This window comes from Aplidium turbinatum, chromosome 9 (assembly GCF_918807975.1).
Source record: "Aplidium turbinatum chromosome 9, kaAplTurb1.1, whole genome shotgun sequence".
In the NCBI taxonomy this organism is placed as follows: domain Eukaryota; kingdom Metazoa; phylum Chordata; class Ascidiacea; order Aplousobranchia; family Polyclinidae; genus Aplidium; species Aplidium turbinatum.
Window position 1 is genome coordinate 8,056,556 of NC_137480.1, and position 72,089 is coordinate 8,128,644.

At 38.3% G+C, this 72,089-nt stretch overlaps 2 protein-coding genes and 1 non-coding gene across 3 annotated transcripts; 2 read left to right on the forward strand and 1 right to left on the reverse strand.

The window, feature by feature from the left end:
* Window positions 1–4,620: 4,620 nt before the first annotated feature.
* Window positions 4,621–4,694, forward strand: Trnai-aau (transfer RNA isoleucine (anticodon AAU)). The gene has a single exon. It is a non-coding gene; the product is annotated as a tRNA-Ile (tRNA).
* A 21,934-nt stretch (window positions 4,695–26,628) lies between these two features.
* On the forward strand, window positions 26,629–44,349 carry LOC145776972 (methylmalonyl-CoA mutase, mitochondrial-like). Its single transcript, XM_082588228.1, has 16 exons — window positions 26,629–26,896; window positions 27,551–27,662; window positions 27,835–27,978; window positions 28,719–28,873; window positions 29,253–29,346; window positions 36,901–37,015; window positions 37,487–37,670; window positions 38,271–38,446; window positions 38,650–38,742; window positions 39,025–39,136; window positions 39,640–39,737; window positions 40,128–40,210; window positions 40,507–40,641; window positions 41,591–41,783; window positions 42,170–42,320; window positions 44,006–44,349. Exons 1-16 carry the CDS (start codon window positions 26,641–26,643, stop codon window positions 44,149–44,151), a joined length of 2,247 nt encoding a protein of 748 aa, XP_082444354.1. The 5' UTR covers window positions 26,629–26,640; the 3' UTR covers window positions 44,152–44,349.
* A 4,678-nt stretch (window positions 44,350–49,027) lies between these two features.
* On the reverse strand, window positions 49,028–58,987 carry LOC145777132 (uncharacterized). The gene is made up of 3 exons (XM_082588429.1): window positions 58,749–58,987; window positions 57,263–58,031; window positions 49,028–54,617 (listed from the first exon to the last, which is right to left on the reverse strand). Exons 1-3 carry the CDS (start codon window positions 58,941–58,943, stop codon window positions 53,455–53,457), a joined length of 2,127 nt encoding a protein of 708 aa, XP_082444555.1. The 5' UTR covers window positions 58,944–58,987; the 3' UTR covers window positions 49,028–53,454.
* Window positions 58,988–72,089: the final 13,102 nt, after the last annotated feature.

A 72,089-nucleotide genomic window follows, 5' to 3' on the forward strand; every position in this document is an offset into this window, starting at 1 on the left:
ATCATTTAATAAAGCATCATCATGTGTTTTCAAGCATATTTTCATCAAAACCGGTTTAGACCTGTTCAAAAGTTACCATGAAATGCATCAGACTGCTTGATTTTTGTTTAGATCTTGTAAAACACTTAAAGTTACACAAGAGGCGGAGATATTAACAAAAATTTACCAAACAATATCACAATGAAAAAAAAAAAAAAAAATCGTACTTTTACGTGATGTAAATAAATAAACATTTTTGCCACAAAATCAATTTGAAACGATATTGTAATCGATTTAAAATAAACCGCTAATTTCATATAAATCGTGTTCAGACTTGTTTTAAAAAAATGGGTTATGTCGATTCTAAACGAATGGATGGCGTTATATGGTTGGAAATAATTAATACTTTTGGTATTTCTGTATACAAACAAGTAAAATGTTATTCGTTATATGTGTTTAACTTTGATTCAGTTTCAAAATTGACATTTTGTAGGCACAAAATTATCGCAAATCACGAAGGTTACATCATTCTAACTTGAGTTTCTTTATTTTTATCCACCGTTTTTATTATAAGTAAACTCGTGATAAGTAGATTGTAGCTAGAAAACACGTAAAAACCTAATAAGTTGTTGCAAAAGTGTTGCTAAAACCTGATTGTTTGTCAGAAAATAGTAAAATAGATCAAAGGTAAAGCGATTTTTCATCTATTTATGTCGGAATCTGAGCAAACAAAAGGGACTTATTGGCAAATTTTTAGATGTCTATGTTTTTTATGTGAAAAAGTGAATCTTGTTGTGATTAAGAAAAACCACAACCGTGTGTACAAGCAACTGACGTGAGGTTAAGAAACAAAACAAACAGAATTAAGTGCTAAACATTAACCCAAAAATCGAAATACTAGATGTGGGATTTCGATCCCACGCGGACTTTAGTTCATTGGTTCTTAAGATCAACACCTTAACTTAGTGTTCAGTACGCATGACCAAACTAAAAATTGTTATATTACGTCTGTTTTAAACAACATAAAACAGTTTATTGCAATTTCATTTAAAAAATGTTTTGACTGTGATAAAACAAAGACGTTTAAAGTCATAATTCAACTGTGAAAACTCGTGATCATGAAATTATGTGCTATAGCAGGTGCCTAAGCTTTTCAAACAGGAGATGCTAGCAGTTTATTAAAGGGTGTCATCCAATTAAGGGAAGCGATTAAGTTGTAAGATCCACTTCGTTAGACGAATTTGATAGGAATTAAGGAACTATGGGTTCGTTTTTATACAAATCAATCAGTGTAACAGATAAATTTTGAAGTTTGGATGTAATACAAGACAATGTATTAGGACTGGTATAAAATAATCTTTTGTTTCCGAGATCTGCTTGTGTGCTTTCACCCAGCAATGAATTGAAGTGAAAAAATTTAGTTGTGGATTGATACTCATAGAAAGTTGTTGGCTTAAATGTACCTACCTCACTGAAATTAGGTTATAAGTAGATGTGGAAAAATCATTACATAAAGTTAGAGGCATATAGAACGTATAAAACAATGGGTTACTAGAAAAACATCTTTCAATGTGATAAAATAGTTTGGTATATTTGTTAGAGGTTACATATTAGGTAAGATATAATTACAAAACAGTTTAAGCACTGAGCGTTATAAAACTGAAGAACCCTAACGAAACAGCAACCTGTCATGAAAGTTCATAAAACAACATTGATTAGTTACTTATGCAAGTCAACAAGGAAACTAAAGTGAATCTTAAGTTATAACTAAAGTGAATCTTGTGTTATAAACTTATAAACTACCAACCCTTGAATGGTAAATTTACGTCAATACTACAAAATTTTTACCCGTCAAAGCATTTCATCAAAACAATGCAACTCCGTGACTTCTTCTGTTTCTTAAACAATCTTGTGGAGTGGTTCTGGAGTTTGTAAAATGCAACGCATATGAAGCCTACCAAAGACGTTTTTAATAAAACAGCATTAAGACTGATTTATGCAATACAACTTACCACCATTCAAAAATAATGTGTTGTTATTTCAAAACAGTTAGTTATAGGTAATTATTATCTTTACAGATGAATTGTACTTATGGAATAGGAAGAATATACATAAGTAATCTCTAAATCGCTAAGAATGAATGTGAAATTAAATTGTAGTTGTAGCAGGTAGAAAATATAAATCACTAAAGTAATATGCTTCATAAAACTAGGCTACTAGTATAAAATTTTATCATCTACAAAGTAAACCATGCGTGTGTTTAACAAAAATAACAGGGGTTGAAAATGTGAAAAAAAAATACTTGTGACCATAGTATAAACAAGACACTAATCCGTTTTAAAAATGTAAGCGTGGGATCGATCACGGATCCAACAGCTCAACAACAAAACCTTCAGAACCGAATGGAGGTGAAACCCTAAGTAAACAGTGTTGTCATTTAAAAGTCTCATGAGACACATCCAAAGTGTTTTGTGATTTTTAGATTAAGATTATAAAAACAATTTAAGAGTTTGCAAATCATAAGTGTGCTTTAAGTTGTTGGAAATACGCTTTAAGTTGCTGGGAGTAAGCTTATGGTTGCTGGAAATACTTTATCTTAAAAAAAAAGAGTAAATAAGCGGATGTATTATTCTTGAGAGAAATAAAAAAAATTACTTCAACAAACTGTACACTAAAACTTTTTAAAACATTAACACGATAACAATTTTAAGAAATTAAAAATGTTAGTTCTGTAACTTACAAAACTGAAAAAAAAAATAATTTTAATAAATCATAAACTTTTCATTGCAAAAACCAACAACTAAAAAATACTTTTAACAAACTACAAACTTTTAAGTTCCATAATTTAAAACTGAAAACAAAATTATTTCAACAAACTGTAAACTAAAACTTTTTTAAAACATTAGCACGAAAAAAAAATAAGAAATTAAAAATGTTAGTTCTGCAACTTACAAAACTAAAAAAAAAATAATTTTAATAAATCATAAAGTTTTATTCTAATAAGATACACACGAAAAATTAATTTAAATAAAAAAATAGTTAAGTTTTATTTTACAAACTAGAAAGTAGTTTTTACAAATCGTAAACTAAAAGTTTTATTCTAATAACATAAACATGAAAAATTATTTTAAATAAAAAAAAATAGTTAAGTTTTGTTTTACAAACTAAAAAGTAGTTTTGACAAATCGTAAACTAAAAGTTTTATTCTAATAACATAAACACGAAAATTAATCACAAACTCAACTTTTATTAAACTGAAAAATAGTTTTAACAAATCACAAACTTTTAATTGCACAAACCAACAACCAAAAATATTTTTAACAAGCTACAAACTTTCAGTTTGTATGATTGATAAATTAAAAAAAAAACATTAACTAACGAGATGCAAACTTTATGTTCCATAATTTACAACTGAAAATTAGTTTTAACAAACGTTTAAGTTCCATAATTTACAACTTAAAAAAATAGTTTTAACAAACTACAAACTTATAAGTTCCATAACTTACAAACTGAACATAAAAAAATAGTTTTAACAAATTATAATCTGAAAGTTTAACACATGAAAACATACACATGCAAAATTATGTTAAGTGACAAACTTAAGTTTTCTTTTACAAACTTAAAAAATATTTTCAACAAATTGCAATTTTATTTTTACAAGCTTAAAAAACTATAACAAAATATCACAAGTTTCTGTTGTATAATTTGTAACGTTAAAATCTGTGTTTGGAGATTTGTTTGTATGTTTTTATCAGCAGGTGTCATTACGTGTTGCAAAATTTGTAACGTTAAAATCTGTGTTTGGATATTTGTTTGTGTGTTTTTATCAGCAGGTGTCATTACGTGTTGCAAAATTTGTGCTCTCATTCTGCTGGAGTTTGTATTTTTTTATGCTTGTCTTGAGGTAACAATTTGTGATGTAGATTGCGCTAGGTTTGTTGATTTTTTTCCAGTCCTCAGATTGTAGAAGTATACGTTGCAACAATTTGTTCTATAGCTGTTCATTTGGGTGTTCTCGTTGTTAAAAAGAAATGTTGATTGTTTAGCTGGTATTAGCATCATCTAAAATAAAAGTGTAAAATTTATTCCTGCATGATAAGCCTAAAGTTATGTTGTTTTGACCAAGCTATTACTCCAGGCTAGTTACATTTATCAAACCTTACCATAAAGTTTTAGCTGAAGCCGCTGTTACAGCGAAACGAAGACCTGGTGAAATAAAGGTTTACTGAAACCAACATTAACTGAAAAGATGATAAAATGCAATATTTATTAGTGTTCAAGATGATTAAATGCAGTATTTATTAGTGTTCAAGATAATTAAATGCAGTATTTATTAAGTTTTTTCGGTCAAGTCATGGGTTTTGCCTTACAATGAACTAAAACAATTCCACTGATTAAAAGATTCATCAAAGTACAACGAAATGTTCAATCAACCTAAACATTCCAAACAACAGTGAAACCTCATATACCAATAAAATCACCAAAAGAGCCCACCAATCAATGACAAGTTATGAAACTCGAAAGATCCACTCCCCATAAGAATGCAACACAGTATTCGGAAAGACCTGGAATCGAACCAATAGACCTATTGTCCGTCAGCACATAGGTTTTATTAAACAACAAGATTTCCAGTAAAAAACTGGTCGGTTAGCTCAGTTGGTTAGAGCGTCGTGCTAATAACGCGAATGTCGCGGGTTCGATCCCCGTACTGACCATGTATTTTATTTTATTTTGATTTAAAAAGTCTTTGTATATTTCTTTCAGTAGAAGAAGTAGCTAAATGAAAAAAAAAATCTAGTTTCATTGGCGTTTGAACGAACTTCAGAATTTCCTCGAATTAGGCTATATTTTGTATCCAATTTAAGATGAGCTGTTCGCTATTGCAATCAGTGTCGGTCTGGCGGAGCAGCCTCCTTGTTTAACCATTTGTGATGACAGTGTCCATGTTTCTGCATTGTAGAGTAGCGTAGTCCATATATAACATTTCGCATTTCGCTTTGGAGTGTTGATGTTAATTTTTCGTGTTAAAATCAAATATAAGGATTATTAATAGGCCCTACATTTCCCGCAACTTAACAATAGATTATTTCCTGCAAAGATGAAAAATAATTAAAATCAGGTCATTTACAAACGCTCATACGTAATTTGAATGTAATCCGTTAAACCAAAACTGTTTTTCGTTCTAACCTTCTTTCTGCACTGATTCAACTTCTAATCAAAATCAACTTTTTAATACAAACCACTCAACTAAAACCGCTATTCTTTCAAAATCGCTATTCTTTCTAACCTTCTTGACGTTTTTATACCAATTCAACATCTAATTAAAATCAACTTTGGGGCTATGTTTCAGCTTTAATTATTCCATATCCAACTCAATATTAAACTCTGCTAACATATTTCAGTACAAATTATCACATCTAAACTTTACTAACATACTCTGACAATCTAACAACACAAGAAAAACTAGATAATGTTAACTGACTAAGAGTGCATTGTACCAGCTGCTTGCTAGGCTAGTTTATAAAAGTCTACTTCAGGAAGCAGGCTGAGTTCGTGCATCCACAACAAAACTGCTTATGATAGATAAATCTCTGTTAAGTGGACTTTAGACCTACTGGGTTATGAGAGTTTTACGCCTAACCACCACCAGCTGTGAAGAACAAAACGGTTTCATTAATATCACTCTTAACAGATTCGAAAAATAAGAAAGGTACACATTTCAAAAACAATTATTATTTATCAAATTTAAAAAAATACTTTCATAGAGTGATGTCACGCGCCGAAATCAGATGGTGATACCCTACCTGTGGTGATACCCGGGGATACCACTTCCGTCAATACCACTTCCGGTGATACCCTACCTATACCCTACCTGTGGTGATACCACATCCGGTGATACACGGGGCAATGGAACCACATGATTAACTACTAAGGCTGAGTTATAGTGATTGAATCACACAGTAGACCGACACATGTCCCATTGTAGACCTGGCACTACAAAGACAGGCGTGGCCGCGTGGATGGGTGCACCTCGACCGTCTTCGCACAGACGTCGGACTTTTCCGCTTAACCATGCACCAATGGGGAATAGCCTCTTCATACTCCTGTAGACGTGGTGCTGAGAAACAGACCGCAGACCACATCATCAACAATTGGAGCCTACCATCTTCAAGCCACCTAACGGAGTGAAAGGTCTATGCGTCTTAGATGACGAAACTAAAGACTGGCTGCTCTCTAGTAGCCTTCCAGTGTAGTCCCGGAACATCGTGAGTCTGGGGTGGTAAAAGAGGTTCGGCCCAAGAGGTTCGCACGACGAAGAAGAAGGCGAAGAAATATACGATAAGCCCAGGCATATGAAAAATAGTCCAACTGGCCTCAAGCATAAATTGGCTATAGCCTACCTTATAATTGTTTGAGTTTCGTTTTTAGCAGGATTATCGTTGTTTATTTCACAAGACCTGTGGATCACCGGAAGCTTCACTTTGTCAATCTCGGTGACCGGGCCGCGAAATTTTTTTCCCACGAGCTTTCTGTCTCATTGATTCTAGTCACACTAAAAGTAAGATTTTCTGAAAGTGTTTTGAAAGATTGGTTGATTCATATTGCGAAATAACTACTTGCCAGTGACGATCCGTAAGGGAAAGCAAGGAAAGCAGTGCTTACTTGAGCGAAAACTATGCAAAATAGTATAATGACTGAATTCTAGGCTTAACTTCTTATTATTTTTATCACGTCTATTTTAACTTGAAAAATACTGTGTTCGTGACTAGAATTACTCGTAACGCTTGTGAGTAGTCTAAGTCCTCACCAAACCGCATGTCTTGCCTATAAATGCCAATTAACGCAAACGCTCCTGTCAGAAACAATCACTGAGGCTCCAGGGAAATCAACTTCCCAAGTTGCTTTCCCCACGTCCAAAAACGCTTTCGTTTTATCCAATCCTCACTCGTTTTGCAAAACGTCACCGGCTGCTTAGCCAATCAGATGTGTTATGGTTAGAGTTGCTTTCCCAGTGACGTCAATGCGTACAATGGCTAGACTATCTCGTCAAACGCACAGAATGGTCTCTCGTCACGGTACACAGCACAGCATCATAAAGGCGAAAAGATTGTTGCTGTTTTTTGATGTCTCCTCGCCATGTAGCTTACTTTAGCCTACTAGCTTTCATAGTCATGCCTTTGCCATTTTTACAGCGTTGATATAACGTTACTTCGCCAATGAACGTTCAGGTGCGGATGCAATATTTAGTTCGTTAAGCTTCTATACGCAGGAGGCAAATTTATCCAGCTTTTTGTACAAATTGCTTGCGGTTGTAATGTTTTCAAACTTTTCCTAAGCTAAGTGTTAGTTTTTGGAGTGTAGGCCTAACTGAATATCTAAGAATGAACATTCATGACAAATTAAATATTTAGACAACTATTATTCCATGTCTAACACTGGATTTTGGTCCTGCAACGTTAAAATTAAGATTGTTCATGACTTCTAAACATTAAATAAATGTATGATCACGACATAGGCGAAGCACAATTTTAAAGATTTTTATTTTTGATTTGTTTTGAAAATGCTCTCAGAGCGCACCAAATTGGAAGTGTTTTTCAAAAATCTCTGGGGTAGGCCCCCCAGACCCCACGCTGGAAGTGTTGCCTTCGGCAACACGCCTTCGGGCTTCGCCTGACGGTTATACGCCCTTCGTGCCTACTACCTTGCTGCAGCATATTTCCAAGTTGCTTTCCCAACGGTTTAAGCCACCGAACGTCACTACTATATGCCAATGAAATTCTGCAATGATAATAAAATATAAGCTTTCCCTAACCCTACTTTTTTTGAATGGTTTTTGTGCAACGCAAAAATTAATTAAAAAAAACAAAAAACAAAAAACTTTGACAGGCGTCGAACCCTTGTAAAATTTTGCGACTGGGCCTACGTCAGGGATAGTTCAAAGCCTCTACAAGTATGCAAAACTGGCCGGATTAAGCTCTGCAAGAAGTTTTCCCAGTCCGAGAATAAAGATTCAAGCGCGCGCTCATGTTAGGCTACCTCTACGCGCTACTTTTGCTTTTGAAATGAAACCAGAATTCTTTATTAAAATTCTTTGTCAAAGTCAAAATACAACAGTATTTTCGAATTTAAAGTAAAAAAAAGAATAGTTTTAAGAGACTTTTGAAGGGAACACAAAAAAATAAAATCTCACTTTATGGAAGCATAGATGACTTATAAATAGACCACCGTCATTCTGGCAGAATAATTTTGCGCGATCCGCCTAAAAAAATGATCCGTAAAAAATTGCGCGGTAAACAATGCGATGAAAGCAGCAACATTCGGAAGCTGATAAAATCACTTCTCCTTACCACATCAAAGCAAATGTTATATTTTTTCCATAGCCAAATGAACAGTGAACACAGAAATTTAAATAAAAAACTCGACTTGTCAAAGATAAAGCAACTGCAATTGCGAAAAGTTAGACAAAAAATCGTATCTATTAAGACTGCGATATGGGATATGGCAAGAAAAGTAAGCATCACAAAAACGACTATAAAAATACTTTCCCGAAATATTTTTCGGAATTTTATTTTTGAATCGTGTTCAGACTTAAATTTCCTTTTCAGGGATGGCAAGCTCGTGGTGGGGCAGACGAAAGAAACGCAAGCAGAATGGTTTAAAAATGGGGTAAATGTCTTACAAATTTAAAAATAAATAGAGATTTTAACGTTTATAGACGCCTTCAATTAGGCGTCTATAAAAATATTTTCCCGAAATATTTTTCGGAATTTTATTTTTGAATCGTGTTCAGAATTAAATTTCCTTACCAGGGGTGGCAAGCTCGTGGTGGGGCAGACGAAGGAAACGCGAGCAGAATGGTTTAAAAATGGGGGAAATGTCTTACAAATTTAAAAATAAATAGAGTTTTTAACGTATATACACGCCTTCAATTAAGCGTCTATAAAAATATTTTCCCGAAATATTTTTCGGAATTTTATTTTTGAATCGTGTTCAGAATTAAATTTGCTTTCCAGGGATGGCAAACTCGTGGTGGGGCAGACGAAGGAAACGCAAGCAGAATGGTTTAAAAATGGGGGAAATGCCTTACGTACTTAAAAATAAATAGAGAATTTAACGTTTATAAACGCCTTCAATTAGGCGCCTATAAAAATATTTTCCCGAAATATTTTTCGGAATTTTATTTTTGAATCGTGTAAAGAATTAAATTTCCTTTCTAGGGATGGCAAGCTCGTGGTGGGGCAGACGAAGGAAACGCAAGCAGAATGGTTTAAAAATGGGGGAAGTGTCTTACGTATTTAAAAATAAATAGAGATTTTACGTTTATATACGCCTTCAATTAGGCGCCTATAAAAATATTTTCCCGAAATATTTTTCGGAATTTTATTTTTGAATCGTGTTCAGAATTAAATTTCCTTTCCAGGGATGGCAAGCTCGTGGTGGGGCAGACGAAGGAAACGCGAGCAGAATGGTTTAAAAATGGGGAAATGTCTTACGTATTTAAAAATAAATAGAGAATTTAACGTTTATAGACGCCTTCAATTAGGCGCCTATAAAAATATTTTCCCGAAATATTTTTCGGAATTTTATTTTTGAATCGTGTTTAGAATTAAATTTCCTTTCCAGGAATGGCAAGCTCGTGGTGGGGCAGACGAAGGAAACGCGAGCAGAATGGTTTAAAAATGGGGTAAATGTCTTACAAATTTAAAAATAAATAGAGATTTTAACGTTTTGACAAGCCTTCAATTAAGCGTTTATAAAAGATAGTTGAAAAATTGGAAATTACAGAAAATAATGGAAATGACCTGTACAAAAATAAGTTCCTTGTGTTACATTTGTTGATTAAGTTCTGTACTGTTGTAAGGTTTTGCCACCGCACCTTTGAGGCAACCTTATGCGGTCGTTAGGTTTTTTGTTAACGCAGGACCTGTCGCCAGTAGCCATATTACACCTGCCTATACAGCACATCTTGAGTAGTGCAAAAAAATTGTGCAGAATAGTTAATGCTTCATCAATATTAAACTTTTCAGAATTTGACAAAATGAAGTGTAAATTGAAGAGATCCTAATTTGAAACCATAAATTTCTCTAGAAAGCGATTATCGGCTATACATTTCGAATGGGTATTTTTTTAAGTTTTAATAGATTACTGCATCTACAATGATTTGATTTAGAAATCACTAGGTTTGTTTGTCGTATCCAGGCTTACACCTGGTGGTTGAAGATTTGGATTATTGGACACGAAGGCAATGAAGCCAATCTTTGTGTCCACTTTCAGGCATGCCTTTAAGTGTCCTGCTAAAGACACAGCCGCATGCTCTTGAACGGTATCGAACCCAGTGCCCTTTCGATTGCCTTTCCAAGTTCTCACCACTCGGCTATGCAGCCGACCTCACCACTCGGCTATGTAGTAGGTATCAGTTAATGAAGAATAATTTGTATTCTCTGAGCACAACATAAACTTCTAAACATTTTTTCAGCAAATCGAGTAGGATGCTGCAGATTCTTTTGCTATATTCAGTCTTTAGCTTTTACGTAGAAAAACAAGTATCCGCGATCCTGTATTACCTTTGTCATTTCGCAGAACGAAATACATCGAACTTTTTTGTCATTAAATTCCCAAACTACATTGGCTCCTTCTAGACAATAACAAATGTAATGGCCGTTTTCCTTCCCTTCACCAAAATGTGCAATGGCACTTACGAATTTGTAATTACATTCAACGCCATTTGCATCCTCAAGAGTAAAAGTTTCATCTGCTGTGACACATCTTTTGGATTTGATTACACCAGTATTTCTACCTAAAGACAGAACCAAAACTTTGGGGAAACTAAATATTTGTTCACTCGTAGTGCAGTTCACACTTGTACATTTACAACATGGTGACATTTCGTTGTCAACAAGCAAGTTCTTTAGATATAAGGATAAAAGATTATTTTCTGAAATCCAGTGGTACATTGGTAGAAATAATACTTTTTTGTTATTTCTATGAAGCTCACTTTTTGAACCGCATTCAATACACTGGTGATACGTGACGTATTCCAGTGCCAATGTTATATCAGACCGCTCTAATAACAATGGCAATGACGATTCGCTAAAAAATTCGGCAGGGTCATGTTGCAAATCCAGTGGAAATTTACTTCTTATATCATTCAACGTGTTTTTAAGTAGTTTTTCTTCTACGTTTCTGTTAACAATAAGATTATGCATTATAAGAAATAAGTTTCTGTCTAGTTTTGCAATACCTTTGTCGTTTTCCAGCCACGATATTGGCACATCACATGTTATAATTACAAATTTAAGCGCTTGCAATGCAACGTTCAACCAACAGGAGTTACCTACATTTACTAAGCCAGGAGGAAGATTGCTATTAGGAGTTCCAGATAGAATCATTAAATCGGGATGAGCTTTGATAGCGTTTGTAACGATGTAATATATCATCCAATGTCGATAGGTTGTGAAAAAATCAACATCCAAATTTCTTTGGTTAAGCTTTTCATTGCTGTTGTTGCAAAGAATATCCGCTGTCATGCAAACGGCCACTCCACAAGTATTGTTGTCTGGTTGCATCAAGATGTGTTTAGTGTCTACGGCACAATCGTCCTTACATAGCCCGTAATCAACCAAGACATTTAATAAACAATCTACGCCGTCACGAAAGAACTTTGAAACATCACTGGACATTAGGGTGGGTCGATTTTAATATAAAATTATCGGATTGTCGCATAAATGGGTATTTAGGTGAGGCTTGCCATACTAAATAAAGTGTTAAAATTTCAATGTGATGGTGTCCACCTAACCACTTACCCCAGGTGGTATGGAAAAATACAATTTTCTACTTCACGGTAAATTATATTCAATAGGTAGGCTACAGTGAAAACGAAACACAATTGAAATGTAATGAGTTAAAGCCACGCCTAGATCAGGGCTGGGTTTAGCTGATGAGGGGCCTGGAGCACTTTTAGATCGAGGGGGGCCCCCGCGCAAAAAAAATTTTTGCGCCGACGGCGCGAAAAACAACCTCTACGTCTACAGCAGCATTAATCCAGCACTGCACAGCATTTTGTAGAAACTTCAAAGGTTGAAAAAAAAAAAAATAATAATAACATAAAATCACATTTCTTCCACGTATGGAAGCCCTTCAAAAGTCGGGGGCCCGGGGCACCCGCCCCCCTAAATCCGGGCTTGACCTGGATGTTAAACTAAACAGCACAGTCTTTCTTTGATTCAAGTATAGGCCGCTGCTTCCTTGCATCTAAGATAGAATGAATGATAGAGTTCCTTTTCTCCTTTCCGACAGTTTTGAAGCTGACCTCAGCGACTAAGCGACTACACGAATTCTTCTTTCAACGGCTTGAGTCTGTGGTGTGTATGACGACTTTATTGGGACTGACTTTATTGCGTCCCAAAGTTCATCCTCACTCTTAGTTCTTAGATGATAATAATGGTGGTTCAGTAACGTCAATCTGTGTCCAGTCGATCATATCAATATAATCCATTGCATTAAGATTAACTTGATGAGCAGGGCGATGGAATCTTCATATTAGGCTATTGTAGATGAAAGCTTTCTTGCTTTCAGAATTCGCCTAACAGCTACTTCACGAATGGCAGGTTTATTGTCATGAAACATGGCGTATAGCAAGTTTTCGGGGTGAGCTGCATGACAATTTTGCTTGATCGATTTGTTGATGACAGACTGCACTTCTACTGGCTCAAGTTCACGACTGAGTTGTATCATAAGGAAAAGTACTGCTGAAGCATCGCTGATATCTGTGGCCATCTTAGTGAAAACTATACAGGCCCATATATAGTTGCAATGAATCGTGTCAATGTCTTCGTGTCAATTGTCAACAGCTTCTGGTGGATGGGTTTGACTAACACAATAGTGGCACATTCGATTTGCTCCTGTGAATGATTATATTTCCCAGGATCTCTGTGTAAGAGTGTTTCAGAGCATTCCCCAGAACTGATTGCATGGCAGATTTCTAAAAGGTACATCTGGTCTGTGCTTAGATCTTTGAATTGTCCAATTTTGGCAAATGGGGAGTTTCAATTTTATTAAACAATGCGGTCTCCTAGGCTATATGCTTTGACCACAGAATATCGCCAATTTCACCAATGAATGTTTCTGGACCAGATGTCTTTCCAAATAATCCAAATAGATGCTGCAATGGTAACTCATTGATGGGCAGCATAGGCCAATATATATTCCACTGAACTTCATAATGGATATGATCTTCTACTCTAGCAATTACTCCATTACGATTCCCAGTGTTCACTGCTGTCCCGTCACAACCTGTTATTCGAATTCCATCCATGTTCATATTCTCGTCGATCATACATTTTAAAATGTCAACTGAACGACCACTTGGTGTTGTGACATGAGATATGTAGATGTCACCAGGTTGTGTCAGTAAAACGTAATGGTATTCTTTTATTTTTCTCCTGTGGTGGTAGAAATCAAAGACATATGATTCATTCTTTCTCCCATCGAAATAGAGCGATATAAAATTATTGACGACAAGTTGGGTTGGTTTCAATCCAGTACGCCTCTTGACTCGGCTATGTCTCACTTTCCGTGGGTCAATAATGATGTCTGTGGAGAAGTCTTCTCCTAACACATACTGCAAAGTAGCAGTGGCAATAGCAGCAACTGTTTTGTCAGAAACCATCTTTCGATCGGCTTCCCTTACAACGCAAGGGATTGGGATGGTATTATAGGCACTACTTGTTGAGAAACTCTCTGTGAAACTTGGATCATTATCGGATGAATAAGATAAAGAGTCAGTTTCAAAAAGTTTTGTTGTGGCGTGTTAAACCGCACAACTATTAGAAGTTCGCTCACTTCCCAGGATTGCCGAATTGAGCGAAAAAATGAGATAAAATGACAAAAGTTTCAGCAACTTTTCACCAAATCTGGCAACCCTGTTATAGAAACAGAGAGTCATTGGGGTAATGGGTTGCTGCGCACAAAACGATTTTAAACTTTGAGGAAATGTTTAGAAGGTGAAGTCGCACCTATGTTCAAATTTATATGATAATTGGAAAAATCGACCCACCCTACTGGACATGCCATTTTTTAATGAATCATAGCAATGTAACAACTCCTTTTGGATGGAAAAATGTAACAAACGAAAATGACCATTGCACAAGAAAGGCAGAAAAACGACGGGTCGCAGTTTGTCCTCGTTTTCTATCATGGCCGTTTTGAAAAATTTTATTGACTTTACGGGTGTTCCTTGAAGAAACTTGCTTGTGGAATCGCAGTCTAAAGCTCCTATGGCGTTAATGTTGCTCGGTTCATTGACTTTTAGCAAAATGTAAGCCTCTACCAGACGTTTGCTTAGCCAACCAACGGCCGATGGATTTGTATAGTGCTTTTCCAATTCGCTCTTGATTTTCCTACAGGGGTTATTACACGCCGTAAGTAAATCTAGCCAAGACACTTCGTGGTTTTTGTCTATTACGAGAGCGGTATCAGATAAACAGTTACAATTTATTGCCAAACCGTGCCACACCTTTGTTGAAAATTCCTTCATGTACTCGAAATCTTTTTTTATAGCAGTCCAAAAGTCATTTATCCGTTTGTCATCACACATAGAGGTTGCAAAAGCAGTGTTTTTATAAACAGCCGATGTGGACATGGAGTCACTTATGACATTGCGTATCGAATATGCTTTTTTGATTCATTGTTAGTGTAAAACCCAGTTGAACGACGTTTTTTTGGTTTTCTAAATTTAGAAACTACCAGACTAGTGCAATGGTTTGACTGATCTTTCAATGTTTGGTCGCTTTTGTTTTTGGAAGAAATGTGAGGTTTTCTGTAACCTTGGTGGATATAATGTGCAGAGTATATTTTTTCACTAGTTCTGATTTCATTTTCATATTGTTCCACAAAATTATCGATACTTACAACTCGCTTTCCTTTTAAATAAATTTGTTTCAAATCCCAAAAATGCTGCTCAATGATTCCTTGAGTTAAGTTATCCCGAGAAATATTTCTTAATTCGGAAGAAATAACATTTTTAAACTAAGAGGAATACCGAAAGTGGAGTTGATCATTTGGGCATTGATGATGAGACGAATGCCGGGATAAGTCTCCCAGAATTAGCTGCGAAGTTGTACTAATTCGACTTAAAACAATTCGAATGAGTTGGGAACAAAAGGTTTTGTCCATATAAACATTTTCGTGCTTTAGCTTTGAATTGCAATGGTTAAGGTGATACGAAAAGTTATTAGAATCTAAAAAAGCGACAAGTCGGTTATGGTAGCGTAAGTAAAATGGAGATTTCAATTCTTGTCTTTGATCCTCACGCATGCTGGTATGAAAATGGTCAGTCAGGTCGTTTACATCGGTTTCTTCAATTTCATTTGTTACTTTTGATTTAGTTTCGTAAGGTTTAACGCCTTGATGCAGTCTGTTAAAATGATAGTCCACTTGAAAAGACGTTCGTTCGCAATTGGTTACCCAAATAATGGTTTCCATTATTTCGTCCAGTTCACGCAGGGTTGTACATGCAAATAACAACGAAATCCAATGCATTGCAGTCAATCTGTGTTGTTTATGTTTGTAAGGTTTTTTTGCCATAACTTTAGCTGCACGCATGGCATGACTCAAGCAATTGTGAACGAACGTTTTTTCTTATTGCCTCGCCTGTAACTACTCTCCAGCATCTGTTGTAATAATCTAACCTTGTCTCATTGCACATAGCACTTAATACAGCATTCCACATAGCCATGGAACTGTCAATCATCATCAATGCCGGCTTTTTTACTTTCCCGCAAATTTTTACAGTGTCCATTAAAAATTTTCCCAGAAAACTCCGTATACTCTCAGAATTATGAGTTGTTGCGATGTTTGTTGCCACCGGGAGCGCTGGACCCCCGGTGTATAGGCTTCTCACTAAAAGCGAATAAACTTGAAAGTCTTTTTCACCTTCTTGTTTTCTGACTATAGGCTACTTCCAGTTGCGTCGAAATAAACTACATCAATGGGGCATAAATCCCGATAAAGTTTCACTTGTGCATTTGAATACATTATAACTCCTGGTGGATGTGTAGTTATTTGTCTTATAAAGGTTCGATTTTTCTTTTCAAACTCGTATCTCAGGCGATTGATGTTATACATCCAATTTTTTGAGTATCTATTGCAAAGCTTACCTTCACTTTTTATATTTCTCAAAACAGACGAGGCAGGAGCAAAGTTATACGCTCCGTAAAATAGTTCATCTTCAGTTAAGTCATCTACCAACTTTTGGCCAACTTCGCTAGGATGTTTACATTGTAATTGTTCCATAAGTAATTTACGTTGTTCTCCTGCGACCGGCCTTCGTTTAACGCAATGCGATTCATGGCTACGCTTCCCCTTCACACTTACGACTATTTCAACTTTATCAACGTACGAAAATATACGAATGGTCCTCTTTACTGAGCATTCACAACAACGCGAGTGCTTGCAATACATGTTAGCATGGCCATTGTAAAATTTTGTATCGCCGCTGCTTAGAGATTCAACTGCTGCTGGTTCTACCAAATCATGATTTCTGAAACAAAAAACACATCTGTCATAAACCTCACAACAACAGGACCGGCACTACTCGTCCTTTTAGCAGACCTCACGACAACAGGACCAGCACCACTCGTACATGTGTCAGATTTCATACCACCAGAACAGGCACCACTCGTCCCTGTACCAGACCTCACAACAACAGGACCGGCACTACTCGTCCATTTAGCAGACCTCACAACAACAGGACCGGCACCACTCGACCCTGTATTAGACTTCATAGCACCAGAGCAGGCACCACTCGTACCGGAAGCAGACATCAAAGCACCAGAACAGGCACCACTCGACCCTGTACCAGTACTCACAACAACAGGACCGGCACCACTCGAGCCTGTATTAGACTTCATAGCACCAGAGCAGGCACCACTCGTACCGGAAGCAGACATCACAGCACCAGAACAGGCACCACTCGACCCTGTACCAGACCTCACAACAACAGGACCGGCACTACTGGTCCTTTTAGCAGACCTCACAACAACAAGACCGGCACCACTCGACCCTGTATTAGACTTCATAGCACCAGAACAGGCACCACTGGTAAATACGTAAGACATTTTCCCAATTTTTAAACCATTCTGCTCGCGTTTCCTTCGTCTGCCCCACCACGAGCTTGCCATCCCTGGAAAGGAAATTTAATTCTGAACACGATTCAAAAATAAAATTCCGAAAAATATTTCGGGAAAATATTTTTATAGACGCTTAATTGAAGGCGTGTATATACGTTAAAAACTCTATTTATTTTTAAATACGTAAGACATTTCCCCCATTTTTAAACCATTCTGCTCGCGTTTCCTTCGTCTGCCCCACCACGAGCTTGCCACCCCTGGAAAGGAAATTTAATTCTGAACACGATTCAAAAATAAAATTCCGAAAAATATTTCGGGAAAATATATTTATAGACGCTTAATTGAAGGCGTCTATAAACGTTAAATTCTCTATTTAATTTTAAATACGTAAGACATTTCCCCATTTTTAAACCATTCTGCTCGCGTTTTCTTCGTCTGCCCCACCACGAAATTGCCACCCCTGGAAAGGAAATTTAATTCTGAACACGATTCAAAAATAAAATTCCGAAAAATATTTCGGGAAAATATTTTTATAGACGCCTAATTGAAGGCATCTATAAACGTTAAAATCTCTATTTAATTTTAAATACGTAAGACATTTACCCCATTTTTAAACCATTCTGCACGCGTTTCCTTCGTCTGCCCCACCACGAAATTGACACCCCTGGAAAGGAAATTTAATTCTGAACACGATTCAAAAATAAAATTCCGAAAAATATTTCGAGAAAATATATTTATAGACGCTTAATTGAAGGCGTCTATAAACGTAAAATCTCTATTTAATTTTAAATACGTAAGACATTTCCCCATTTTTAAACCATTCTGCTCGCGTTTCCTTCGTCTGCCCCACCACGAAATTGCCACCCCTGGAAAGGAAATTTAATTCTGAACACGATTCAAAAATAAAATTCCGAAAAATATTTCGGGAAAATATTTTTATAGACGCCTAATTGAAGGCATCTATAAACGTTAAAATCTCTAATTTTAAAAACGTAAGACATTTACCCCATTTTTAAACCATTCTGCACGCGTTTCCTTCGTCTGCCCCACCACAAAATTGACACCCCTGGAAAGAAAATTTAATTCTGAACACGATTCAAAAATAAAATTCCGAAAAATATTTCGGGAAAATATTTTTATAGACGCCTAATTGAAGGCATCTATAAACGTTAAAATCTCTATTTAAAATTTTAAATACGTAAGACATTTCCCCCATTTTTAAACCATTCTGCTCGCGTTTCCTTCGTCTGCCCCACCACGAGCTTGCCACCCCTGGTAAGGAAATTTAATTCTGAACACGATTCAAAAATAAAATTCCGAAAAATATTTCGGGAAAATATTTTTATAAACGCCTAATTGAAGGCGTCTATAAACGTTAAAATCTTTATTTATTTTTAAATACGTAAGACATTTACCCCATTTTTAAACCATTCTGCTCGCGTTTCCTTCGTCTGCCCCACCACGAGCTTGCCATCCCTGGAAAGGAAATTTAATTCTGAACACGATTCAAAATTAAAATTCCGAAAAATATTTCGGGAAAATATTTTTATAGGCGCCTAATTGAAGGCGTCTATAAACGTTAAAATCTCTATTTATTTTTAAATTTGTAAGACATTTCCCCCATTTTTAAACCATTCTGCTCGCGTTTCCTTCGTCTGCCCCACCACGAGCTTGCCACCCCTGGAAAGGAAATTTAATTCTGAACACGATTCAAAAATAAAATTCCGAAAAATATTTCGAGAAAATATATTTATAAACGCTTATTTGAAGGCGTCTATAAACGTTAAAATCTTTATTTATTTTTAAATACGTAAGACATTTCCCCCATTTTTAAACCATTCTGCTCGCGTTTCCTTCGTCTGCCCCACCACGAAATTGCCACTCCTGGAAAGGAAATTTAATTTTGAACACGATTCAAAAATAAAATTCCGAAAAATATTTCGGGAAAGTATTTTTATAGTCGTTTTTGTGATGCTTACTTTTCTTGCCATAGCACATATCGCAGTCTTAATAGATACGATTTTTTGTCTAACTTTTCGCAATTGCAGTTGCTTTATCTTTGACAAGTCGAGTTTTTTATTTAAATTTCTGTGTTCACTGTTCATTTGGCTATGGAAAAAATATAAGATTTGCTTTGATGTGTGTTGATGACGTCATATCATTACGCAACACAATACCTGTCCAGAGATCAGTCCCTTCGCCTTTTTCTATTCTATGACCACGTGAGCTAATCCGTTACCGCCATGATTGTGACACGCATTCATTCTGTTAATGAAGTGCTTTGTATCAACAACGTTCGCAATAAAGCTAGAGACATAATAAACATGGTGGCAGCGTAAGATTCTTGAACTCAGCCGTAGCGTCAGCAAATCGAAGACATACAGATAGAAGTGGCACTAAGGTTAAATTGAACCAGCGTCATAGACAGACAAGATGTCAGATCGCCAACATAGACTGCCCCCACCACTTGATCCACTGGACAGCAACCTTGCCGAGTCCTATCACCAATGGCGTGAAATGGTGGATATCTATTTGCTGACGACCAAAGCATATAACGATGACAACAAGGTGCAGACAGCAATCGTTAAAGAATGCGCAGGCTGGAGCATGATCCAGGAAATGAGACATTTTGAATATACCGCAGAAGAGAGCAAAGACGATCCGAAAATATTGCTGGAAAAACTTGAAAAATATTGCAGCCCAAAACAGAACGATGTTATCTCCACATTGAGGTTTTACAAAGTAGAATATAAAGAACCCTTCGACGCATTCTTGACGGAATTGAAAGCAAAAGCCGAACACTGCAAGTTTCCAGACAGAAACAGGGCTTTGCGAGACAAAATCATACTGTCTGTCCCGACGGCGCTGCAAGAGAGGCTTTCATGCGAAGCGACACTCACGCTTGACAAAACAATACAAATCTGCCGAGCCCGTGAAGCATCGCACAAACAATTGCAAGAATTGCAAACAAAGCCTGCTGAGTCCATACACAAAGTTGTACAACACCATTCCAACAAGGCAACACCGAGACGCTTTTCACGCTATGAGAAAAGCGCTGAATGTGAGTTTTGTGGCCAAAGCCATCCCCGCAACAGAAGCATGTGCCCAGCGTATGGAAAAACGTGTTCCACTTGCGGGAAAAGAAATCATTTTTCAGCAAAATGCCGAAGCCGCCTACACCAGGTCCACAACATGGAACCAAGCGTGCACTCTGAAGAAGAAGACGCATATTTGTGTGCTATACAAGGAAGTGAGAAACGAGGACTAACCGCACTACTCAATATAAATGAACAGGAAGTCCGTTTCCAACTAGACACCGGAGCTGACGTCAACACCATATGCAAGCGCTTTGTAAAAAGAAGTCAGATAACTCCGACTACACAAACATTGACGATGTGGAATAGAACGACAGTCAAACCAGCAGGTACGGCCCTACTCGATGTTATCAATCCGAGAACTAAGGAAACCTACTGTGTTAAATTCACTGTTGTAGATAATAACTTGAACTGTCTTCTAGGATTATCCACAGTTAAAAACTTGAATTTGATTTCGATTAATGATGATGCTTTTATCGCCAATGTAAATAACACAAAACTGGGTTACATCGGTTGTGCATCTTTAACAGTAGACCCAAGGGTAAAACCTAGAACCCTACCCTGTCGTAATGTGCCAGTCGCGCTCAAAGAGAAAGTCAAACTCGAACTCGAATCGCTGGTAGAGCAAGGCGTACTATCCCCCGTTGATGAACCAACAGACTGGGTTAGTCAAATGGCAATAGTAAAAAAACCGAATGGAGATTTACGTATTTGCATCGATCCCCAGCCACTAAACACAGCATTAAAAAGAGAACACTACAAATTGCCAACGCTTGACGACATCTTACCTTCCTTAACAAATGCCAAAATATTCTCAAAGGTCGATGTAAAACACGCCTATTGGCATATCGAACTAGATGAAGAAGCGAGCAAACTAACAACAATGATCACGCCGCATGGTCGCTATCGGTGGAATAGACTTCCATTCGGTCTCAAAGTAAGCAGCGAAATTTTTCAAAAAAGACTAATAGAGGCGTTGCAAAACCTAAACGGTGTCTTCGCTGTCGCAGATGACATCATTGTTGTTGGTTGTGGGTCAAATGAAAACCAGGCCATCAATAACCATGACGATAACCTGAGAGCTTTGCGACAGCGCTGCAAAAATATACCAATTTTGCTCAATGATCAAAAGGCGATCATTAAGAAAACGGAAATCACGTTTATGGGCCACAAGGTAACGAAAAACGGGATCCAAGCCGATCCATCAAAGATAGAAGCAATAAGAAACATGCCCTCACCCACAGATATATCTGGCGTAAAACGATTCTGCGGCATGATTCAGTATCTATCGAGGTTCATGCCAAATCTGGCAAACGACCTCGAGCCCGTACGAAGACTGACCCGAAAAAACGTAGAGTGGGAATGGAGTGAGGAGTGTGAGCAGGCAATACAAAAGGTTAAAAAGAAAATCGAGCAACCCCCAATACTGGCCTATTTTGACGCGCAAAAGCCAGTGATTCTACAGGTGGACAGCAGCAAGGATGGACTTGGTGCTGTTCTCTTGCAGGACGATCAACCTGTCGAATATGCATCTCGCGCCCTCACAAAATCTGAGCGAAATTGGGCACAAATAGAGAAAGAGACATTAGCAGTCGTATTTGGTCTGGAGCGATTTGACCAATACACCTATGGCCGACAAATCACAATACACAACGACCACAAACCTATCGAAACCATACTTAAAAAACCACTAAGCCAGGCCCCCAAACGGATACAGAGCCTGCTGATGCGCATGAATAGATACGATGTTGATTTCAAATACATGCCTGGAGCCAGCCTTGTCATTGCCGACACTCTAAGTAGAGCCTTCCCTGAACTTAACGACTCAGAGAATCAACCGAATCACATAATGAACCTAAACGTCTTAGAGGACATACCAGACGAACGTCTAATTGCAGTAAAACAGGCCATGCAAAGCGATGACGAAGCAAAAACACTGTTGAGGATCATAACAGAAGGTTGGCCAGCTACCAAAAATGATCTTCCTGAAAACATCAAACCTTATTTTTCGCTTCGAGAATGCCTGACGCAAGAAAAGAATTTAATACTAAAGGGAGAGCGCATATTTATCCCAAAAAATTTGCGCCGCGAGATCAAAGACAATTTACACCTTGCGCATTTAGGTTATGACAGCATGATGCGGCGAGCACGCGAGACCGTGTTTTGGATAGGATTACCAAAAGAACTAAAACAAATGACAGAAAATTGTATAATCTGTCAACAAACAAAACCAAGCAACCAGAAAGAGACACTCAAACAACACAACGAAGGAACGGCGCCATGGGAGAAAATTGGTATTGATCTGTGTGAGTTTCAAGGAAAGAGTTATTTAATAACGGTCGACTACTACTCTAATTTCATTGAAATCGACGTGATGACGTCAACCACCACCAGACAAGTTATAAGCTGCTTAAAAAAGCATTTTGCACGATACGGCATTCCCAAATGTGTGGTATCAGACTGCGGTCCACAGTTTATGTCTGATGGCTTTAACGCATTTTGCAAAAAATGGCAGGTCATCCATATAACTTCCAGCCCAGGCCATCAACGAGAAAACGGGAAAGCAGAGTCAGCGGTTAAATGTGTAAAAACCATGCTTAAGCGTACATTTCTCAACCAAACCGACCAATACCAAGCCCTGCTTGAAATCAGGAACACGCCGCGCCAAGACGTAAACATCAGCCCGGCAGAGATCCTCTTTGGCAGAAAACTTAGATCAGTGATACCTATAATCACCAAACCTAGCAACACCATGCACACCGAAAAAAGGCTTAATCGCAGAAATGCCACAAAAAGGAATTATGATAAAAACGCTCGTGATATGAGTCCATTTCCAATTGGACAACGAATTTATTTTCAAAGCCCACCCAGTACAAGCTGGGAACGAGGGAGAGTGACCGCAATACCTTCTTCGCGCACCTACATAATCGAGTCCGCTTCTGGCACAAGGTATAAAAGGAACAGGGTCCACCTTCGTATCGACAAAAGCGACCTGCTCTTAGATATACCAAACAGTATAACCCCACTTGACAACCATGACGCACCCTCTGAAAGCTACCCCAGAAGTAGCTCTTCAGAACGACCAAGACGGATGCGTAGAGCCCCTGTGTGGTTGAGTGATTACCATACTACGTAATTTCCTCAACAACCTACAGCCTGATGACATTCTGCATGTGTGTATGGAGTTATATGTGATATATTTTAACTGCATTAGCCCAGATATCACTGAAAACTTCTAGCATTATGTTTGCATCTTCACCTCTTGAGCATTTACCCTTTCGCTGTAAATATAATTACCATATCGTATTCACATGTGTTACCATACGTTTTGCATTGTGTAACCATATCGTAATCATATGTGTTGCCATACGGTTTGCATTGTGTAGCCATATCGTAATCATATGTGTTGCCATACGTTTTGCATTGTGTAGCCATATCGTAATCATATGTGTTGCCATACGTTTTACATTATGTAACCTAACCCCCAAATGATCTCTCCTTCATACTATAGTAAACCTGCGATCCTATGCATAACGCCTTTTCATTGAAAGGGGGATGTTGATGACGTCATATCATTACGCAACACAATACCTGTCCAGAGATCAGTCCCTTCGCCTTTTTCTATTCTATGACCACGTGAGCTAATCCGTTACCGCCATGATTGTGACACGCATTCATTCTGTTAATGAAGTGCTTTGTATCAACAACGTTCGCAATAAAGCTAGAGACATAATAAACAATGTGGTAACGAGAAGTGATTTTATCAGCTTCCGAGTGTTGCTACTTTCATCGCATTGTTTATCGCGCAAATTTTTACGGATCATTTTTTTAGGCGGATCGCGCAGAATTATTCTGCCAGAATGACGTTGGTTATAAATAGATATAAAACTCATCGGTGCGTAACTATGTTTGAAGGTTTACTGTATATTACAGAACAGAGTAGAATGAATCTTTATCCTAGAAAGCTTCTTGCAGATCTTAACCCTGGCAGTTTTGCATACTTGTAGACTAGAGGCTTTGAATCACTGACGCAGGCCCGGTCACCGAGATTGACAGAGTGAAGTTTCCGATTGTTGAAGTCTTGTTGCTGGGGAATTATTCCATCCATTAGATGCCGCTGAATTCAACATCTGCAGACGTTGCATTAATGTAAAACTGGCATGTTGTGCTGTCTGGGTAGTTACGATAAGTTTAGAATAGGTAAGTTTAAGTAATTTGGGCAAAAGCGTTACAGCCAGTTGATGAGAGTCATTTTTTCCAGTAGCCGAGAAAAACCGGTAGGCTGTGCTAAATTGCTGCGTTTTTATAGATGCACTTGCACTCTTGCAGAGGTTCTACAGTACGTTTTTTTTTTATTCAATGTTTAGGCTATTATCCTCTGATGACAGCAGAACCGCTGCTGGTGTAACTCCGCTCTGATAACACCGAGGTAACGAAATGAGTTTCAAGGAATTTCTTCATTTGTGAGTTCAAATTGCAGAATATTTTAGAATGTAGGCTATATAGGCTATATATATAGATTTTGAATTTGAAAATAAAACAATGTGTGTAAAACTTGTTTGTGTGCCAGGCATATAAAGCAATTTTAGATTAAAAGAAAAGGCAAGTAATTACGCAATTTAAAATTTGTAAATTTCAATATGTTTACGATTGTAGAACAACAAGGGTGAACTCATGGTAAGATTTCGTCACAGAGGTGAACTGCGGAGATATTGAATAGTTGTTACTTCACAGCAACTTGAAACTGACGCTATTTTTCAAAAGTCATTGTTGATGAAGTTGCCGATTTGACATAATGTAACCATAGTGAAACTGGATGTCACACGCAGTAGTTTGATTGACATTGTAGTCAAAGGCTCAATGCAGGCCTACTCGGTTCCACAAATTACAGCAAAGCACCATAGGTTCGTCGAATTACGCATAAGTCGCAGCAAATTACTCATAAAGTTGTGTAAATTATCTTTAAGTCCGGCAAATTACCTATACATTTTGTCAAATTACCCATAAGCACCATTATTCTTCAAATTTTTGTGTTAAAAACGTCACACTATTTAAATATAGCTTAGTTATATGCAAAGTAACTGTTAAACGACGCATTAAAGGGCGGGGAAACCCAAATTAACTTTGCGAGTTTTTTGTTTCAGCGTGATGTCATTGTGTACAACATGCGTTTTAGCAATAAAAAAATCCAAATTTTGTTGCCCGCGTCTCGCTAAGGCCGATTTTGTTTGATACCCGTTTGCAAGGTCTCGTTGCGCATCAAGCTGTGATGCTGTTCGCTGTGACGTCACAAGGTACATATAGTTGTGGCCAAAAGTTTAACACCAGACTTGATTTATGACGATTTTTGCATTACTTCAAAATACTGCATCAGATATAAGATGATGCATAAAGATGATGCAACTGAAACAATATATGATGCAGTATTTTGAAGTAATGCAAAAATGGTCATAAATCAAGCCTGGTCTTAAACTTTTGGCCACAACTATATGTACCTTGTGACATCACAGCGAACAGCATCACAGCTTGATGCACGCGAGACCTCGCAAACGGGTATCAAACAAAAGCGGCCTTAGCGAGACGAGGGCAACAAAATTTGGATTTTTTTTGCTAAAACGCATGTTGTACACAATGACATCACGCTGAAACAAAAAACTCGCAAAAAGTTAATTTGGGTTTCCCCGCCCTTTAAGTTTAACACCGTCTATTACCGCTATTATTACCTAGCCCATCGTTGTTTTATGCGGCTGCTAAGGTTTGAGATCGACTGCAACGATAATCGAATGTTTGCTATGACAATGATTATACTTGAAAAGATTGACAAATTGATCACTTGAAACAACTCTATTTGATTATATACTGAGCAGTGAACATTTATTTCTAAAGAATAGCTATTTTGTCTCGTGATTTTAGAATAGACAATGATTTTGCCGAAGTAAAAATATGCTAAAATTTCAAAGGTTAATGCTGCTGCTCCTGCCGTATTTCAATAAAATTTTCACACTCAATTGAAAAAAAGCTGCTAACCTATTTCAGTTAGGTCTATTCGTTTTTTAGATATATATATAGCACATATTTGTTAGCAAGATTATAATACACAATGAATCAAAAATAACATCTGTCTCCACTATGCTGTCAAACTACCTTAATTTTTTTTCATTTGGATGAATTAACACACAACCAAGCAAACAAACTCTTCACTACACTATAAATTAGGCTACCTATCAACCTAATGCGCCTGGTTTGAGCCTTTGACTTGACTGTCAATCAAACTGCTGCGTGTGAACTGCAGTTTCACTACGGTATAGTTTTAAGCAAGCACAGTATAAGTGACGTAAAGATTAATAAAAGAGCATGAAACAGCTGTATCTACGAGGCCATAAATGTAGCCACTTCCTTAAAGTTATCATTTTATTAGGTTAATAAGCAATGTTCAAATGTTGCATTGCATGGGTTTATCTATTTTGAAACAGCCATTGAAGCGATGTTGTGTTGCAAGGCACCTATCACTGAGTGTTAGAGCTAGAAAGAATGGAAATATTTCGTTAAATACAGAATGGGTTGCTTTGGCTAAAAAGCAGCTAAAAGGAGTTGATCCTCAAGAAAAATTAACATGGAAAACTCCAGAAGGAATTTCTCTGAAACCCTTGTATTCTAAAGCAGATGTTGAAAAAATACCTGATGAATTGCCAGGTAATCTAAAGTTCATTAGGCCTGCTGTATTAGAAGCAGAATATAGCGAGTCATTGTGCCAATATTTTTACAATGTAAGTATAAGTAATAACTATAATATACTGTCTATGTGCAACTTTCCATTTTGAGAATTAAGTTTGCCAGCCAAGGGGGTAAATGCCCCCTTTTTAATTGCCCTAAATGATAATAATTTTTGCATGGTAATTTGTAAAGCTAGGAATAGATTCTTAATGGTGACCAATCAACATGTCATTAAGTTATCCTATCTTGTCAAAAATGTTTTGTATGGTCACAATAGGTGTTCAACTAATAGTCCGTTAAATTATGTAGAAGAAGTGATCTTCTTGTTGTTAGCACAAAACTGGCTACTCACTATATGATATAATAGCGAGAATTGCGTTTCTCTAACTATGTCAGTGACATAGCTTCGATGCCAGCCAGCAAGACTTTTCTAAAAACTAACATTTTTTTGCAGTCAAGTGTAGCAAGAATTGACAGCAATAGACATGGGTTTTGCCCACAAGGCTGGGCTATGATAATGGTAACTATTCCCCAGAAAGACACCCCCACTAAACAGTTTGCTTTTTTACGGGGAATATATCTAACTTACTGTGATATCAAAACGTTTTTTAAATTTCTGTTTTGTTTTTTTAGGCAAATTTCCATACACAAGAGGGCCTTATCCTACAATGTATGCCAATCGACCATGGACAATTCGACAATATGCTGGATTTAGTACTGTAGAAGAGAGTAATCAGTTTTACAGGTAACTATGTTTGAATAATGCAAGATTCATATACTTTGACCACCAACTGTTGACTGAACTTTCTACAAACCACGGTTGTCCTTAGAAAGTTGGATAATGTGTTAGACGTTTATTCAGGTCGGGAGGTTGGAAAATTTGCATTAAAAACTATTTTTGTTAAATATTTGCCCAGGGATAACATCAAAGCTGGACAGCAGGGTTTGAGTGTAGCTTTCGATCTGGCCACCCATCGAGGCTATGATTCCGACAACTCGAGAGTAAAAGGTGATGTTGGCATGGCTGGTGTTGCCATTGACTCAGTGGATGATATGTGCAGGTAAACATCGGTGAAGTTATTTTTTTTGTAGTTTATTACAGTAGTGGTAGCAAATTACCAAAATTGTTTATTTGATCAACGGAACATCCTTTGGGAACATCGAGCTATACAAAGCTACTGAAACTGTACGCGTTGCACAATGATAAAGCAACAAATAAATGACGATGTTAAAAATGTAAGTATAATGAATGGCAATTCATAATTCAAAATCATGATGATCTATAAATGTATCTAGATATATAACTGTGTACAGTAGCTTATATATTCTGTAGTAGGTAGGCTATTGTTGTGTTTATTTTACTAGTAATACTATGGGCTGTCCTGTGTAAGCTTATAGGTTTTAACAAAAATTTATAACTATGCAATACAATGTATTTCATGTTACTGCAACTACTAAAGTAAACCACCTCAATAATTTTGTGTTATATATATATCATGGGTACATGATCGACTGGTGTTTTTTTGTCCATAAAAATCAGACCCTTATTACGAAGTGGTTTGTGTCAAGAGTGAGCCTGAGCCATGACTTTTTGACTCGCCGTCTGCTCTTCTATGCACTCTTATCTTTGCTCGTCCGAAGCGTAACATCTCAGATCCAAAGCAGTCAACTCCACTCATCTAGCGGTAGAGTCTACATGAGAATTTAGAGATTTTTATTCAATTCATTCTGTGATTGAAGCTTAAAGTCACTTGACATGATGGGTATATGCTGCGTAAGCATCAGTTGATATACTTTCTAGGCTGTTTCAAGGAATCCCGTTGGATAAAATGTCGGTTTCAATGACAATGAACGGAGCGGTTATTCCAGTTCTGGCTATGTTTGTGGTAGCTGGCGAAGAACAGGGCGTTTCACCAAACCTTTTAACTGGAACAATACAAAACGATATTCTCAAAGGTACTTGCTTCATTATTGTGCTTGACCAAATGTTGTGCTTAGATTGGACGGTTACAAGCTATAAAATTTACTGAAATCTGAAAACTGAAAAAGAAGATGCCTCTGTCATTGTTGTGGACAACTCCTTTTCCTAAAGTCCTCGACAAATTAGTCGATCTTTTGGATTTGTGATACCAGAAAGTGGTAGGCTACATTTCCCGTGCGGGATCTTTTGTGCAGTCGAAGAATGGTCTGCACAAAGTCAATCAATGGAATATGGTAATGTTATGACTTTTATGTATCTTGTCATTGCTGGATTGTACTCATCTGCTTTTATTAAATATTTTTTGTGAGGATGCACAATGAAATGACACATAATCACCATCTTTTATTCATTTAGAATTCATGGTCCGCAACACGTATATATATCCTCCCAAGGAATCCATGAGGATCATCTCCGATATTTTTGCGTATACATCGAAAAACATGCCACAGTAAGTCAGTGTTGATTACTGAGTGGTGTTTTTGTCCGAATTATTGTTCAAAACTTCTATCGTTCTTCTGATAGCTCAGACTAGGTTACAAAAAACATTAAAAGCGATATCCAGGCTACTTTGGGCGTATCTAGGCAGCACCAGGGCTATGGAGCCGGGCGAAAAATATATATACGACTCTTACTAGGTACTTCGTTTATAACTGGCCGTTTCAGTGTTGCCAGATTTTTTTAGCTATTGCCCTTTTTTATTTTTTAAAGTTAATTTCATCTCAGTTGTGATTGAAATTGAAACTGCGGCTTTCACCTGACAAGAACAAACACTTCTATTTTCTGGAATACAGTAGGTTAATGTAGGTAATGGCGCAATACGCAAAACAAAAACCAATAATTTTATAAAACAATTGCAAACAAAAATTGTAAAAGTAAGATAAAATGGCATGACTAGACATTTTAAGTAACTTGAATTGAGTTGCGCTAGGTTTGAATTTTAAGTTATTTGAACTTAAAATTTCAACTGAGCAAATGGCCTTGTTTTATACTTTTACTTGGCAGTCACGCTCACCATTATGCTGCTCTTAGTGTGTGAGGTTATGGAGAACAATAAAGCCGGTACCCCCAGCACACGAGAAGAATTATTTTTTACACTAATTGTCCTTAAACTGTGGACGTCAGAAAAACAAGCTAGTAACGCGCCGTAGAAATATTATTTACGTGAACCTAGAGGTGCGTCTACACGAGAAAGTGTTCTTGCTTAGAAATTCTTGCTTAAGCTAGTGATTAAGCTCGTTTCGTCTACACTGGCAACCTCGACGAAGATTTTGCTCGCTTGAATCGCGGTCACGTGAGTATCTAATCCCCAATGACGTCACGTTTTAAAAAGTTCGCGCTAAAGTACAGCAGAGTAGACCAAGCAACTGACTGTTCTTTAACCATTTGAAGTTGTTGCAGTCTTTCAGTCATGGCTTCCCAGAAGTTGTGTAAAAAATGCTGCAAAAAGCGAAGGATGCAAACCCGCAATTTACTGCTTATTGAAGCATTCAGACACCTCAGTGAGGTTGAAATGTTGGAAACAGAATTTCGTGTCAGCGTGGGTGACTGGTAACAACCAGCTAGATCATTCCTCCGCTATTTTTATTACCCAGTGTACAATGGCAATGGTTTTCTGCTGAGATCCTGTTTTGGATTTGAAATTGGAAAATATTGTGCTTTCTATGGGCTATTTCGAGTACGGTCACCGCCAGTTCAGCCCGCAACATTAATAAGAACGGGTTGGGATCAAAACTTAACGAAATCCTTTAACGATACCGCCCTGTCCTGCCCTGTCTGGATACTGAGCTGAGAGGAGACCTGAGATTTTGGCAGGAAAAACATTTCTAAGCAAGAGAACTCCCTTAAGCGCCCAGTTTTTCGCTCTGGAGCGTATTTTTTCTCGACGGCTCGCTTATTCGCCCATTTTCTTAAAAGTAAGCGGCAGCACAAACTACGATTAACTTAAAGAAACAAGAAGTTTGGCTAGCTTAAGCAAGAAAACAGTCGTCGTGTAGACGCACCTTAGCTGTAGTAAGACACAATGTTTGATACAGTAAGTCGCTGTGATAAACCGACAAATTCTACTTTTTAAAATGTCAGCCAACTCCTCCTTCAATAAAAGAGTAAAAAGTGCGAAAGATGTTAGGAGTAGGGTGGAGTGAAAAAAATTTTTTTTTTCAAATCAAAAATTCAGATTAACCAAAAGTGGCGTATGGACCTAAAACCAACTTCTGAAAAGGTTTTGGGTTTGTGCCACCTACACCCAGGTGGCCCATAATTTTTAAAGGTCATCCGAGGGTCAAATTTCATGAAAATCCTATAACTTGGAAACCGGTTAAGCTAGAATGTTGGTTTTTGGCTTAAAATTTCCAGAAGGTCCATGTTTATATATGCTCTAATGCAACTTTTGTCTCTATTTTAACTACATAAGCTGATAATAATAAAAAATGACGTTTTAGTTTGAAAGCTATAAAACGTGAAGAAGAGAAAATGCTATATTTGAACTAAGTTATTTGCACCCATAGTTATGTGTTAAGGCATAATAGGTACAAACTGACTAAGTACTGCATAAAATACTTTCTAAGTAGTTAGTACAAAGGATATGCATTATGCAAGCAACAATCATGGATATGTGACAAAAAAACTAAATGACAAAAATTATGTAGCAAAGACTCATATGTTACAATGTTATTTGACATTAGGTTTCAAAATTTACATCTTTGGTTTCCATGAAATTTATAAGAAACTACTTACAATCAGGGTCGCATTATAAAAATTATCATGTGGTGAAAAAATATTGAAAACCTTCAACCTGAAAACATCAGGACTATCAAAATCAGAAAAAATATATTTCGACTCTGATCCATTGCAAATTTGGGCAAGGCTGACTGAGCTTTGGTAAAGACCCTTGCCAACCTCAATCCACCACTGTTTGCAATGAGTGTTACAGAAACCAATACACAGCCAGGGGCTCCGAGAGGGGGGGAGAAGTCGGGCAACTTTTCCCCCTAACATAACATTATAAAGGAAAAACGAGTAGTTTTTCGTTTTTTTCACGTTCGAGGGGGGCCCATTTTTGCCACTAGTATAGTATATGTAACTTCAAATGTATCTCATCAAGAACGAATCATTTTCGTATTAAGGTAGGCGATGTTAAACTGCTTCAAGACGTAAAATTTGATGCTGTTAAGCCAACTGATTTCTGCATCATCAATTTTCTATTGTTTTACCTTGAAAGCTGGTGCTGCTGCGTTTGGCTAAGCGTGTAGCCTACTATTTTTGCTTGACCAACGGAACCTTGACTTTAAAAACTGCGTTGGCCAGGCGTAAGTCCGCCCTGTTAGCTCGGTGCACGGTCGTTTGGTCGACAGACATTTGGTCGACAGGACGTTTGGTCGACAGGACGTTTGGTCGACAGGACGTTAGGTCGACAGAACGATTCATTTTTGGGTTAGGGTTAGGGTTAGAGTCAGGGTTAGATTAGGGTTATGGTTAGTTAACTAACCCTAACCCTAAAATAAATCGTTCTGTCGACCTAACGTCCTGTCGACCAAACGTCCTGTCGACCAAATGTCTGTCGACCAAACGTCCTGTCGACCAAATGACCGGGTACCGTTAGCTCAGTGGTTTGTCAGTCTGAGGATGAAGATTTAAAACCAACCGTTTCACTAACATTTTACCAAGCTGAAATAAGCCTATTTGTCGAGTGAATATTGTTTAGAATTGTAATCCACAAAATGCAGAGAAGCATGGATTTGAAACTGCTTAAGTAGGCTTCTTGAATGAGGCAGCTTTATTTTGAATTTCCTATGTGGCCTGGTTACACTTGAAAATGACACAAGCTACAGTAGATCAATTACTCCAAAAATGATATGACTCCCAGAGTCAAACCAGCGCCGCGTGATCTTGAGCCGGGCGCGTAACCACTGAGCTAACAGGGCGGACTTACGCCTGGCCAACGCAGTTTTTGAAGTCAAGGTTCCGTTGGTCAAGCAAAAATAGTAGGTTACACGCTTAGCGGCACCAGTTTTCTTCTTCTTCTTCGTTTGAACCTTGTTCTTCGCCACTTCAAGGGTCGAGGGGCTCTGCCTTTTACCACCCTTGGGCAGTGGCGGCGACGCGGTTTAAATGTTTGGGCAGGTGTCGAGCAGCCATTGAATTGATTCGTCATCCAGTTCACGCAGTCCACGCACACCATTTGGCGCATGGTAGATGGCGCAGTTACAGATGGTGTGGTCTGCGGTTTGTTCCTCCATGCCACACTCACAGATCGCGGATGGAGCCATCCCCCATTTGTGCATGTTGAAGCGAAATAGTCCGACGCCAGTACGAAGGCGGTTGAGCCGCACCCAGGCCTTCCTGGGCAAATGCATTCCGGTTGGATGGTGGCTGGTGTCGGAGATGAAACTTTGGAGTCTTGAGGAGTTCTTCTTCCACTCCGAGCTCCATTGGTGGTCCGCCCAGGTTGCCGCACTGATGGATTGGTCTTCAGCACTTTTCATCAGGAGTTGTGCGGCACATACAAATGGGTGTCTCGATTTCAGTCGCCGAGGTTTCTCGTTCACAGACTCGTAGAGACTTGAGTAGAGTGAGTGGTTGGGGTTCGTAGCTCGACGAGAGAGAGACAGGATGGCTTCTTCACGACGAAGCTCAGCTGGTTGGATGCCTGCAAGGACAGGGAGATTTTCCGATGGTGTAGGTCGCAGGCATCCTGTCACGATACGCAGGGCGTCGTTTATGGCAGTGTCGATTTGATGGCAGTGGGCACTGCGGCTCCAGACAGGTGCACAGTATTCTGCTGGAGCGTGAACTAGCGCGATGGTGGCAATGCGCAGGGTATCAACTCCGGCTCCCCAGCCAGAGCCGGCCAGACGCCTTAGCAAAGCTGTGCGTGTTGAGATCTTTTTGCGTAGTGACTCCAAATGTTGACGGTAAGTGAGCGACCTGTCCAGGACTACCCCTAGATATTTAGGGTTTGGGCAGAAGGGCAGGGTTTTTCCATTGGTGCTGATCTTGAGCTCACGCTTTGCTTCCCGGTTGTTTAAGTGGAAGGCTGTCGTCACTGTTTTGGTTTCGCTGAGCTTCAGTCTCCATCTCTGGAGGTATGCCGAAAGTGTCGACATGTCCTGGTTTAGAGTCCCTTCTAATGTTTCCCAATGATTCGACAAGTGTAGAATGGCCAAATCATCGGCATAGGCATACTTTGCGGATACCGTGATTGGCAAGTCGTGGGTGTAGATGTTAAACAGAAGGGAGGCCAGGACAGATCCCTGAGGGACGCCATTTTTAAGGCGTCGTAACCTGCTTGGTTTACCACTTCCGGTGGTGAGAGTAAAGCTTCTGTTGTAAACGAGCTCCATGATCATGCGGACCATGTGCCTGTCCGGGAGCAGGCGGAGCAGTTTGCAGGTGAGGCCTTGGTGCCATACAGTGTCGTATGCAGCTGTGAGGTCGAGAAACACAGCACCAGCCTTCTTCTTTGCCTCAAAGCAGTCTTCGATGTCTTGAGTCAAGAGAGTGACTTGGTCCACAGTAGATCTTCCATGTCGAAAACCAGCTTGCTCCCGGGGCAAGAGTGGGTCTATAATTGGTTCGACTCGAGTGTAGATAAGACGTTCGAAGATTTTAAAAGGGATGCAGAGAAGAGATATAGGTCGATAGCTCTTCGGATCCTCTTGTGGCTTATGAGGCTTAGGGATCGCGACTACTTTGGCTCGTCTCCAAATTTTGGGGATCTTGAGTTGGCATAAGCAGGAAGACAGGAATTTTCGCAGCCAAGACTTCATGGCGGTGCCAGCATGGAGTACAAGTTCGGGGCAGATGTTATCGGGACCAGGGGCCTTACGGGTCTTAGTAGATTGTAGGGCAGCGGTGAACTCATCCGACGTAAACTCATCAGAGATGCTTTCCTCGTCTGGTGTTGGGATTTTCCAGAGATCAGACGTTTCCCTCTTTACAAGTTTGGAGAACTTGCGATCGCCTATTTTGTAGGTCCCATTTTTCACCAGTTCTGATGCGATGTTATTGGCAGTAACGGGGCATTGGCGGGAGGGGCGTGCTGAACGACCTGTAAGGTTATTGACAGTACTCCATGCTATCCGGCTAGAGTGTGTAAAGTCGATAGTGTTGACGGTGTTTTTCCATCTCTCAAGCCTCCTTGAGTCTAGCCGATCGAGCAGTTTTGTTGCGGCTGAGGTAGAGGCAGCACCTGGTGAGGCACGAACATAAGAGCGGTATAAATTTTCGCACTCTGAATCCCAGCACGGCGTGTAGTTCTTTCGGCGGCCGCGAGGGATAGCTTGTTTAGCTGCGGATTTGATAGCACGGCAGAAGTCTTGGTAGGCCTCATCCACGTTGGCGGTAGAAGGTGATGGTAGTTCCGCCACATTTTGATTGGTTATGAGGCTGTAGCGATTCCAATTGGCCTTTCTAAAGTTCCATCGCTTCACTGGGGCACTTGGGATGGGAGAGACAAGCTTAGGAGCAGTGATGAGCGAAGGTCGGTGTTGGGAACGTGGGAACTTCTCCAGCACACGTCTGTCAGGAAGAGAGCTGTCTGTGTCCATGCTTGCAAAGGCCAGGTCAGGGTTGGTGCCCGTTCCCCAGCGTCCGGACCAGAAGCTGGCTGGATCTTTTGGGTTGTAGAGGAGGGCGAGGTTGTTGTTCGCAGCCCAAGTAGCCAGGCTTTCTCCGTCGCTGTTGATGTATTTGTAACCCCAGTCGGTGTGCTGGCAGTTAAAGTCACCAGCATAGATACTGGGTGAGGGGAATGCGGGTATAGATGATGGGTTCAGGCGTGAGGATGGTGGCTTGTATACATTGATGATGTTGTAATTTTCAATGCTCACACCAGTTTTCAAGGTAAACAATAGAAAATTGATGATGCAGAAATCAGTAGGCCAGCATCAAATTTTACGTCTTCAAGCAGTTTAACATCGCGTGGCAAAAATGGACCCCCCTCAAACGTGAAAAAACGAAAAACTACTCGTTTTTCCTTTACAATGTTATGCTAGGGGGGAAAGTTGCCCGGCTTCCCCCCCTCTCGGAGTCCCTAGCTGTGTATTGCTATTGGATACGTGTAATTATAAATGAGTTAATGTCATGGTTTCTGTAACACTCATTGCAAACAGTGGTGGAGTAAGGTTGGCAAGGGTCTTTACGAAAGCCCAGTCAGCCTTGCCCAAATTTGCAATGGATCAGAGTCGAAATATATTTTTTCTTACTTTGATAGTCCTGATGTTTTCAGGTTGAAGGTTTTCAATATTTTTTCACCACATGATAATTTTTATAATGCGACCCTGATTGTAAGTAGTTTCTTATAAATTTCATGGAAATCAAAGATGTAAATTTTGAAACTTAATGTCAAATAACATTGTAACATTACTGCATATGAGTCTTTGCTACATAATTTTTGTCATTTAGTTTTTTTGTCACATATCCATGATTGTTGCTTGCATAATGCATATCCTTTGTACTAACTACTTAGAAAGTATTTTAAGCAGTACTTAGTCAGTTTGTACCTATTATGCCTTAACACATAACTATGGGTGCAAATAGTTCAAATATAGCATTTTCACTTCTTCACGTTACATAGCTTTCAAACTAAAACGTCATTTTTTATTATTATCAGCTTATGTAGTTAAAATAGAGACAAAAGTTGCATGGAGCATATATAAACATGGACCTTCTGGAAATTTCAAGCCAAAAACCAACATTCTAGCTTAACCGGTTTCCAAGTTATGGGATTTTTATGAAATTTGACCCTCGGATGACCTTTAAAAATTATGGGCCACCTGGGTGTAGGTGGCACAAACCCAAAACCTTTTCAGAAGTTGGTTTTAGGTCCATACGCCACTTTTGGTTAATCTGATTTTTTGATTTGAAAAAAAAAATTTTTCACTCCACCCTAGTTAGGAGTCGCAAGTCTAAAAAGATTAAATTTGAACAAAAAGTATTTCCAGTAATCCACTATAATAAAGGTGCTTATAAACTTTGCTACTGAATTGCCAAATGTATGTTTCAGATACAACAGCATTTCCATAAGCGGGTACCACATGCAGGAAGCTGGGGCTGATGCTGTGTTGGAACTCGCCTACACTATAGCTGATGGCATTCAGTATTGCAGGACTGGAATTGATGTGGGTGTTATTTTGTTTGCATCTTCTTCAGCATATAGATCGTGCTTATGAGCTATTTTATTTTATTCTGTCTTTTGTTTTTATTAATAATCCCGGCGTACTTTTTTCAGTCCTGTAATTCGATTTTGTCAACATATTATTTGTTTGTATGAGGGGTAAAACTAAGTGGACAACAATAGGCAATTAAGGTAGCAGAAACAGTGCTGTACAGAGTTAATTCAATCATCAGTTAAGGTTATTAAATCAAAATATGTGAATGTTTAATGAGCGGTATTAGTGTATGACCAATTCTGCCCATATCATAGGATTGTTCAAACCAGTTAAGTTTCGAAATGAAGTTTCATCGTCATCGAGCTAAACTTGGCACCTTCTTCAAAGTTCGTGAACGGGGGTTCGATACCTTGTCGCCCGATATCCAATACCAGACCAAACGGTTTTCCTTTTTGGTTGGTGATCCTCTTTCTTTGTCAGGCTGGGTTGGACATTGACAAATTCGCACCTCGCCTCTCATTCTTTTGGGGAATTGGAATGAATTTCTACATGGAAATTGCGAAGATGAGGGCAGCTAGGCGACTCTGGGCTCATCTCATACAAAAACTCTTCGCCCCGAAGAACCCCAAGTCCTGCATCTTGAGAACTCATTCGCAGACTTCAGGTTGAGAATTCTTATTCCAAAATGTGAAGCATGTAATGTGTATCGTGTGCTGTATTTTTGTTGTTGTCAATGTAAACAGTAAACTTCATGGGAAGTGGCTTCGGAAGTCGTAGCCTCTAGTCACCTTTATTTCCCGCTTTTATGAACTGTATGGTAGCCACTCTTCTTGAAAATCATTACAATTGTAACTTCAAGAACACTTTTTGCTTTAATCGTGTTGCTTTACCCGCTTGCTGACACAAAAGTTTTCTGGAGATTCTTAATGCTGTTCTGGGTTGAAAAAGGTACCATTAAAAAATCCCCTTTGAGCCACAAAAGAAAAACGCAAATCATAGCTAAATTATGTCATCCGTTTTCCGTTGGCTGGCTTGGCGCAGAGGGTTTGGGCGGTGGTAGTAATTTCATTGACGTGGGTTTGATTCTCACCACTGCTATTGCTCTTTTTTCTTCTGTAATTACCAAACAAACTTCAAAGGGGATTTTTTAATGGTACCTTTTGGAAAGTTGCTTCCGGGTTGTATGATATCTAACATTCTTACAACGCTGTTTGCAGTAATTCCAATTTGTTCAATCATGACATTCGTTTTCACTTAACCTCAGGCTGGTCACTGACCGAGCAAGACCCGTACAACAATATTATTCGCACAACGATTGAGGGAATGGCGGCGGTTTTCGGAGGGACTCAGTCTTTGCACACCAATTCGTTCGACGAGGCTCTTGGTCTTCCTACCGTCACTAGTGCACGAATCGCCAGAAACACACAAATCATTTTGCAGGCAAGGGCTATGTAGATATGGTATTTGAAAAAGTTTATACATTTGTGTTACCCTGAAGCATCAGAACGTGTATTGTATACGCGCATATGGATTCATGTGAGTTTTTTTTAACCTTGTTATCATTGGAGTATGCGGTCTGATAATTAACTTTTGAAATTTCAATTGTCAATTCTTGAAAATATCTAACGTCCGGTTATCTTCAGGAGGAAACGGGTATTCCAAACATAGTTGACCCCTGGGGTGGGTCGTACATGATGGAGAGCCTCACTGATGACATCTACGATGCCGCCGTGAGGGTGAGACGTCATTTTCTTTGTTGCTTTTTTAATCTATATACTGTATTTTATTTTTGTTGCTACGTGTAATCGTGTACTTGATAGATAAGACTAGGTGGCCAAGTAAAAAAAAGTAAGAGCCTACTGTATTTACTACCGAATCTGATTAATACTAGTTATTCAAACTTCTCAAATTCGTATATAAATATTTTTTAATATACTAACAATTATGTATATATAAAAAAATCGGTTTTGTAACGTTGATATGACGTTAGTATGCGATCCATCACGTAATGTTTTTAGGTCATCAACGAAATAGAGGAAATGGGTGGCATGGCGCAAGCCGTGGCTAAAGGCATTCCAAAACTACGCATCGAGGAATGTGCTGCCAGACGACAGGCGAGGATAGATTCAGGTGGAGCAACTCTTCTGTGTACCATATTGTAACGCTATGTTTTATGGTTTCAATACGAAAAAATCAAAACTCAACCAACATGGGCCAACTACGGTATTAAACGTTACTACTTACTACGTGTGTACAAAAAAGTAATTTGCACATGACTAAGGAACTGTGTTCTGAAAGCTCGTGAAAAACTGCTATTGCCACACCACAGTGAACTCTCAGTATCAGGCTAAAAAAGAATGTTTTATCTACACTTGTGAAATAGTGATCATGTTGCCAAAACCGAAACTCAATTTATTGTATAAAAAGAAGGTTTAGGATGTTCGTCAATTTTATCTTTTGAGTTGTGACAATAGCGATTCAATTAAATTAAAGATATTCGGTTTAATTACAAACGGTTGGCGCTAATCGCAGACTGCAAATCAATCGTTTTGTACATTGATTCAATCTCTGTAGACAATAACTATTTTTAATATGTTGCTCATGACAAATCAACACTGGTTCGATTCCCGCAGGAAGCGAAACTATAGTTGGGGTGAACCGACATAAGTTAGAGAAAGAAGATCCCATCGAAGTGCTATCGATCGACAATACATCAGTCAGAGAAAACCAGGTTGGTTGGTTTTGCTGGTTATAATTTTCCTTTTAAAATTATGTTTCAAAAGTAATTGATCTCATTTGACGCCTTTGGGTGAAGACTGAAGAGTGATATCATTTTTTCTTTTTATTTGTCGTGAATGATGATTTTAATTATAGTTTATATTATTTTTTTATATTATTTTACTGTAGTTGTATCATTTTTTTCTTTTTAGTATGGTTTCATGCTTTTACTGCTTCTTCTCTGTTAGGAAGGACGGATATAACCAGCATCTTCTTAACAGCGTTCGTTTGCATTTTGGTTCGGTTAACATTGTGTGCCGGAGGTGGTTGAAAGCATCGTTAGATAGCATTAACAAATGCTACTTGTTCGTATTTAAGTTTGGGAAATCTCTTTTAATATCAGATCGAGAAGCTTCGTAACATCAAAGCAACACGTGACGAAGCGAAAGCCAAGAACTGCTTGGAGGAAATGGTACAGGCGGCCAGGTAGGCGATAACCTTCTTTGATGTTGAAGCGTCAGACCTTGCCTTTATTTCCCAACAAAGACTTGGTAATTTTTTAGGCTTTTGTTTTTCGCTTTGATTGGTTTTATGTGATGACACGGACAAATCCTTATCTTGTCGCTATGAAAACCTCTTAAGTTTAATGGTTTCATCCAGGAGTTTTCAAGTTTTGTAGAAACTTTGAACTACTACTGTTGTAACCTGATGTTTATGTATTACTATCGTCATTAGACGTTGAATGAACATCGCACTACGAACCTAATATTTTTCCTTCACAGAGGCAACGACAATCTTCTCGAGCAAGCCGTGAAATGCGCCCGGGCCCGGTGCACTCTGGGTGAGATATCGTCAGCGATGGAGGAGGTATTCGGTCGGCACAAGGCTGAGAACACCCTGGCCAGTGGCGCCTATAGGTCAGTGACAAGCTTACGTAAGAACGCGGTTGTGCTTAACGTTGTTTTTTGAAAAATTAAGATTCTCTCTATTGAATTGTAAAGACGGCCATGGAGAGTCTCTGGCGTGAATTAGTGGTGCGATATTGATGAGCACCGTCTGATGGACGAAACACGTGTCCATGTCAATTCTTGCTACTGTACAATCGGCTGCGGAGAAACATTCTTTCAATGTGTTGGTTGGTTTAAAACTTTAATAGGACAGCGCAGTCATAACCCAGACATCTGCATTTGTTGAACCAATAAAGTAGAGTCAGTGTTGCGTTCCACATCTCTCCAACAGTTTGTGGTTGCCTTTGTATCTATGAAGATCATCTGTTCCGTGTTTGAACCTCATGTTGGTTCACGTATATTTTTTGCGTCGTACAAACAGAAAAGAATATAGAAAACTGATTAGCTTGTTAAGTTAAATCTACTGTGTTTAACCAACCATAGACAAATAAAACCTAACTATCACACACACGGCATTTAACATAATATAGAAAAGTGAAAATAAACTAGAAATTGCAAACGTTTTCGGCCATACTCCTGTTAGGTTTTCAAGTAAATAACTGACTGATGTTAGACATAAATTGAAATTTCAAAAGTGATCTACATACATATATTCAAAAAAGAAAAGTAAACACGTAAGAATGAAACGGCAAGGCAAAGGAGAGGCATTTTACGAAATAACTAATCACAAATCATGCTCTTAAAAACTTCCTTTTTTTGTTCAAAGTTTCAAAAATAAACAAGAAATCTAGACGATTGAAATTCACGAGGTAACTTCGATGTCAGGACGACCTGACATGAAGCAACAATTGTTGCTTTTTCTAAAGACCGAAACGCCATGAAATTCTAATTTTAATGTAGAGTTCAATGATGTATGGAAAGTTAATGTTTCACTTGTAAACAACGAGTTTCCAATCAGGACGGAATTCGGCGCGAGCGAAGAGATCTCTGACGCGATCAGAAGGGTCGAACGATTTGAAGAGACTGACGGGCGACGACCTCGCATCCTAGTGGCTAAAATGGGGCAGGACGGCCACGACAGGGGGGCGAAGGTGATCGCTTCTGGGTTTGTCGATATGGGCTTTGACGTTCTGGTTGGCCCATTGTTTCAGGTGAAAACCCCTCAATTTTTCATTTAAAACATTGAATTAAAACTAGATTGTTCCATAGCATGTGGAGATCCGTGATCAAAATAAAAAATTTCGTCGCTGTCTACGAACGGGCTTTCAGTTGTCTCATGACATACAGCAGATAGAGACTTTTTTTATTTGAATTGTGTCCAGTTTAAGCTGTTGGTTAATTCCGTTAGATCCCGCTACAGAGTAATAAAAATGCAATTTCGGCTTGTGTCGCATTCTTCCCAGGAAAGTGGAAAGATAATTATTATTAACTATTACTGCATTTTTTGCTTGAGAAATTTTAGTTTTATAATTTAAAACTTCCTTTGATCAATATTTTGCATCGATGGAACTCCAATAAATCAGCTCTTTTCATCCAGACTCCCTCGGAGGTTGCTCAGCATGCCATCGATGATGATGTGCACTGTGTAGGAGTGAGCTCTTTGGCTGCAGGACACAAAACTCTGGTTCCGGAGCTTATAGAAGAATTGAAGAAGTTGGGGAGAGAAGACATAGTTGTAGTAACTGGAGGTGCGATCTTTATCTGATCCGTTATAAGTCTTCTTAGCTTAAAAAATTGGTCTGTTTTGCATTGATTCAACACCTGCAAACGTTGGATCAATGTAAAAAGACCAATTTTGCAAGCTGAAGTTTTAGTGACAAGTTGGTCGGATAAATTGGTTTTTGTTGTCTGTTTTGATATCAAATTTCATTGAGAGACCCTTCTTTTTTCTCTCGTGTTGTCGCTATATATCAGGGCACCCATCGGTTAGCCACTGCCTGGTGTCATCGTCAAGGGAGTCTAGGCCTTCCATACCATGAGGTGGTCTGTACAGCGGGCAATCCTTGATTATGTGGGTTGCGTCTGCATTTCACCTCACTCATAGGCAGCACTCTCTGTCAAGCCCCAACGCAACATGTCTGCACCATAACATTCAACGCCAGTGAGTAAACGGTTACGTCTTCATGGGGCAAGTATACAGATGCCATGACCCAACTGGTTTCCAGAGGTCCGAATACTTGACGAAGTCGAGATATGCTGCTTGACCACTGTTCACACCACGCCTCGTGGTCATGGCACCACTGTTTAGGGTGGCCACCAGAGGTTTTCTCAATGTGGTTGCATGTAGTAGCTGGCCAGGGTCTTGGGCTTTACGGCTTAGGGAAAGGACAGCACGCTGGCGCCGATGTCTGAAAATACTTTTGTTGCTTGGTAAATAAAAATTCTAAAAAGCACAGATCAAGTTACCCAAATGCCGCGTGGCTTTGATATGATTTTAGGGTTCTTCGAAACAAAACTATGTAGAAAAAAACGCAAAATTTCTTCCTCACGATTCCTTTTCAACATACGTTTTGGAAACAAATTTGTGATTAGTTTCATATAATAATTGTGTTTCATCCTTTATGACTTACCAGCAAACCATTGTAGTCAAATTGTTTCATTATATTAATTAACCTGCTCCCGTTCTAAACTGATTAATATTATTTTGTTAAATATTATAATTGATTATCGTGCATTCGGCGTCGAATGGATTCAAAGTCATTTTTTACCTCGGTCTACCTTTTGACAAGTAGCAATAATTTTACAGCGGCGAGAAAATTATTCATGCTCCCATGTTTTTCCGTTGCTTTATCATCGCCGAATGTTTAATTAACATAAAACTGCTTATCCTGTCAATGCCTGTAATTTTCTGTTTGCGTGCAAAAACCCAGTAATTGACTATTTTATTTTTAAAACCAACTCGAAAAAAATTGTTGTTCTGCACATAACGTCGTTGCCATGGGAACACAACAATGCAGGAAGTTCCAACCATGCGTCATGGACTGTGCCGGTTCATGCAGTGACTTTTCATTGAGAATCGGAAGAAAATATAATCGGTTAAAGACGATCACGCCAAATAAATACCCAAGCAACAAATCAGTCCTTTTTTTACATTGATTCAACGTGTATAGCTGTTGAATCAATATAAATAGCGACTAATTTGCTGGTTAGGATAAGCGCTTTTTAACCTTTCAGATCGTAGACTAGTTTTCCTGGCGTTAAGTTTTCTGGGCTGAATAACGTTTAACGAGCCATCACGCGACAGCTCAGTTGGTTAAGCACCGACTTTGTGCACACAAAAAAGTGAAACACCAATCAGCGCTGGTTTGCCTCTCGGGGTGTGCGCTCATGCAACGCAATTTGTAAAATCATTTAGAAATCCAATTTTTTGCAGGTGTCATCCCACCCCAAGACTACGAGTTTCTTTATAACGCCGGCGTGGCTTGTATATTCGGCCCCGGTACTCGGCTGCCACTGGCGGCAATGGAGGTCGTCGATATCATCGAGAAAAACGTTTTGAAACGGGAGAAAGGGTTCTAGATAGGAATCAGGCTGATATCGTGAAAGTTTTCACTGCTTTTCGCTTCGGTGTGTCAACTTTAAAGCTCCATGCTTCAGTTCATTTAAAAATATTTGTTTAATTTCTTTATTGACTCCTCTCCACAATGTCTTTTGACGAATACTTTTTACTCGTCTACTTTTTATTTCGCTATTTGTAGTATGGTGAAGATAGTTGCATTTGCGTGTGTTTAGTGTTTATTTCACAGCCTTCCAGGCAGAATACTATGTTGACTTTTACTCCAGTTTTCCAGGACTTTTAGTCATCCAAGTTTTTAATTTTTTTTTCCTTTTGCCATTATTTCTATTTTGCAACAAAATTCCAACGAAATGAAAACTCAACCCTGACCGGCAGTTACCTCAAAAGTGGCATTTTTGGACAATCGCAGACCAGCATGCACATGTTTTGTCATCTGTTCACTTTCATGTGCGCATGACTGTGGTTATCAGATATATCAGCTGACTACTGGTTGAATATTGCACGTTTTAACTTATCGTCATAAATTATACCACCATGCGCTTCTACTTTTAACCCTAAATGACCCAGAGTGATTTTTAACGCATTTCACTTGACGCATTCATTAAAAAAGATCAGGTCGTTAACATAATCATGATGCTTCACCACGAATTAAACATAAATCGTAGAACTACTTTTCATCGTTTTTGTTGAAACTTGCTTTAAAACAATATTTTTGACTTTTTGAAAAACAATTTTTTTTTTTTATTCCAAGTTCTTGTTTCCTAACCTTTTTTAGCTCGTGGCTCACTTTAACTGACTTCTGAAGGGTTGATATAACGTATGCAACGAAAATACTATACCGGTGTATAAAAAAAATCGAGAAACATCTTGTTGGCAACAAAATGCAATAAAATGCCTACTTGCAAATTACTGGTGATGGTAAAGCTTGGGCTTGGTTATGCTGTAATATGGAGAAGATGTTTGATAAGATTGGCTCATTGGATGAGGTGCACGGAGTCAGGTTTTCTGGACTTTTGCTCGACTCTGAAGTCTGTGACTCTAAACTCCACTCCTCCCAAGAAAGCAACCGCTCAGAAATCTTAGTACAGTAGTTTTCTGTTTGGATGATGTGTTCGAGAATTTTGAGTTGTGGTGTTCACAAGTTCTTTATCTTCTTCTTACTTGCAGTTTGAACCCGGAAGCCCCGATACTATAGAAATTCACACTGCTTTGTTGCTGAAAGTGTTAATTTGTAAGATATGCAATGTAATAAGTGTGCGAAGGTACTCGGTTAATGAGCTTTAGGGAATAGAAGATAAAGTTCTGATCATACTAGGCACTAACGAGCGTCGATTGGCCAATTCTTTTCTCTCGGCCGCCTTTCCTTCAGCAACTATGCCCACTTACTTTATTATACTTAGGATTGAAGTGTTTATCAACAACTAGCTTGAACCGGGTGTCGAACCAGGTTCGCATTATTGGAAAACCAGGATCTAATGCGCTGCTAGTGTTTACAAATCACAAAGAAAAGTTTCCTTTTCATCGTTTGTTTGATTGTTGATTTTTCAGTGATTCGCTTGCAAGTTGCGCTGACGGCTTTTGATGAAGAGTTATTTTATACGCCTGTTGCTAATTTAAAACGCTTTTAATCATGTCCAAAGTTCTAAAACAGTGGTTCTCGATATTGTTTCTTTTGTCGGAATAGTTACCAGTGGTGGATTTAGGTAGAGGTATACGAAGCCTTTTTCTGGATCCCTTAAACCTAAGTCCACTAATATAACTCAAATATTGTCGCTTTTGCATCGTTAAAGTTACCCCATGAAGATAATTTTATCCGAATTTGAGAACCCCTGTTTTACTTTAATTCCTCTCGGTTTGAGCACCTCTCAGAGCTCTTCACATATTCTACAATGGACTTTCACTTCGAGTGATTCACGCCCTGTGGTGGAATTCAGCAGATCACTCATAACGTTGCTCCACAGACAAAAAATCCGTCATTTTTATATTGATTCAACGTCTGCAGACGTTGAATTTTGCTGTCTGGGTTAATTTTTTTTTACACATTGATTCAAACTCTGCAGACGTTGAGTTAGGGAACGTTCAAATATTACGTAACGCTTTTTTTCCGAATTTTTGACCCCCCCCTCCCCCATGTAACGCCAACGTAACGTTTTTTTCTATCCCTCCCTCCCCCATGTAACGCTTTTTCACTACGAATTCAGCACAAAAAACTACCATTCCGTACTCGAAAGCGTTACGTAACGTTTTGCTTGAACCCCCTCCCTCCCGATGTGACGTTAACGTAACGCTTTGCATAAACCCCCCCTCCCCCTCGAAGGCGTTACGTAATATTTGAACGTTCCCTTAATGAAAAATGACGGACTTTGCTCTCTGGAAGAATCTAGTCCAGCCATTCCTGTAGTGGGCGCCTTGAAGTCGAAAGATATAAAAATACACTTGTGGCAAAAACCTTACTTTTTTGAAATCTTAGCATAGGTGATGACTGATGAGTAGGGCAAGTTTTTGTTGCACTAAAAACATGAGAAAGTTGCACTTAATTTTAACAAAAGTTGCAGTAAAAAGTTGCATTTATTTATTTACCTTTTTACCATTCATTTACTTCGAAAGACTGGACACAACCTGTTTCCGTTTATGCGGGCTTGGCCAAAAGCCAAGTCATACTTCCACTTCTAATTTAGTTCGGGCGCTGTCGTGCTTGGCTGAGGTTGTTGAACTTCTAGCTTGCAAGCAAACTGTTGCGTCATAGATAACATTGAGATGCAGCTAATCCATCACATAGCTTTTGTTGTGCAAATCAAAGAGAATAGAACCATACTGTACTAGAAACAGTTTTATAGCATGTTTTTTAAATCACTCCTTTACATTTTGCTCAATACTTGATAAAAGTTGCATGAAAAATAGAAAAAAGTTGCAATATAAAATTCCTACAAACAGCTTAAAACATCATACTACATAAATTCTGAGTATTTAGGAAGCTGTAAAAAAAAGTTGCAAAAACTTGCCCTACTGATGAGGCAATGCTCACTGCATGTAGTCTATATTCTATTAACTACATACAACCTTACTTCGGCTATTATTAAAATGAACATTATCGATTTCATACCTTGATTGCAGAATTAAAAAGTAGCGGGAGTGCGACTGAAATAAAGTACTGTAGTGCCTTTCCCGCTACTTTGGGAAAAAAGTAGCGCGCTACTGCCCACCTCTGCGTACCACTAACGTTATGAGGCCACGTAGGCTACGTACCTTCAAGTAGACCTACAGGCATCCATTGAATTAAACAAAGTAATTTTAATTTTCGTCGATAACCATGCAACTCCACTTTCTGCTGAAGATTTATCAATCAATCAGTGGTTTATTTTTCAGGAACATTACATGTTTAAAACATGTAGCCTGTACAGGCTGTACTACTACTGTACACTGCAAATGTTTCACAAATTCTGCCAGACACAACCATACGGTCAAATGCCACCCTATAGAAATGATCATTTGTCATTAAAAAAAAAATTAACAGAAAACCACAACGTTCCAGTTTAGGCTATGTTCGGCTTCAGGATAGACAGAAGGTGCTGTCAAACTTTTTGTGCTGTTGGCCTACGCGCTTGCAGATAGGCTATCTGGAGGTGTTAGCAAGCAAAAAGTTCCGCAGGGGGGCAAATAGGTATTATAAATTGCGCATTCTGTCTGAGTAGCCTACTTTCAGACTAAATCCATTATAAATCTCTGTCAAATGATGCTGTAATAGAAGTTAAAATGTTTTGGGGAGAGAGGCAATTAATTTCTCCTTTCAGATATCTATACTGTTTATAAAAAACCTAACGTAAGTTACAAATTTATTACAAATAACTTAAAACAAGTAGACTAATGATAGCAACTGGTGTTTCTGCAATGAAAATCATGGATAAGCTTGATAATCTTTTTACCATTGGGTTATATTTTGGTTTAATCGTAAATCACCCCGTGGGCTCACCTCGTTCCAAATGTGCGGGGATTTAGAGTTTCGCGGTCGTTCTTTTTGAAAATGCTATCGCCGAGGTTTTATCTTACTGGTTAAAGTAAAACTGTTGACAAATGGTTAGCTAAGATATTTGTTGCTGATAAAATTTTCTTACACGATGGTTTTTGTTAAAAGAAATCATTACAGGGCAATTTTGCGTGATGCCGATGCAGCGATAACATTATAAATAATATTAATTATTTTGTAGTAACAAATTCTTTGTGTGGAACCCCGCACAAGCCACACCCTTCTATTATTGTGGCTGTGCAGTGCGTGTGACAGTTAATGTCTGTACATAAGTTGTGCTGACTGTAGTTCAATAGGTAAATATTGTGCATTCAAAAGGTTTTTGCTTATTTGGTCTGCCAAGAGAAAAGCGATATATATGCTTCAGTCATACTGGTATTTCCTGCTAGCTGCTACTTTATATTTTTAGGAACTGTGGCTATATTTACCATATATTTGTTGTACCGTTGTACGACTTTTACTTACCAACGTGATTAATATTCATTTAAATAACGTATTTTTCCAGAACCATCTATTACTAAAGAGTCAAAGACCAAATTTTTCAATAAAATGTCCGATCAAGCCCCAGAAGATTCTTCAGGACTGGAACCATCATCAGTCATTTTAGATAAAAGTAGCGGTAGCGCGCGCTACTTTGGTCCGAGTAGCGGGTAGCGCGCTACTTTTGTAAATTGGTAGCGGGTAGCGGTAGCGCGCGCTATTTTGGTCCAAGTTGCGGTAGCGCGCTATACTTTAAAAGTAGCGGGTGCCCACCTCTGGTGGTACGGGAGAGGTAGTTGGTAGTGCTCAACTTGAATCACAACGACCTCTAATTGTAGGCGTGCGCGCTCTCCATCTCAGACAACCGGTACATCAAGTTAATTTTATTTTTGATTTTGTCATTTCACCACGTAATGCGATAGGTCTCAAGTACTGGAGAATATTGACAGACGCTTGGAGCATTTGAGTTATTCACAATTTGCAGCTTGTCACGCTTGTACAACACATGAACGAGAGTCGATATACCAATGAATTGTCTCGAAAATTTAAAATCACCTCATTTAAGAAATCAATCTTTTTACATTGATTCAACGTCTGCAGATGTAAAAGGGACTGATTTCCTGACCGGGAAAGAGAAACATCCAATTAAGTGGAAGTTGGAACGCTGCGGCATAGTACGAGGTCCGACATATTGTAAGACGTTGACCAAAAGTGCGACATGCGCTTCTTCACAGCAAAACGTGCAATGAAAACCAAATGAGAAAGCTGTCGGTCAATTGTTAAGCAAATATTGTCAACTCTGCAGATAAAATTTAGAACCTATTTTCTAGTTTCAACACACGCTTAATAATAACTAAGTAATAAAAGAAATATGCGCTCTCAAGATATCACTGTTTATTTCGTTTAATTCACACCTGAGCAGACTAATGTCCGCACAAGACAAATCTGCAGCAGCTTTTTAGTTGACCATCAGTGCACATGATACCTTGAAGGCTAAAACGTTGTCAAAGGCAACACTTGCCAAATTTTGACAACTGAAGCCGCAAGCGACATTTTGAAGTCCATTTAACGACATACCCTGTCATAACAAGCTGCTTCTACTTCACTTAGATTTAACTTTATGAAGTGTATTTTTCTATGTTTAGAAGATTTTCTACTTTTTTTTTCAAAATTGATGCAATTACGAGTGTACAGTACACATACTTTTTAGCTGTGAAGATAGAGTTGACAGCATCAACATACCAGCAAGATCGCTTAACGTAAAAGAGAGGAATCGGAAACATACAAAGTAAATTAAAATCACTAAGTACCCAAAATTGCATTATCATGCTTCATTGAATTTAAAAAAAAATTACTAGGTTACTCGTTCATATTTATCCAATGTGGAAAAATAGTTTGCTTTTTTTTGCTTTGTATATTTTTGCAATATATATACGGGTCCAATTAACAAAGGGATATCGGATATCAAGTTTCGTTCGTGGCATACGGTATGCACTATGCATTGCAGCTCATAACTTGATGTGGGAGGTTGTGGCCTCCTCCCAAATGCCTATAACCAAAGTTCACGGTAATATGCTGAAAGTGAACAGTCAGGAAGTTTATGCGGAAACTATTTGACAATCCAGAATGCAAAAAAATGAACAGTGTTAACATAAGGCAATAATCTTGTCACATGGAAAGTACAGCTTTTTACATTGATTTAACGTTGATAGACGTTAAGTCGAGGTAAAATTCATTACAAATCAACACCAAAGAATTGATAGTTTTTTCTCTATTCAGTGAACATGCAATAAAGAATAGCATTTCATTTGATATCACAAACAAAATTGGCCAAAAATGGCCAACACTTTCACATTGATTTATTGTCTCCAGACGTTGAAACGATAAAAATGAAGATTATGCCATCTGGGGATTTAGCCCCACATTGGGACATCGGCCCGAAACCTTTCCCATTAAAGAAATTACGTTTTTTTGATGTTCTGATGAAGTAAAATTGTACAAATCTTTAAACATTCGTAGCCTACGTTAGCGTTAGCAAGCGATGCTTGGCAAGCTTTTGCCCCGACTGAAGCAAAGTCGTCAATGTGAAGTTTTCATGGACAATAATTCAAGTGACAACTTGAATTATTGTCCATGAAAACTTCAGACAATTTGATAACACGGCACGCCAAAGTAACAGCGACTAGTTTTCGATTCTATAGGAAAAGGAAGACACAACTTTCGGTGTTGATTATACATTGTCCATTCGTATAATTACTATCAGTCTTTGAATAGAAAAAATTGACTGGTTAACGATTCAATCGGTTCACCGTTTCACTGAAAGATCTTAATTAAGGAACGTATCGAAATAGCAATGTTCGTAGAGACAACAAAATGACGTTTGTATACGTGAGAAACTCAAGTCATGCCTTACGTTCGTATTGTCTCAAAACGCACAAGTATCGCGTGAAAGCTAAACTGAAAACGAAATCGATAATAATAATTAATGAAAGTTGATGTTGCTACAATACTGATGTCAATACCATTGCACTGTATTACTATGGTTATGGCGCTAAAGCGCACTACAATTTACAAATAAAAAAAAAACAATAAATTAAAAAACATATTTCGACTTTCTGTTTGTGCAATTTTCTTTTTTAGCTTTCGAACTAAAAGTAACGTTTTGGCTAATGTCTATGCAGTCGAAGAATGGCCTACACTTGTGAAACTGCCACAAACGACGTTCATTCACAAACAAACAAGCTCTATCACCTTGGTTATGGGACGCTAAGCACAACACAAACTAAAAAGAAAGAATCAATAACACAAGAGCACTCTGTGATGTCAATGACTAGACCCGGAACTGAACCAAAATAGAACATTCTGACGTTGGCTCATCTGGGGTGGCTTTGATTTACAAGTTTGAACAACACTTAGTCTATAAGTCAAGGTTGCCGGCACAAATCAAGATTTTTATTGATTTGCGCACTTTTGTACGTTTTTATGACATAAGTATACTGTGATTTGGTCACTGAAAAATACACAGTGGAGTTTGCAGCACGTTACCTTTCCGACGCTAACAATCGACAAGCAAAAATACACGCTAGTTCTTCTGCACATGATTCATTCGAACCGATGGTAGGTGACATGCATGGTGCGGGAAAGTGAGGAAGAAATATTGTGTTCGGTCGCATGCTGCCTGCCAATCACAATTTACCAAACCAACATCGTCTTTACGATCGCATATTGTGATAACGTTGGCGCTTTTTTAACGAGTCAACTAATTGATCGCAAAATCGATAAAAAAATATTGACTTTTTTGCAAGTCTCCTAATCGCACTTGGGTCTTTCTTTTGTCAGATGGGCGGCATTCATGAATCGCTCTGAGACAAAACGACATGCAGTTTTGTAAAATAATACAAATTCAAGTATGTTATGGAATCTCATAGGTTCATGTACCTTTGTTTAATACTGTGCAGCATGGGGCTCGCGAAAAATCGCCTTTTTTCAAACAAATGTGCATCAGAAGACTTGAACAGTTTACGTGGACTTGTGGACTCTTGATACTATTACTAGCATTGATGCAAGAAGCTGGTATGCCTGCTGGCTTCAGCCATCTGGCCTAATCCAGTTGGTTTGTACATGTGTAGTTACTGGCAAAAATACGTTTGCGGTGTTACAGGAAACAAATGCAGTTTACGTATTTTGCAAGTCACTATCGATCGATTTCATGTCATTAAATACCAAACAAGCAATGAAACATACGACAGCCTTTTCTATACTTTTAAAGGTTTCTAGTACTTTTCGATTTTGTGGGCTGTTGGAAAACTATAAATCTCCAACAGACAACGCGATGGCGACTATTGGGCGAAAATGCAATGAGCGAAACCAAACGCTTTTTTTAAACGAAAGCAAGCGTGGATTTATGCAAAAGTTTGTAATTAGTTATGAATTACAAGTAAACTGATATTTTAGAGCGATTGTGACACAGAAATCGCAAATTTACAAACAAATAAATCACTCAGCAGTGTCATCATCAGGGTTGAAGAACCAAAGACCAAGGAAATTTGCTTGCAAGACGTAGAAGTAGTGTTTTTGGTAATACACGAATTTCACGAATTACGGTATCAGGCAAAGTACAGTATTAGCCTTGCCGGGAAATATTGGGAAGCGGCTTGTGGGGTTTTAATTAAAGTTTTCACAAGCAGATGGTTGTTACACGTCAATCAAGTAAAAAACATTTTCATGAAAACGAAAAAAATAAACCCATCAAATTTGGCGTGCTTGGCAAAAAATTTTAGCGGAAAAACATATTCTTCCTGTGATTTTTATGCGATTTTGGCTTTCGTTCATTTGCGTTTTATTTAAACTGTTTTCTTATCACGTGTAAGCAAGAGAGGAAATATTGTTCACTCTGACGTAGCGAAAAAGTCATCCATATTGACCGGCGAAACGTAGGAAAGTAAAAGTTGGGGTCAATCTTAATGCAGATTCGCAGAGAAAATACTTGCGATCGTAGTTGGTAGGGCAAAGCCAAAGAGAGACATTTTAATTCATTTTTAAATGACATTTTAGCAAATGAAACAATAGCAAAAAGCATATCATAGCCTAAAAAAGAATGGCCAAAAATGCAAATCTGAAGGTTTTTACATCTTGTCTTGGCAAATCACTATCTGGCTGATTGTAATTTTAGCTTTTACCCAACAATGAAAACAGCTTTCTGTAAGTCAAACAGAAAAATTAATACTTAAGCAGGGGCAAGTTTGGCCTTGAGATATGGGAAAAGAGGATCAAGGGTGGGTAAAAGGAATAAATCATCGGGTTATGTGTTATATTCGGCAGGAGTATAATAACATTTGATTTTACTAAAATCACAAGTGATAGGTTCAATCATATTGACAGTGTGTTGATCTTGGGGTAGTGCGCATTGCTGACCTACCGGAAACGGGCTGTAAACTTGTTCAACTGGGTGACCGCAGCACGAGTATTCCCCGCAGTACGCACAGTAAGATACCTGCTCGCCATGGGGTGAGAAGCCCCCATAATAATAATTCTGGGGGTAATGCGTTTGGGTATTGCATTGATTGGTTCCGCCATAAGAATTCACTTCTGCTGGTATCTCAGTTCGTGAGCGAGAAACCACGGAGTTTGGAGTTGCGCTTTCAATGAGGTTATTGTAAGAAGAATCTGTTTGCATAGGGGAGGTGCAGCCACTAGATAATGATGGGAGTTGGAAAAACGTACTGTCGCAAGCTTCATTAAAATGTTTCACGCAATCATCGCCGTAAAATTGATTGGCACCAGCAGTGCAAAAATCGGCATGAGCTAAGCAACCTTTTCCTGACTCGTCGGCCGATTTCGTGGAGACGTTGTATGCGAGTGTCTGTCGCACAAGCATTGTTAGTAAGTCTAGAATCATCGTCCTTTCGTACGACATTAAACACACAGTACTAGTGTCTACGACTCGGCGAAGAACAAGCAAGTATTGAAATTTCAAATCGTCTTCACCGGCAAAATGATTGTCTAAATAAGATAGAAGTTTTCTCCGTTGTCGATCAATGTCGTGGAAATCGATAAAAAATCTTGAACACATGTGTTGTTCTAGTTTTGCAACTTCATGAGGGTCGCTGGAATTCAAATTAATTTCAGAAGAACTTGCACCTTCTTCCGCTTCTAGGCAATCTCCAGCTACGAAATCGCGGACGATTAAATTGCAGTAGCGTAAGAGACCGCCGCCTCGTATTTCTTCAGGCCTACGGGTGCAGATTCGTCGTTCGCGGAGATGTTGCAGCGCTTTCGCGCAGTCGCCGTACACGCTCTCAGCAAGCACTGTAGGATGGAAGGTCTCTGACATGCACAAACGGCCCCCCGCCTCCGCAGCTGCACAAAAGCCAAGGTATGTGTCAAGAATTATTTGGAAGGAATCAACGCTGAACTCGTATTGCCTCTTCATGCTTTGTACAAACTTCAGTTCAAGATTACGACCTGAAAAAATGTTTTTGTGCATTAAAAAGCTAAACTACAGCAGCTGATAAAATTTAGTTATTTTTTTTTATTTTTGTACTGGTGGAACGCATCTGAGTTACCCATAAACTCACATTACTAGAAGACACTGGAGGCAGCAGACCTTTATTATGCTAAATTTAATCTTGTTTAAATGATGTTTGTCATTTCGTAGTAACTGTAGGCTACTTGCACCATTCACACAAACAGACAAAATAAAAAGTTTTCTCTCCATCATAAATTTGACATTTGGTAGTAACTGTAGGCTACTTGCACCATTCACACAAACAGACAAAATAAAAAGTTTCCTCTCCATCATAAATTTGACATTTGGTAGTAACTGTAGGCTACTTGCACCATTCACACAAACAGACAAAATAAAAAGTTTCCTCTCCATCATAAATTTGACATTTGGTAGTAACTGTAGGCTACTTGCACCATTCACACAAACAGACAAAATAAAAAGTTTCCTCTCCATCATAAATTTGACATTTGGTAGAAAACAACAAAACCAACGTAGAATCTGAAAGTGGAAATTATTGAAGTTCAGTTCAGTGATCACGGTTTTCACAAATTCGCATTAGCTTGTCAACACGTTAGTTCAGCGAGCTGACAGCTTGTGGCAACACAATCCTTGATTTGTCTCAAAGACCATTGCTTTTGCAGCATTCGAGTAAAGAATACATGATTGTGTTTTCACAGGATGACTATCCTAGCAGCTGCTGAAAGCTTACAGACCTTTTATGATTATTCATGAAAACGATTTATGATAACATTCAACTACAAGGTTGAAAAATGGTAATATGTTGCAACCGGTCAACACATTTTTTAAACTTATGAAACAAGTCTGAGATCTGAATCTAACTGTAGGCTACCGCATGAACGGTACAATTGTACACAAAGAAATATTACCAAGTGCCACCATACAAAATATTCTTTGCGTAAAACAACATCTGCTAATTAAACTTGTGCAGAAATATGTAAATATTTTAAATGTTTTAGTGGAAAAACGGGAATAGCTTGACAAAAAACATTAGGAGCTCATAATACTAAATAACTTTTTGCCATCCCTAAACTTCCCCCACACAGCTTTTGTTCAAGTTTGAAATCAACAAAAGCAACAAAGGAAAGATAGAAGTGAAGTAAGCTAAAGATCAAAGGATTGAATTTCAATGCAAAAAAAAACATAAAAATGGAAGCGTATTCATCTAATTTGTAGCAATTCAAGTTACATAACAATTCTATTACTTTAATTGTAACTTCATTGTCAATTTTCCAACTCAATGTAAATCTCAAATCAACTTGCACAAAAGACCACCAACAACTGGCCATCCCAAAAGGATGGAATTTAAAGCATAATTTTTGTTATTCCAACGTTAGTTTATCATTCGCGAGCACTCGCTTTTCGGTCAGGTTAGGTTTCAGTTTATCAAACACTAACCTTTACAATTGAACGAGGATATGATGTGTTTCACAGCTTTGTCACTAGTAAAGTATTGTATATCCACGGTTTGATATCACCTTTTTATTTAAAGCCCGACTAATAAAGCCTTTACAACTTAAAATGGACTTCAGTAATGCAAATAAAACAGACTACTGAACAAAAGGTGCCAGAAATTTCTCTTTTGCTAATTGCAACTGACTTCGTGATAAGAAAGCTAACAGCAGCCAAGATGCCATCTTGTTTATATATTATATATTTCATATTATATACGTTCCATACAAAGCTTCAACATCAAAGAAACACTCAGTGTAGATTTATAGTGCAGTGGTTCTCAACCTTTTTGTCTTGGCGGACCCCTTTTAATACCTTCGAAGCGGTCGCGGACCCCCAAACCATTTTCATCAGAATGTTTGGTATATCGGAACCAGGGAAATCAAGGAACAAATGTTTGAAAATTTCGAAGCAACACACTCAGAAGAATTTGCTAAACTCGCAACGCACTTATGACGATTGATGACATTGACGAAGTTATGAGCTATATGTTGGCACACAGGATCAAAATTTAGTAATCTTTGTGCTGATTTAATGTTTTTCGATAAATTTTATCAAAAGTTAATGGAATTTTTGCGACCTTAACAAAGAAGTTTTTTTTTTCATTTATATATAATTAACATTTCGTTATAATCACAGTCATGGTAAAACTATTAGTGCTGATAGACTGCTGAATAAGGTTTGCATATCCATTATCCAAGCTATGCATTGATCAATAATCTGCGGTCTAAAACGAATTCAGTTGAATATACATAGCCGTAGGCCTATAGAAGTTGTAACTCTTTCTCATGAAGTTTATTTTACTTAGGAAGCCGATTCTTTGTGCGACGTTCGTTGAAGTTTTAAACGACGCACCGGGGCGTCGTGACGCACAGTTTGAGAATCACTGCAAATACATAAATAAAGCACTACCAATTTTAAATATCGTAACTTCTCAATCATGCTCGAAGCTCGCAAACTCGAAAAACTTTCACGGACCCCTTGGGGGTCCGCCAAGCTCAGGATGAGAACCATTGTAAGAGTGTCAACTGCACCACAATAAACCACATCTGCAAAATAAATTTAGATAAAAAAAGGATGCTTCGGTCGCAAAATGCAAGAAAGTGGAGGTTAGAGCTTCAGTATAGCTTACCTGAGTTGTTGTTGAGGGAAATGAGACTCCATTCATCTGAAGCGTTGGTGACTTTTACCATCTTTTGAACATAAGCACTTCTCAACACAGCGCTATTCATTCTACTTCTGTTCACTCCCTCAGGAAGGAATTCAAGTAAAACGTCCATGGTGGCATCTTTGACGTCTTGCCAGCTTTGGTGATGCCGATAAAATACATGTTGAGCTGGCTCTGCAAAGTTTTCTAGGAGTGGTCGAAAGACTGGAAAAGGTGACACGGACGAAGTAGAAGACACAGATTCAAGAGAGCGCGTCCTGGAGCGAAATATTTTTTTTTTACTCTTGGGAAAGGATAAAGGAGGCACAGAGCGTGACGGAGAAACAGGAGCACTGGTCGCGGACGAACCACTGCTTGTGTAGCCGCTATCATCTACAGCGAAAAGGTCGTCGTTGAAATCATCTTTCTCTTGGACAGGAGATTCCTGACGTCTTACATCCTTGAGGAAAGAAGTAGGACGTGTTTTCACAAGGTCTTCTATTTCAGTTCCTTCTTCACTAAGTGGCATGGTGGAAGCGTCAAAACATTTATCGTGGGATCCATTCCATTCTCGCTTTGCTACAGATAGCGCACCATTCAATTCAGCAAGAGACGGAAAATCAATCGTAAATATCAAGTCTAAATCCTGGTAAGCATGCGTCGTGTCACCAGAAAGAACGTGTGTTGCAGCACTCCCGTTCAGTCGAATGTCTCTAACAGTGACTCCGATCAGCTCCAAACGTTTGCGCACCAACTGCAACAAATGCGATCACTTATTATTTTTGAAACTGAACGTGCCTACTTTGTTGACTACAGAAGCCTGAATAATTAGTGATGGGGTTCGGCCGGTTCGTGCGAACCTCTTCTTAAAAATAAAAAAATTTACAGAATCGGTTCCTGGTCAACTTTTTTGAGTGAACCTTATATAGTTAACGTATGCAGGGTTTCCAGATGCGGCTAATGTCAGACAAAGTGAACCGGATCAAATCTCACCACTGCGTATAATATAGTTTCATATTATACAACTTATTTTTATATGTTTTATACTACTTAGTTTTATATGTATGACACGTGGTAGCCTACAATCGGTAAATATACTCAACAGATCACAACACAATTATAAGCAAAAATTCAGTTCTGTTATTTATTATAGGCTACTACTGTGTATCTGTATAGCGTTGTATCCCTCACAAATTTGTGTTGCTTTCAGCTTTATACGAAGCTGACTGTGTCAGCGCGGCCGTATAAAAGCGCAGCAGAGTACATTTCTAGGCAGTTTATGAAGCATATTTGCTGTAAACCAGCAATCAACAATTGCACACTGTACAAACCACCTCATGATAGGGAAGGTCTAGTCTCCATTGACGATGACACCAGGCAGTGGCTAACCGATGGATGCCATGATATATAGCGACAACACGAGAAAAAGACCCAATAGCTAATAAGAAAATATATACAACATATAAAGCACCTGCACCAATAGGCTAGGCTTGATTTGCAAGGTTGGAAAATTCCCGGCTCCGTGAATAGGGACGGGGGTTTCCATGATATCAGAAAGCCTGGTGACGTCACGATAGGGTAAAAGTTGAAACCGTCGCAAGTAATCGTTTTCATTCGACGTCTTGACCTTTGACCTTGTCAGACCAGAAGTCTTAAGTCCATTCATGTCGATAAAATTGCAATTAAATATTGCACTCTGTAAGAGACTGTCCTACCTAGATACATTAAAGACTATAAATAGGTTGGTAAAGTTCAGTAGTGGTAAGTACAGGTTCGGCTATCACTCCTGTTATAAAGACTACAATCGCTGCAATGTCAAAGCTATAGTTGTACTCAACACTGTTAAACGTCATATGAGTTGTTCTCAACAATGTAAAGCGCCATGTAAGATTCTTGAAAGTATAATAAAGCTTTTGTGTTAATTGTTCGAAAATGAGATTTCATCAAATCAATCATTTAGGACTGTAGAAGGGTTAATGGACCACGCATGAGCGAAAACCACTCACAGCTCAATGTTGTGCCGAAATATTTGAGCTTGAACTCATCTGTAGTGCCTGAATATACTTTGGTACGATCACTCATAAAGTTGTTCAAGACCGCAAGGCACTCGACTCCTTTTTACCGGCACAGTAACGATTTTGAACATGGTTATGTGTGCACCACATGTTTCAACACGATTTAAACGCATATCATATAGAAAAATCCGTCACAAGGCGATGTAAAAATGACGGATTTTGTTATCTAGGTTGTATGACTATGGCCTTTGGACGACGCTCAAAAGGCGCCGGTTCGACACCGCTCAAGAGCATGCGGCTGTGTTTTTACGAAAATACGTAAAAACGTGAACAAAAATAGACACAAAATCGATTTCCTTGCCTGCCCTTCATGTTTACTTAATCTAAATCTAACCAGCCTGGATACGCCAAAAAGTGTTCTAAAGCACCGTTACATCAGATATTACAACTACCCTATATTGGAAGATAGCAATAAAATCGTCTTTACTAATATTCCTATAAAACGCGAGCAGTTTCACAGAACATTAAGAAAGTTATAAAATTCAATCAGCTTCGTCTTGCCATACTGATAATGAAATACTTTTAAACCTTTCTAGAGAGAGTTGTATTCACTATCTCGCAGGCACTCCTAACGGATCATCTCACCCATATTGGCTACATGTGGCTTCTGGGTAGTGATGTTTACTGCTACGTTGCCTCTGAGGTGGCCATCAAGTCTCAACTTTATCCTCTCACATCGAACAAGCAAATTTCAAGCACCATTAGAGAAAACAGTCGGTACTTTTTTGCTAACTGGGGAAATGTGTTGAGTTGTGCACACCAGAAGGCATCCAACTGCATTAAATCAAACTGCATTTCGCTTTTACTACTAGCTTTCATTTCAATCAGATAGTCTTTCATTTAGTCATTACGTATTCTTTACACATATGCCTAAATAGCGTATAATTTCACACTGCATGTCGTACCCCCTGCTTTAGTGCTTCGTATCCCCAAGGGGTACACGTACCCCTGGTTAAGAACCCCTGCTCTACCCCATTGAGTTGGCAAACAAAATGTTGGACACAAGCATAAAAGAAAAATAACCTGGGCATCAGTTTTTCTTGACGAAGTGATGAACCCCCGCAAGTCAGCCATGCTTGCCTTCAGTCAAACAAACAACTTTAACTTCAACAACACGCAAACGCTAAAGCTGAAAAGCACATTCGCAAACCCGCTGACGCAGGCGGAAGATCTTGTCCAGCGAACCATGCAATCCCAAATAAAACATACGCTTGTGAAAATGGAGTGCACTCATGTTGCCGTTTTTCTTAGAACATATCGTTGTATCAGTCGTTTACGTTCATCATAGCCTCAACATCTGCTTACAAAATTCAAATTTAATTTCTTTCAAAAATCAAATATCACAAATCAATTTACCGATGCCAGAATTCAGATAATCACAGATAAGAGAGAAATTTTACGTTCCCAGCGTTATTAGACGCTAAAATAACCATGAATACACAATTAGACATGTAACATACGCTGATTGAGAACACTCCTGCTGCTATGAATGCCAAAATAGCTTTGAAAAATGAATAAACTACAATTGAACTCTCGGAATAACAAAGATTTCGTGCGTTTCACGGCAAGCCAAAATCGCCAAAATGCTGTAAATTTGTTATTGGTGTGACTATATCCACGGTGTTTGCTTATCGTTACTTTAAACTAAAAGCTTACAGCTTTGTGCAAGAAAAAACACAATTAGTAGGCTACTAATTTTGACCTGCTTGGTTTTGTATGATCTCCTGAGAGTCGAACCAAAGACCACAGTAAGAAGCAGTAGGGCACAAAATTTTATTATTCACTATTGGTGAATAATCGGCATCGAGGAAGAACAATTCGTCGCATCACGTTTTTAACAAATTCTGTTGAAACAAACCCGCCTCAAATTGTCAAAAACTGAACGGCTGGCAAAACATACGCTACCGCTAAATATCAGGGGTTCAAAATAAATTTGACATGATGAGCTTGGCTTAAGTGACGTTTCCTTCAGATAAACAACTACAAACATTACGTCATCTGCTGTGTGTGGGGTGGAAAGCGATGACAAATAGAAGGCACAACATGCTAGCAAATGACTCTACCTTGACATCAAACAAACTGAAACGTAATTAACATTTTTTTTTATAAAACAATCTATTTTGAGTCTTTAACCTTAGCCTACCCCTCTCCCTCAATCTGCCGAATGCAATCATTTAATCGATCATAAAACTGAAAAAATGATCAGATTTTACCAAGTACAACAGCAGAACAGTCTTTATTACAAGAAATAATACGTCAAACCATAATATTGGCTTGAACGCCATTGATTTGGTCTATACCAGTTATGGTCAAAGTGTTGACAGAACCTTTTGGTCTCAGAATAGATATTTATACAAGAGGTGGGCTTAACTTGTCAGTGAGCGAACATTCATTTTGGCAATCGTCCATCCAACGTTGAAACGACGCAAAATCGACAACTTTCATGAATAAATAAATGTCTTTATTCTCAACAAAAGTTATGTTGGAAAACTGCGATGACATATCTTTATTTGATTTCAAGGAAAGGCATTTCTCTGCTTTACTTTCACAATACAGGAACTTATGTTAAAACAGCACTTTTCAACCCGTGGGAGGGTACCCACTTATGTGGATGAATAAAAATGTAATGCAGATGACAAACGTGGTGCGGATGAAGGGGATGAAAGTTGTCCATAATTTTTACTTTTTGTGATGTGCAATAATTCAAATAAACCAAGCCGTATTGTAATTGGCAATGGCCTTGTGTCTCTAATTCCCTCGTGCCAATTCAGTCTTTTCATGTGGTTCCTTCGTCACATGGTTGCCAGTTCCGCGGAATTAGGCCAGTTTTGCTTCAGAATCACAGGAACAAATTAGTAGTCGCTGATTGCGGGTTTTGCCTTTCGGTTGCAGTTTTATGGTTTATAATTTAAAAGTGTTCTACTTGTTCAAGTTTATACGAGAAAAGAGCGTGTGGCTAATGGCTATTTTCCAACACGTTTGCGGGTTTTGGTCCAAGTGAATAATAACGTTTTTAATCATGGAAAACACGCTGAATTTTGGGTGGGAGTTCTTGATAGATTTGAAAAAGACTTGGTAATCCAAGCACTCAAAGTTCTTGTGCGAAATCCCATTACCTAGGCTATAGTGCTTAGTCGAAAAGAGTTTTATTACACTGGTTGATACCAAATTAAGAAAAAGGATTTGACTTCTAAATCTGACACTTGGTGTAATGGTGACCTAATGCGGAAGACATTGTAGAACGGAATGGCCCGTTTCGGTGAGTCCGATCCCTTAACGGGGGACTTTTTCCTTTTTTTTTTTAATTATTGGGTACCATAGCCTAATTATCATTGCCGTTTTAGGGTTAGGGGTTAGAGGTTAGGGTTAGGGGTTAGAGGTTAGGAACTCACCGAATCAGACTCACCGAATCGGACTCACCGAATAGTAGCAGACCCTTGTAGAAAGTAGTTGTGCCTAATTATTTGAAATTTTTAGAAATACTCAGCACCAACGCAGTCACGAATATGGCCTACTTGGACAGTTGAATAAAAAATGCTAATTTTCTCAATGTATAATAATAATTTTCGTTATTGCTGTTAACAAAACAAAATTTCTTCGACTTGTCTTAAAGTGCGAAGAGTCGTAGCATAGCAGGTGAAGTAAATCAGACTTGAATTCAGATCAATCCATTGCAACTCAAGCGGTCAATTCAACAACCCATTGACTAAAAACTTTATTGAATAAACCCTTTCATTGTTATTCCACAAATAGGAAAAATAAATAGTTTCAAGTATTTTTGGTTTGTGCGGATGAAAATTTTGTAGAATAAAAAGGCGAGTACCATTGTTTTAAAGGTTGAAAAGCACTGTCTTAGAACAACCTAAAACAACACTCAAGTACAGATGCCAACAGGTGATGGCAACCAACTTTAGATGAGGTCGCTGCTACAGACATACACCTGGCCGAATTTTGTTTTTAATTTAATGCAAATGAAATCATACAGCACATAATGCACTTTTGTGCTGTATGATGTATGAATAATACTACAGCTCACACGCAACAAACAAGGCAAAGCAAAAAACGATGTATCAAGAATTGACAAACAAACCAAGCCACCAAACATTGCCATTTTGCATCGCTTTAACGCTGCTGGGCAAATGCAGTGATGTTTTAGCGGGTCATCATGGTACCCATTTGTGGTGCTTTCGACACCCCATAAGAAGCTTTCAACAAATGCGAAATAACACATTCAGGCCCCGTCAACGTCAGTCACGATTCTTTTGTAAGTAGAACACAGCGGAATCAGTTGCATACTCTCAGTTCCATTGCATCACACAATCGCATAAACAAGATTTTCAGTTACATCACAAGTACTTCCTATGAAAGCAATTCCGAATTGACTACAATTACAAAAGTCATTGACTACTGTTTTTTCAACAAGCAATTTATACAAAGTTTAAAGCAGTTTGTCAATATACCAGTTTGATAAAAATGCGTCTTCTAAATTACAGAATTATAAAATCGAAGGTGAACAATGGAAGAACTTGAAGCAAATTTTAAACAAACATACTGTACTGTAGGCTATGACTGTGGAGTGTGGACTATAATAATACACATTTCCAGATCAATTATCACGCGTATTTTTTGTATGTTGACCTACCACGATTGCACAATTTTGAATTGGATGATTTTCCTAAATACAACAGGCCACCACCAAAACAGAAGCAGTGACAGCATTCAAAATTGCTTCCCCAACAAAACATTAAATTACCTGTTTTGGAAGCTTTCATAATTTGATGGGAACAAATTTTAATACAATTTTGGTAAAGAGGTCACTTTCTTCAACCACAGACATATACAACCAAGCAACCAAATCATTTTGCATTTCGTTTTTTCAATTCAGTGTTTAGATCAGTTATTCATTTTCAGTGTAGATATGATAAGCAGTTATTTTTTGTTACTTGATAAGGGCTAACGTGTGTATGGCCGAAAACGTTTGTAGCTTATAGTTTATGTTCAATTTTAATGGATTATGTTAAATGCCGTGTGGTTGCTTGGTTGTATATGTCTGTGGTTGAACAAATTTTAAGAAATCTAACTTCATTTTCTCAAATAAACTTGTTCAAAAAACTCCCGACAATCGAAACCAACACCAAGATAAGTTTGCTGGCAAGTCAAAAACTTTAGTGGGCCTGACTCATAAAATAGGCTAAATCAAGACAATCTCTAGAAAAACTCATATAAAGCTGCTTTTTGATTTAGTGTGATACTGTCTACTTTGTTTTAAATCTCTATGTACTTTGCTAGGGTTAAAACTTGCTACTAGAGCAGCTTAATTATTCTCTCACAAAAATGTTTATAATGCAGTTTTATCTAAAGTTATCTGACGCTTGTTTTCCGCTTATGGTGAGAGGAACGCTCTTAACCGAACAAAATATGTTATGATCAGTCGGCCAGCAAATTTTTACATTTATTCAACGTATGCAGACGTTGCAGAAAAGAACCGACTTTCCGCCAAAGGTAGCTACTGTAAACAGTTTCTGAGGCTAAGCTGCTTTCCGTGCATATGCTAATACTGCACTACAATTTAGTTCCGCTACTACAAACGCAATTGTCTGGACTGCTATTTGTTTGAAAGACGTTTTAAATTTTGCCTGTTTTGAGGGAGGGGTCGCTTAACAATTTGTTAATTTTACGTCATTTAACATCAAGCAACGTTGAATCAGAATTTAAATAGTCTCTCTTTTCATGAAACAAATCTGACTGAAGAACAAACAAATAAGAATAAAGAATAAAGTTGGTTTTATAATAATTAAAGATTTACAGTTGAAAGCAAGCCAGCAGGAAAGCGTAAAAATGCCAAATTGGCAACTGACCCTTCTAAAGTTGGCGGAACAATGGAGTTGCGCAGAGTTACACTTGAACCTCAGACTCACACAAAGTTGTAAAATTTTAAGCTCGTAGCTTGAGTCGCATTCTCGAGGTTTATCGCATTCATTCAGACTCACCAGCGTTCATCTGAACGACCAAAAAATTTCGAAAACATTCCAAAGTAGATTCATATAGTTTGTTTTCATTTTGTGTTATTTTGAAGAGCCTATTACAGAATAAAGTTTTGTTCCAAACACCCCCCCACCCCCCATAACGTTCTTTTACATCAAAATATTACATGATGTCGATCGTTTTGTAGATGTGAAACCTAGACAGTGACTAACAAACGCACTTACAGTTAACGCATTCGATCACAAAAATCCAGCAAAGAAATCTGCAACAAAACTATTGCCTTCTGCTTAGCTAGTCTTGACCCAACTCAAAAGTAGCTACCTGCAACCAACATGGGACCGTAAAACTACCACACCTAATCTGCTACAGGCTTGCAATCATTGGAAAAGCCGCTCTGTGACACCGACTACTTCAGCGCACGCTTCCGAAATACATTAAACTCAACTGCATGAAAGTCTGAATTCCTCGGGTGAGATAGTTATCAGAGCGTGACGCCTTTTTTCCACTGAACATGTCGCAACGTACGTAGTGACGCAAAACCGAAATATCGTGACGTAAATCATAAATTGTCTCCGTTTTCAGCGCAATGCGTCCCAAAACTGAATTGCTTCAAGGTGAGTGAGTGGCAATGGCAAGTGTTCCATGAAGTCGGTATGGATCAAATTTATGAAGCCATTTCACAATTTCAAAGCAGTCATCGTCCAAGCAGTTCTCTTAAAAGCTTTGGATTCATGGGGAAATGCCTTCTGTACAGCAGGTAATTGTTAAATCCACTTCGAGAAAACAAAAATTTAGAATGCGCAGATTTGAGATAATTCCAGGTACGCTTGTAAGTAGCCTGGCCCTGCCATACTGCAATAATATCGCTCTGAAAAGACAAAACAGTGTGCCAGTGTTTCAAACAAGGAAAAGTGTCGTGACTTTATATCATCTATCTATCAGTTAGCCTGTTCACTGGTTGTATGCAACGTACTGAAAATTTGTTTTTTTGGACATTGAGCAGAAAAGTAAAAGCAGAAAGTTTTTTTAAACCTCTTTTAAGCCCTTCGTTAACCTCCAACATCATTGGCACACCTGCGAACCTTTTCATGCACGATATTTTTGTTACGTAACCAGCAGTGTTAATGGGGCTTGAAAAAAAATTAATAGCGACAAGTGGGGGTGCAAGTGGCACTTCATCTTACAATGACACACAAAATCACGGATATACCTCTTGATACAACTCATAAACTGTTGTTAAAATAGTAAGAGAACAATTAAGACGCGATGTTTACGTTGAGAATACAATACTTAGAGAGCAAAATTCGTCATTTTTACATTGATTCAACGCCTGCAGATGTTGAATCAATGTAATAATGATGGATTTTGTTATCTGCGTAGTTTATTGGTAAGGCCAGACTTTAAATTAGGCAATACAATCTTTTAAACCTACCTAGAAACTAAACAAAACCATTTCTATATTTCATGTCTAAAATGTTAAAGTAGTTGGAAGATTTAGACCAGACTGTAAAGGGCAAATAAGCCCTAGGCGAGTTTCAGTAGTTGTGAACTGAGCAAGCGACAACTAAGCAAGTGCCAACTGACGAACTGAGCTAGCAACATTTGAGCAAGTGGCAGAAGTAGGTAAATAATGAAACTGACCAAGTAACAACTGAGCTACCCGAAACTTAGAATGTCACTAGTCAGCCAAATAAGTTTGACAAGCGATGACCAAGCAAGTCCGACGTGAGCACGTAAATCTCATTTTCTGACTTGGCAGTAGCTGAAATGCACTTGCTGGGTTGAAGTGCTTGTTGAGTTGTCGCATGCCGAGTGATCTGACAACCCCCTAGGCTTAATATGGATTTGTTTGTCAAAACAGCTGTTCTTTTTAAAACTCATTGCTTTTCTTTCTTATAAAACAGTTGATATCAAGATACGGAAGACACAAACCGACAGCATCTTGAATGACAGCACAAATGAACCACTCCTTGCAAAGTCTGCTTGCTAATCACGAAGCACCTTGAGTTGATGGCCTCTCTTTCATGGACGACAGTTCATTTTTTATATTTCCTGCTTGTCATAAGCACTGAATAATTGCTTAAGGTTGTTGTACCCATATGCTCATGTAGCCTATTGAGCACAAGCCAAAGTACAGAAGAAAAAAAACATCCTCTTTAAACCATCGGAGTTTTGTTTAGCGCTGAAGCTTCAACACACAAAATTTCAACTTGTGCAAAAGCCGCCCGACGACAGCTTCAGATTGTTTTAGCCTACAAACGGCAGCTTATGTCAATAATTTTATTTATTCCTTTATTAAACATCCTTATGACAAGTGACGTCTCATTCATCAAAAAAGAGAGACTTAATTTTGCTTTTAAATGATCAAGCAACTTATAACTATGACGTTAAAACGACGTATGACATTGGTATTGTGCCGTCTTTTACAACCAATAGTTTTCGCTAGTCTTTGAACTTGGTTCGTTTCCAGGTCGGGCGTGGGTCGGGCGCGTACCAAAGACTTTAAAAGCCGTACCGGTTGTGTTCTTTCTTGCATAACGTTGTGAGGACAAGTCGGGTGATAATGTGAGGACATCGTCTATCTAATATAAAATTCAAAATAAGCCCTGTCGCTATAAGAAAATGTTTTATTCTCCTGCGGCTATGTTTAAAAGTAGGTAGGCCTACTGTTATTTCTTTAACAACACATTTGGAACTAATGTTAGCGATCGGAAGACAACTCAGTCTACTCCAATTAAAGAACAGTTTATTGATTTGGTGAATGATAGAGGGTGCAAATTTTATATTTGTGAGATGTGCTGCAGTGACGTTTGGGTTGAAATGACGCCGTCCTAACCTGATATCACAAAGATGGCACTAAAACTGCTGATTCCATTTCCAACAACTTACGAATGTGAAGCAGCATTTTCAACACAACTGTTAATTCCCCAGCAACAAGATTTCAACGATCGGACAACTTCACTCTGTCAATCTCGGTAACCGGCCCTGTGTCAAGAGCCTCTACAAGTATACAAAGCTACCAGGAATAAACCATCAAGGCATTGTCAGTCCGAGGATAAAAATTCAAAACAAACCAAACAAACATCCAGAAAGTTGCGTGGCCACATCTTTAAAAGTCAATTGAATTGTGCCAAAAACACTACGGTACAGTAATGTGAGTTTCTATATAGCGCTGTATCCAAAGCAGATATGCGAAAAAGTTTTACTTCTTAGTGCTTTACAAAGCAATCAGGTGCTTTAGTCAGTTGAGATCAAAATCAGGACCAGGAAAGTAGTTTTAAAACCGCCCAATTTGGCAAGACTCACGAGATCGGTCAAACTGGAACATCATTGAACATCGAGGGCTGTATCAGCTATGATATCTACAGAAAGAGACTAATGAGCGTTGAAGAAAAATTTTGATGTTGACTCGTCTATTGCAGCAATACAAAATTAAAACGCTTTGATATTAACACCTGAGCATGCATTTTAGCCTGAGTAGGTATGGGTATGTTTACCTTTAATTTTAGTCTACTCAGGTCACAAAGAAAGACGACAGGACAGATCGGCCTCGTGATCTAATTACTAGTTTGAGTTAAACCAATTGATGTCATGCTTGATTCATAATTTAAATGAAAGGCATAACAATTGGACCTCCCTTCCCAACTGCAAAAGAGATAACGGGAAAATGAAGGCAACGAGCAAGACAGACAAGTTAGAGATGTGACGTCATCAGCATGTGGACCATGGTTTATTTTTGCTCTGATTGCTTTGTATTATCCGGTTCAAACCGGTCTAAACCGGCATGTTGCAACTGTGCGTTTGCAAAACTGCAATATTGACGTCCAATGAATAAATATGCAGTAACTTAGTATAACCATAAGCCAAACTTAAATACCATCGTCTCTTATTTCTTTTTCAATGTACTGTACATGACAAACAGGAAAATTACAGTCGCTCAAGCCTCATTTAGAAATATTTGACTAACTTCCAACAACTTTGCTCAATGCAACCCAAACCTGGAAGATTACAATCATAAACAATCGTACTTTTGCGTTCAGATAATGTTAGTCACAACCTTACTCCAGTTAGTAAGTTAGTCCTTTTTTACATTGATTCAACACCTGCTTTACTGACTTGGGCAGTTGGCAATTTACCTGAGTACCGTACGTTTATTTCTTTTTTTGTTCTATTGCTTTTACTTAACAGAGTTTTCATTGCACGATAACCTAAAGAGAGTTGATAAGTTGACTAGTTGGAATGAAGCAATGTCGTTGTTATATCGATACTAAACGTTCAATCGACATTTGCCAACAAAGCGCCTGTTTTTAAAACAGACTTACGGTACAGTTGATTTGGAAAGAGCAGTTTTTGTTGTTGTTATAAATACAAGCCATTTGCAAAGATAAGAAAATCTGAGTCAAAATTATTCGTATTCAATTGGTTTGACATCATTTTACATTAAAGCAACCAAAAATAGTGCTTTTGCAGGTAAAAAAGCAAACGCAATTCATTACAACAAAGTAATCATTACATCGAAACAACGTCGAATCAACGTATCGAAAGTTGTGCAAAGATATGGTGGATATCTTCTAGCCAGCAATTTTACCATTGCTCACATTGATTCAATGTCTACAAACGTTGAATCAATGTAACAAAGAACTGACTAACTCTCTGGGTTTTGCTATAAATCGCCGGAACACGATTTTGTCCAAAGCGCAACAATCAATTTTCTGTTGAGAAGAAGCGATCTTCCTGGCGTCAGCACTACTCACTATGGAACAGCAAGCATTGTGTTTCGCTAACCATACCGGCGTAGTCTCCACACTAGCCATCAAGACTTTTCCAAAAACATGTGTTTCTCGGCAGTCGAATATAGCAAGAATTGACAGCGATAGACACGTGTTTCGACCATGAGGCTGGCTGGGATTATTATTAACTCACCACTAATTCGTGCTACATAGTTCGCTGAAGAAAACAACTAAACTAACTGTGGCCAAGGATATGCACTGTTGAGAGGGAGCGGTCTTCCTGACCTCAGCACTACCTGACTAATTAGTTTGAACCATTATTCTCGGACTAACAAAGCCTTGATAGGTTATTCCTGGTAGTTTCGCATACTTGTAGAGGCTCTTGACCCATGGCCGGTTACCGAGATTGACAGAGTGGAGTTTTCCGACTGTTGAAGTGTTGTTGCCGGGGAATTATTCCATTCACTAGATGCTGCTTAATAGAAAGCAGTCCTTGACGTGCATTGCTCAAGCGCACACCCCGAGAGTCGAACCAGCGCCGCTTCATCTTGAAGCTTCTTCGTTCACAAAGTTACGCGCTAACGAACTGAGCTATCGGGACGGCATCAATCAACTTCATTGATGTCTCGCAGTCGCTTACATAACCACGTCAATTGCATTGTTAAATAAGCTGCGACAATAAGCTTCCAAATATTTTCCAATTTGCTAAAATCCTGCAATATGTTGATTTTAGCTCATCAGGTCTTCCCAAGATTGATGAACTCAGAGAATTTTTCTTGTGTTCAGGAATAAACTTAACCAAAATAGCCGTGCGAATTTCGACATCCGACTCAAAGACGAAAGCGTCTTGAGATTCGAATTGCACGAAAAACAAATGAGAAAAAAAGAATTAGTTCTCTTGCAACCGAAAAGAACTTGTTCTCAAGACATTTCGGTTATAAGTTTTTTGCTGAAAATGGTAACACTATTTATAGCTCAAAAGAACCGTTTACTTAAAAACAGTCAGAAAAAAAATTCAACTATGCATCACTGGAACAAATGGTTGCTACTATAACAAAAACTCGAGTTGATAAAATTGAGTAAATTGTGTTACCAACCAGATAATCACTGAACAACTGTGAATATAAAAAATGCAAATATGCAATGATGTTGCACTTTGAGAAGTGGAAAAAGCACCTGTAAACTTTTACCTGCCTGCTATGTTATCTCAACATTAATTATTTGACTTCAAATGTATCTTTACAAATAAATGAAACGTTTCTGTTGGGAAATGCAACGTCATAGGCATCAGCGTGTTTTCTTTTGAGTGTGTAAAAAGGAGATACAAAGTCAGCAAAAAATGAAAAATTATATCTCTTATTGTTAAACATTTTCGACATAATTAAATAATTTCAGTAAGCAAACAAAATAGATAAAAACATTCTCCGCAGTTGTAATACCTTAGTAAAATAATACGATACTGTTACTCCAAATAAATAATCCTTTTGTTGAGATATGATATGTGGTGTTGTAAACAGAAGGGTATTTACAAGAATAACTCAATACGTTCAGAGGTCGACTTGCTTTTATCTGAGTCTAGTGCTTTGGTGATGGTAGTCAAAGCCAAATTCTCCTCATTATGTAACTGAAAACTATTACACTTCGGAAAAAAGAACCAGCAATAAACACAGAAATACCGATGGATAAATTTAACAGGTCTGTGTATTTTCAATCAAAAGACGTCTGCAGACGTTGAATCAATATAAAACTGACGGATTTTGCTGTCTGGGTTGCTTCACAGACCTCAAAACATGTCTATATTTTTTAACTCTTTTGAGTCCAGCATTATTTTAAGAATGATGCTTGTAATTGTCTGACTCTGACACAAAGGTTTGCTGCAAAATAATATCTATAAGTTTATTGATCCTTTCAAAATGCATGTTGCTGGATGGGAAATATCAAGTTTGTTTGGAGCAATATTTGGGAATTGGAAATAGTTTCTAGTTTAAAAAAGTTAATTAGAAATGGCCTTTTTGCAAAAGA

Coding starts and splice junctions, on each gene's coding strand:
- LOC145776972 (XM_082588228.1), top strand. CDS start 26,641: ATGTTGCATTGCATGGGTTTATCTATTTTGAAACAGCCATTGAAGCGA. Junction 28,874..29,252: donor ACAAAACGATATTCTCAAAG/GTACTTGCTTCA, acceptor TTATTCATTTAG/AATTCATGGTCCGCAACACG. Junction 40,642..41,590: donor CTGGCCAGTGGCGCCTATAG/GTCAGTGACAAG, acceptor GTTTCCAATCAG/GACGGAATTCGGCGCGAGCG.
- LOC145777132 (XM_082588429.1), bottom strand. CDS start 58,943: ATGAATGGACTTAAGACTTCTGGTCTGACAAGGTCAAAGGTCAAGACG. Junction 58,032..58,748: donor AGCCTAGCCTATTGGTGCAG/GTGCTTTATATG, acceptor CATTTGTTGCAG/TTGGTGCGCAAACGTTTGGA. Junction 54,618..57,262: donor TTCCCTCAACAACAACTCAG/GTAAGCTATACT, acceptor ACATTTTTTCAG/GTCGTAATCTTGAACTGAAG.